Raw genomic sequence first — 72,089 nt, forward strand, 5'->3', positions numbered from 1 at the left:
TCAAAATCCACAATCATTCTCGCAAGATAATCAACAACCTAGTATAGATAGCAGAAATATTTTCGATAATCCTTCAACTACCTATTTTTCTGAAGATCTTGTCCTCGACAATGTATTGTATCGTTAGGACAGCCCAAAGCAGGGTCTGGAACCGATGTCTATTCCCATTAATCAGAGAGGTCCCTACGTTGAAATGATGGTGGGCAATAGGAAGCATCTATTTTTCATAGATACAGGAGCACAGAAGTGTTCCATTGATCATTCACAGGTTCCAGACATTCAACCGTCAGGGCAGAATAAAGTTTCTATACGGTTTTCTGGTACGTCAGTGGTTAGTCCGGTTTCTCTGCCGGTACCGATTTCACTGGGGCCATTTATGGATTACTGTCCATTTCTTCTGACAACAAACTGTTGAGAGAATTTCTTGGGGTTGAATCTGTTGAAGGAATTAAATGCAGTAATTCATTGTTCTTCAAATGAAGTACGTTTGGCGATTTCACCCCAGCAATCTTCTGCCTCACAGTTTTTGACTAGACCTTTGCCGCCTGAATTTAGTAAAGTTCCAACGTGTTTATGGGCAGTTGACCACAATGATGTTGGTTTTTTGCAAATCGAGCCTGTTAAAATTGTTTTGAAACCACGAGTTAAGTTGCCACGTATCCCACAATATAAGATTTCAGTTGATGGTGAGCAAGCGTTGAAGAGTATAGTTTCCGATTTTGTACATCGTGGAGTGATTGAAGAAATTGCAGGAAGAATACCCCGATTTTACCAATGTACAAGATTCCTTTTCATTTCATTATCGATTTACGCGCTATCAATAAGGTCGTTGCTCAGCAATTTCCAATTGTGCCTGATGTAACTACGATATTAACAATGATCCCAGCTTCTGCTACGTATTTCAGTGTGGTGGATCTTAAGAATACCTTCTTTAGCATTCCCATACACGTGGACAGTAGATATTTGTTCTTGTTTACTCTAGGGGGACGCTCGTTTACATTTCCTCATGCACCACAAGGGTACACGGAGAGCCCAAGCATTTATAGTAGGGCTTTGAAAGAGCAGCTCGATACACTTGAGTTCCCTTCCATTTGTACATTGTTGCAGTACATTGACAAACTTCTCTTAACTGCAGACTCAGAAAGTGCTTGCAAAGAGGGTACTGTGTTATTGCTTATTCATCTAGCAGAGCATGGGCATAAGGCTTCATTAAAGAAGTTTCAGTATTGTCGACAGGAGGTCGACTATTTAGGCTATCTCCTGTCAAAGCGGCGAACAAGATTGACACCTGAATGAATAAAAAACATTTCTAGCATGTCAGTCCCAAATACACAGAAAGAAGTTACAGCCTTTATAGGAATGGCTTCTTACTGGAGACAGTGGATCCCAAACTTTTCAGTAGTAATAAAACCAATGTTGGCATTGACAAAGAAGGGCATTTCTTTGCCACTACGGTGGGATTTGGAACACCAGAAAGCTTTTGATCTGCTCAAGAGTGTACTGTGATTGGCACCAGTTTTGGGGACACCAAATTATGATAAGGCCTTTGTGTTGTATGTGCATGAATGTGATGGATGTGCTTTGAATGTGTTAACGCAGGCACATGGGGGAAGAGTAGACTGTGCGGTTATTTTTCCTCCACACTTGATCCTGTTGCATGCGCTTTGCCGAGATGTCTAAGAGCTGTCACTGCTGCTTCTGCGTCTGTGAAACAAAGTGAGAGTATGGTTTTAGGTCACACTTTAACCATAATGGTACCTCACTCCATAGACGTTCTACTAAACAAAAGGCAAACGTAATACCTTACTTCTGCACGATTAACAATATACAAAATAAACCTATTTGCACCGCATATCCAAATTAAGAGGTGTTGTGTATTGAATCCAGCGGAATTGTTACCTCTTCCGCAAGATATTTCTTGCAGTGACAAAATATTACATGACTGCCTCTATACTTCAGAGCAAGAAACCAAAGGCAGGATTGATCTAAATGATACACCTCTGAATGATCCACAAGGCGAGCTGTTTTGTGATGGCTCCTGCTTCAAACTTCCGGATGGTACATCCACTTCTGCCTATGCCATCACTACTCTAAGCACAATTGTGGAAACCAAGAGAATTTAGCATAACGCCGCGCAGGCCTCAGAGATTATCGCACTGACTCGAACTTGTGAACTTTCTTAAGGGCTTAGAGTAAACATCTTTACAGATAGCCAGTATGCCTTTGGGGTGGTTCACAACTTCGGTAGATTATGGGCAGAACGAGGTTTCTTGACCTCACAAAGAACAAAAATCCAACATGGCACCTTGATAGTTCAGCTACTCTCAGCACTTGCACTTCCTACTCAACTAGCAATCATGAAGTCCGCCGCACATCAAAAGGTAGTAGATGATGCAGGGAGAGAAAACACTTTTGCTGACAGGAAAGCTAAATGGACCGCTACTGATTTATACTCAGAAATGTGTGTCAGGAAAGAAACTACAAATATTTGTACAGTAGATGAAGGGATTGACTCGATAAAGGATATTCAAGCTGATGCCACTCCAAAAGAACTTAAACACTGGGCTGAGGGTTTAGCAAGTTTGGATGAGGAAGGTTGTTGGGTGGACAACAAAAGGAAAAGATGGATGCTACCCGATGCATATGTCACTGCTATGATCACAATGGCTGATGGTCCTACTCACATATGTGCTAGGAAAATTTGTAAATTTTTAGAACCTGTCTGGGTAAACGTAAACATTTCAAAGACTGCTGAGCGTTTTGTTCTTAGTTGTATGGTATGTTTACAGCATAATGTGGGGAAGGGTACAACGACACAGAGGGGTAGTTTTGGTCCCACCTCTGTGCCTTTTGAGGTGATTCATTTCGACTTCATTGAGATGGAACACTGCTATAACTACAAATATGTTTTAGTAGTGATTTGTGCCTTTAGCAAGTGGGTTGAAGCGTACCCTGTGAAAGATGCCACAGCAATAACAACAGCAAAAACCATAGTTAAGGAATATTTTCCTAGGTTTGGGTTGCCGAGGGTCATCTGGTCGGATAATGGTCCACATTTTATTGCTGCTGTAATCTTGCAAGTATGCACGGGATTACAGATCGATAAATGGTTCCATTTGGCTAGACACGCTCAGAGTGCTGGACTTGTAGAACGCCATAATGGTATCTTGAAGAACAAGCTTGCGAAAGGCTGTGCCAGCAGTAATTTGAAATGGCCAGACGCCTTACCTATAGCTCTACTGTCCATGCGGACGACCTCACAGACTAGAACTGGACTCTCCCCATATGAAATAGTGATGGGGAGACCAGCTAACATTTGGAATCTGCCAAAACCCAGAGCATTGAAAGATGGGGAGCATTTGCTTCTTGCTGAATACTGTGACCAGTTAACTCAAAATCTGTATTTGATTCATCAACAGGTGCGAGAAGCCCTCCCAGTTAAATACGAGGGGCCAGGTCATAGAATTCGACCTGGGGAGTGGGTGCTAACAAGTCGTTTGAGAGAGCATCCAGTCTCGCACCGCGCTGGAGAGGACCGTTCCAGGTCATATTGGCCACAGAGACTGCTGTACGAGTAGCAGGCAGGAGACACTGGACCCACGCGACACACACCAAGAAAATACCTTTTCCCTTGCCACTTGACGAAGAAGAAAAGAAGGAAACCACTTGTTCTGTTTCTGGTGATCAATCTGTCTTGAACAACATCAAGGGTGTTTCGGAGATACTTCCTGAGCCTGTGGGGCCTGGGGAGACAGCTGCTTTGTCTTGGAAATCTTCTTCACATCTTTCTGCACCCTTGAGCAATCTTTCCTCTGTTTCACCACTTTAATCAGGAAGCAACAACACTCTGTTCGTAGATCACACAGTGCCTCGAGTCTTAAGGTACGATTTGCGTCCACGACACTAGACTTACAGCACAGCACAGCTGTGCCCACGGGAAACGACTGTTGAGCTAGTCCTTTGCCACTCTCTCGTTGAAACATAAGTAAGTGGCTGGGACCGGCAAAGCTATCTTCAATCAAGATACATCATGTGGTCAGGAGATTACCAACTAACAAACTTAAGGAGTCTTTCGTAGAAACCTTCTGGAACTAACTTTTGAGGAACAATGCCTGTCGCAACTCCTACTCGTATGAAGCAACCGATCGATTGCGTGGCTAGCAAAGACATTAGACATAAAAAAATCATGGTCCTTGAGGACTTATTGTTTTCTCTTGATTTTGTTAATTGGTCTAACAGTAATCATCACTTTAGGGTTTTCGTATATTGAGAGGGTGCGTCCACTTGAAACTTTGATACCAAATAACAGTGTTCCTACTACGTCTTCCCCCTTTGTGTAGCTGCACACTCTATCTCCTAGGGATTCCCAACACAGACAGAGTTATCACAACAATACACTTTTGTTAATTATGAATGTGACCCATGCAATTTTGAATAGAACTAATAGCTGATTATGTTGGCATTTGCCACAACACGGGGAAAAAGGGTTGGGCTGGTATATTCATCCTTTGTCTTTAACTACTGCATGCTATGCCTCTCTAAGGGCACTATTCTTTGGTCGTTGAAATGATAGCTTCTCCGGGTATTTCAATGGGAACTAATTTGAAGAAGTTTGAAAGGCGAGTTCTGACGCCTCTGGGATGTTCTCTTTTTGCAACTAGAAGCAAACTTAACATTGCTTCTATTAGGCCTTCTGATAGACTTTCTAGACCTTTCCAATCGTTAATCTCTTTCAAGATGGATTCCGTAGGCAACCGGGATGCCACGCAACCTTCTTACACTATTAATCACAGCCCTCACTCTGTTTCCTTCTGCATACAAAGGAATGGTTCTCAGCCAATGGGTACTTTTGAGGGTTGTACCAATATTGCGAATTTGACGAGTGAGGACGGACCTTTGTATGTAGGTGATCCCATTTATTTCATATGTGGTAATTAAGCTTATCCTTGGTTACCTAGGGATTGGCAGGGTACTTGTTATTTAGGTATCTTGCTACCAGGGGTATTTGTAGCAAGCACCTCCGAGGTCTCTAGAGCTTGTCCAAGGCAGGACAAGAACGGTGATACTCCTTCAAAGATCATGGATGATGTAGCAAAATCCTTTGTGCCATTTTGGGGACAGATCATGAATTCCGAGGATATTAGCAGATTGGCAAGAGTATTGGAGAAAACCATCAACCGGACCACCAATGTACTCCACAATATGACGTTACAACAGAAAGCAATTAGATTAGTAGCTCTACAGAACCGGATGGTGTTAGATGTCATCCTGGCAGAGCGTGGTGGAGTGTGTAAATTAGTGGTGTCTGCTTGTTGTGTTTTCTACCTGAATCCTCCCCTACCATATTTAAGGCAATTCAAAATCTGCATGTCCTAAGTACAAAAGTACATATTCCCGAGGGAAATTGGGATCTTAGTGCCTGTTCGGTTTTAGTGATAGTCCTCGTTATTCTATTGCTTTGTTGTTGTTGCATACAATGTCTTTCTGCCATATGTTCACTATAAGGGGGATGTTGTGCGCAAACCGTAGGCACATTAGGGCCGAAAATACTTGCACCTGAAAAGATGACTAAAGTTTTTGTAATGGAGGATATTACTGTCAACGATCTAATGGCAATCGATATATCTGATGAATGGGATTCGTTATTTATGCACATTGAAACGTGGAGTTACGAGTAAAGTGAATATATTTAGTAAGCTATTGGCTTAGGCCAAAAGGAGGGTTTGTTAAACCATAATTATATAGTGCCTCCTTATATTCAAAATTGGCCTAAACCCAATCGCGTTACACAGAAAACCGTGTTGCAAAAGCTCCGATTTTTGAGTTTAACTTCGCTGCCATTTTAAGATTTGTCCGCCATTTTGATTGTCATTCGTGTTCCATATTCTAAACTGGTGGTCTGTGTTTTCATCTTGCAAGTCGAGCCGACCGACCTTTGAGTTCTGTTAGTGTTTAGGTTGTCTGCGAGACAACTGTTTAAGCTAAGCAAAGAAACCTTGTGTTGCATATGAACTGCTATTCGAGTGTTGTCTGCGCTCACAAGTCTCATCCTTGTATAAACACTGAAACAATGAAGAGTAAACGACGATCGTATGTTTTAGCTGAACTACATTGTGAAAGATTCTTGACATAAGGCTTACCGCGGATCCGAGAACCTGTACCACCATTGTATTATCATGGAAATGTAAATTCATGTAATCCTTTGCATAATATTGTAAAATCTGTCATATGAACATGGCACGAACTCTAGACACAAATTATTAACGTGAAGAGAGGCTGGACAATCTTGTAGGAAATGTATAAAAATGCCAGTGTTTAGATGTCCAGTACCTCACTCTCCTCACTGTGTCGGCCGGTACACATGGCGAGGTGTTGGGGCCAGATAGCTATCTGTTTTGCTTTGTAAACTTTTCAGTAATAAAAGATACTTGTATCTTTTCAGCCCGTGATTGGTGTATTTCATTTGTGGTACTCAGCCTTGATATTTCTTTGTTCTTTCACTCTCTCAGCCAGGCTCGGGCCTATTGCTCAAAAGGTTCACATATCTCCATCATCCGGCTGAGACCTGTGTAGGCCTCCCTCAGCCAGTATCGGGCCTTTAACTCACAGTTTTTCAAAATAAATAGCTTTGGACTTCCAGTCCCAGAATGCATCTATGTCTATTTTGCTCCTACTTCGCTCGTTCCCCAAAATAGCATTCTCACGGTTAAGGAGCAGCAGGAGCACAAGGGGATGTTTACCTGGGGTCAAAGTCTCACCACCTGCCCCCAGAGGCCTGAGCTCCCCAATGTCACCCAGAGGAGGAACTCTGATGTCGGTGCTGCCAGGCAACCCCAGCTGCCCCTGGGTTTGGTTTCCTGGAGGCACAGCTTCTACTCCACATTGCAGCCTCCCCTGCACACTTAGGCTCAGTGTCTGGGTAGTTCTCCTTCTTCCAGGCCTTGGAGGTTCCTTCCAGCTCCACCGGTTACTCTCTGGCTTTTCTGCACCTTTCTGCATCACCAGCTTGCTCAGAGTGTGTCTCTGTGCTCCACCTTTTATACCAGTGGGGAGGGGTAATAAGAGTCGGGTGTGAGCAATTGTCCACCCCTGCCTGACTCTGTCTGACCTTGTTAATGGGACAAGATGGAGACCACCCATAGGAACTCATGGTGAATTGGCCCCTATGGGTAATCTCCATAAATCTTGTCTGCCTATTCTTCGTCCCACTGGTTTTGGGAAACAGTAGTGGGGAGGAATTATGGGAATTGTAGTTGTCGGGAAGGAATGTATCAAAATCATGGTATTTCTTATCAGGGCGAAGTGGTGAATATACAAAGGTGGTTTTGTTTTCATTTTGTGTTTCTTTCTTATTGTTTTAGAAGTATACTGAGGTTTGATGGGATTTGATTGACAGCATCCCATGATGACTAAGGGGGTGTTGGGTAGGAGACTGTTGGAAAGGGGGGAATACCACATCTAACCCAGGGTGTTGAACCCATAATCTCCAAGGGTCCCCTTCTCAGGTAATTCTCCCTCGCTTTCCACCCCCAAGTTTGGGATCCCAAAGCGAGGGCCCTTCCCTGGCCACCTAAGTCAGGGATCCCCGGAAACAGCCTGTTAGAAACACCTCAAGTTGTGTGGGCATGGCAACCAGTATTTGATCATGTTTGTATGCAATTCAAAGCACTCATATGTTTTTGATCTGCAGAATAGAGACTGATGTCATTTCAATGTCTTTGAAACCCAAAACAAGTGGGAGTGTTTTGGTGGAAGTCAAACAATACTAGGGTGATCACAAAGTAATTGTATAATTACATAAGTATATTTAGCCTCACTGATGAGTATTGTAAAGTGGCTGTTTCACTCTGAATTGAAATTTTGCTCTTTGACTGAGCCCTTCCTTCACTCCAAATTAGGGACTTAAAATCAATCAGCATGACTTCTTACAACAATCCAAAGGATATAAATGGGTCCTCTGCCGAACCCAATTGTTTACAGGTCGAAGACTATACAACAATTTGAAGAAATGTATGATTTTGCAGATTTCTGTTTAGTTTCACATTAAAATGTATCTCTCAAGCAAGTGGATCATGAATAGAAAGGGTGCAAGTTGAGTAGGTGATTAATCCAAGGGGATGTCCAGAAAGCCAGGGAAGGTATAGGAAGCAACAGAAGGTGATTAAAATAAGGGGATGTTCAGAAAGCAAGAGAAGTTGATTAAAACAAGATAGGATGGAGAAAGCAAGAGAAGGTGCAGAAAAGAATAAAAGGTAATTGAAGCATGAAAAGAAATGACGTGTGGGGGAAATTCATTTGAATGCAAAAAAGTGAAAATCTAAATTTAGAAACAGCGATCTAGTAATCCTTATTGAGGTGAACAAAGATCGGGCACATGTTTATTGACAAGGCAACAACAGGTGAAGAAATACATTTGGAAAGACATACTCAAGAAGGTGAATGTTGTAGCTGCTGTAAAAATGAACAAAGACGATTTGACAAATATGGTATGACCTTTGCAAGAAATCATTAGAATATGATAAACACAGCAGGGGCACAGGTGGCAGCCCACATCCCCATTACAGCTGACACCAATCCAATACCATGTCCTTTCCAATATGAGTCAAGTTTGGAGAGCAGAAGAGGCATAGACATAAACAGGATGCATCAGAGATGCAAAGCGAGGAGATTGCACCATATACGTCCCCAAGAGTGGAGTGATTCAAATGTCACTTGACTGATTTTATTTCATCAGTGGCTTAAAATATGTTGAAATTGTGAATTATAATCCCTATGTAATTTTTAAGTAAGTTATTTTTATGAAAAGGATTCTTCTCTGCAGGAGTATAAGGATGAGTAGGGATAAAATGGCCTACTCAGCCCACACACGTCTACAAACCAAAACCCATCACGATCATAAAGGTACCACACGGGCAGTTAAGAGATATATAGCTTTTGTGATTTGTGGTAATGTGGGCCGAGGGAAGGCTATGCTCTTAAGAGGGGTGTGAATGTGATTCAATAAAGACCCAAACAACACATTGACACAGCCCAAAATACAGGGAATGTCCAAACAAGGATCTAAAAAATATAAATACTTCAATTAAACACACCATCTGGAATAGAATGAAATAGAAACACTGTACAAAAACCCACTCCTGTGAAAGACAAAAAGGAAGCAACAGACTGGAGGAATTAACCATCTGAGCATGAGTACCAATCACAAAAGGATATGTCTTTAAATGAAAGAAGGTGTTGAGGTGACCTGAAAAGTCTCTCGGGTCTCAATGGAGCAAGGGGGATGTTTGTGGTAAAAAGTTCCTGGTTTTGTTTCTTGAGTGGGTTGACAATGTTGACGCCAGTGTTGAACAGCAAGCGGGCATCGAGTAGGGATGAATTCAGTCGCTATGTGTGGTTGAAGGGGGCACTCCGCGATGCAGGTCAGTATTGTCCCAGGGTCTCTTCACAGTTGGGTCAGGCCAAATCGGGCATTAGCCTCTGGGAGGGGTTGAGTTGATGCATGATGCTACAGTGGTTCAAGTCGGTGGGTGGCAGACATTGAAGTGGTGTTCTTGGGGGTGTTTATGTGCATGTTAGTGAGTGATGCAGCTCTTTTGAGCTACCAGGATTGAGCCATGGGTTTAGCCCTGGTCAGAGTAAGAGTGTTACTTGCCAGTGATTTAGAACATGTCTTGGTGTCGAGCAGAGATTTGGGCCAAGCAGGTGACGGGCTCAGCTAGGGCACAATGCAACCTCAAGCTGTTTGAAGTGCAAGCAATAGTTTGATTGGTTGAGGCGTGCAAAAGCCAATGCTGGCACCTTCCCTCTCGCAGCAGAACAGGGTGCTATGTCTTGTCTGGCCCTCCATCTGCTGTGAGGCCCACTCAGTGGACTCAAAAACATGATAGTTCTGTGCAGATTCTGCTCTCCCAGCTTATGGAGTTTCTGTTGCAGAGTGGCAGGTCCTGGTCTACAGCAATAATCACTCCCATTGTGCCCTGGGAGTGGGTAGGGGGCAGAGATTTCTTCTGCCTTGGCCTGCTTCTTCTTCACCTGGTGGTTGATTACTTTGGAGAGTACAATTCTCCCCAAAAAATGAATTAATCTTTCTGAGGTGTTCTAGAGTGATCTATGTGTCTTGACAGGATCTGAAGAAGGGCTGGGAGACCCCTTCTTTTAAGGGCAACAGTCCCCAGGTGATTGGAATAAAGCTAGCCAGTGTTAGTTCCCTTCTAACGTCACACTGAAAATGCTTTGGAGAGAGAGTGACAGAGAGAAACTAAATAGTGTTCATTCACTGACCAGAGCACTCCAGCCTATTCTTACCCCTCCCCTTCTCTCTAAGAACAAAGACCTTTAGCGATGCAGCACACTAGTGTAACGCTACTCCTTTTTAATAAGTGTGCTCCTGTGATGCTCAGGGCTAGGAAAGCTGCCTCCTGTGCTACCGTCTTTGGTGGAGTGTGTTATCTGCTCACACAAAGAGTTCTAAGACCAGAATACACATCACCTTCCACAGCAGTGCTGACTCACAGGAGCTGACTAATGTGCGATATCAATTGGTGTGTTGGGTTCATGATCATAAATATTACCATGCTAAATGCCTATGGTCAGACATAGCTTCATTTTAGAGTTTACCCTGACATCATCATGGGTTATTGCAGAAACTTGACTGTTGCTGTGGCTGCCAAGTTGACATCTTGCGTCCTCTGAATCTGTTCAATACCAGGAGTAGAGCAGGTGCTGTGGATCAGGTTACTGGAGATGGAACTACCTGCATCATTTTACGTGTTAATGAAAATCAACACAAGCCAGGCCTTTGCACCATTGCTAAATGGCAATTCCTCACAATGATACTGGTGCAACTGAACGTTTTAAGCCAATCACATCAACATAGCAGATAAACAAACATAAGGAAAAGAGACCACATGAGGGGTACAGCATTAAAGGAGTCATCACCAACAACCCTTCCTGCCACACTGTACCCTGAGGACAAAGAGACTTTTGTGATAGAAGTGTTGCCTGATTCAATTCCACGTGATGAGCATTATCGGAAGACATAGTAAATAAACATATCCAGAGAAGGCACAAGATAGTTTGAAAATGTTATGCAATCCCAAATAGAATTCTTCCATAGCAATAACAGCGGCTTCAGCCACAGCTGACAAAGGTCAGAGACTGCGTGTTAGCAGCAATAGAACGATGCTGTTTTATTGGTGCATTTAGGCAGATATGTACATTTTCTGTGCACAATAGAACATTAAAACAAATGCAACATGAGGATTAGTGTGCAGTTTAAGATGAGATAACAAGCCAGATGAAAGACATGACTTGTTTACTGATGGCACTGCTGCCAATCTAGCTTTGTACAAACACATGCTGGATGCTGTTTAAACCATGAATAGATCAGTATCTACCAAGAGGCATGCACTCAGTACCTTCACAGATTTTATATGCAAACGAGAGGAGCACCACCTTCTATTGCAGAATCCGAAAGACATGTTGCAAGACCTTGAGCTGCAGTCACCATAGGGCATTTCAGATCCCCCAGCAGATACATTATAGTTATGAATCATCTAATTAATCTCCACTCACAACATGCCAATAGTCCAGAAAATCCTTCAAATATACCAAAGGAAATCATAGACCTGGAGTGACAGATGCAACTGAAATATGCTGCAGCAAGGTACACATTTCAAATCGCCTGTGGTCTAATAGAAGAAATAGCTGTAAAACCTTCTCAACCTGCAGCAATCATGAACATTTCTGCAATGGAGGGCACACAATCTCAGCCCTCTGCAGACTAGTAGGCCAGGATTATATGCAGTGTTGTTAGCAGTGGTGGCTACTTTCACTGCTAAACACACACTGCCAATAACCAGAGTAAGCAAACAAATATGATATTCATGTGAGAATTCAAATCAGAGGTACATACACTTTTGGTGTTCAATGAATTAGTGAAATTAACATGTATTGAGTTTATTGCAAAGCAAATCAATGACAAGAAAGACTAACTCTCGTCTAAACAAACTTGAAAACAAAAAAAAGGCAAGACCAGTTTAGCACAGAAAGCAAAATGTTGAACACTTTCTACAATTGAGCTGTAGGTGGCATGTGGAAGACCGCACCACGTAATGCCAAAAAACCAAACAATGTATTATCTCTGGAACGGGATGACCTATCGAGCTAGAAATAGTTGCATTAATTCGGCAATGAAATAAAGAATATTCCATGCAGAATTCATGACGCCCAACCCTCATCTTTCATGAGGATTTACGTCCCTAAAATCAACACCATATACAAACTCACAAATAAACATGACTTTGTTTTAAATATATAGATTGTAAAACAGGGGATACAGTTAAGCACAGGAGTCTCAAAGCTCTCTAACTTCATAATGCAAAACAATGGTTTAAAAGGAAAACATCTGTCACTTCTGACGTCACAGCGTTATATGGGTTAGTAAAACTTTTGGGAGGGTGGGATTGATATGATATATGACATTTATAACGTGCCTATACACAAGTATTTCAAGGCACCATAAGACAAGGGAGGGATGACAGAGGGAAGACAGGACAAACAATCCCACTAGGCCTTGTGCCATTGGGATTGTGCAAGTGCGACAAGAGAAGTACAGGGGGAGGGAGCGGGGGAAGTACAAGGGAGTGGGTATGGGGAAGTATGAGGCTGCAAGGCTATGAGTAAGTGCAGCCAGGGCAGCATGGCTCTGGGTAAGTGCAAGGAAGGGGCAGGGGGCTGTAGGGGTTACAGTTACAGCTCCAAGTATGTGGTTGGGCCAGAGGCAGTGCAAGGAGACTGGTCATGGAAAGCTTGGAACCCAGTGAGACTCTGAGGATACCAAGAAACCAGTCATTGCAGCAGACAGGTACGTTAGCAAGGTCCAGGCTCAAGTCTGAGAGGCACAGGGTGGTTGTTCCATAGGGAGGCACATGCAGAGGAGAGAGATCTACTCCCACTCCTTCCCTGGAGAAGCGTCTGGCCCTCAGAGAGATGGAGGTAGCTGAGTGTAGCGCTATGGGAGGAAAGTATTTTGGGAGAGAGAGAGTTGGATATAGTGTGAGCTCGGCCCCAGAAGGCCTTGTGGATGATGCAGAGGGTCTTGAACTTGATCCTTGCAGCCACTGGGAGCCAATGGAGAGATGTCAGGGCTGGAGAGATACAGTCCCTGGGCTTCAGGCCAAGGATAAGTCTCACAGTCCTGTTCTGGATTAATTGCAGGGGGCGAAGCGCAAGGGTGAACTGGCCTGTAGCCCGCAGATAACCAGGGCTCTGGAGACAGTGAGCTTCTGGGGGAAAGTGATAAACAGTAGAATACCTCTGAGGAGGTGCACCTGGAAGTGGGCCTTTTTGGCAATGTCTGTGATGTGAGGGGAGAAGTAGAGAGTGGACTCGAAGATGACACCAAGGTTTTTTGCCTCCCAAGAAGGCAGGGGAGAGCGCAGCCAGAGTGAGAGAGGGAAAGCGGGAGCAAAGGTCCCAATCACAAGGATCTCTGTCTTACTGGCCTTCAGTCAAAGATCATTGGAGGTACACCAGTCCTGAATATCTGATAGACAGTCATGAATGAGTGAGGGAGTTGAGGAGGCTGATGAAAGTCTGAAGGAGAGCTGGATGTCATCCGCATAACACTGAAAGTTAGAAGGGAAGGTGGAGATCAAGTGGACCAAAGGGGCCACATAGACATTGAAGAGCCAGGGTGAGAGGATAGATCCCTGGGGGACACCACATGTGGAGAGAGAGGTTCTGGGGAGAAAGGGCCCAAGTTGGACCTCGGAGGGTTGGTCAAGGAAGAAAGAGGTCAGCTACACAAGAGCCTGGTCGGTGATTCCAAGGTTCAAATGAGCCAGTTGATTAGGGTTTCATGACTGACCATGTCGAATGCAGAGGAAAGGTCAAGGAGGATGAGGACCGAGGGAGAGCTGGAGTCAAGATTAGAGAGCAAATCTTCACATGTGTTCAGTAGAGCAGTTTCTATGCCTTTTGCTGCTCTGAAGCCTAGCGGTCATGGAGACAACAAACAGATTCAGTGTGGAGAGTAAGCTGGAAGAGGGCCAGCTTTTCCAGGAGGTTGCCCCAGAAAGGAGTGATAGAAATCAGGCAATAGTTTCCTGGACAGATTGGATCACCACAAGGCTTTTTTAGGAGACGGTGCACAAGGAAGTGCTTGAGGAGATAGGGAAAAGATCCAGTGGTGAAAGAGTGATTGCAGAAATCAGCCAAGGCTGGATCGAGGGTGGCAATGTGGTCCTTGATGGTTCTGGGAGAGCAGGGGATCACCTGTTTGGAAAATACTTTCATAGATCGGACTTGTCTAGAAACATCATCAGGTGTTGCCCGAGAAAAGGAGGAAAAAGGAAGAGGAGAGGGAGAGGTAGTGAAATGGGTAGCCAGAGCCTTGCAGAGATGTTAGAGGTCACAGCGGTGCAGGCTTGGATATCAAAAAGAGGCACTGCCCAGTTCCATGCAGCACAGGAAGAACTGGAGGGGGAGGGTACAGACAGAGGTACACACAGAAGGAGCAACAGGCAGGCAACACCACAGTGGGAATACAGTAACAGTGTGGAAGGAGAATAGGAACACTGCAAAACAATCCTAAAAGGAGGGGAAAAGGCTTAGTTTGAACACAACAGTAATGCAAAAACACCCAGATTTGACTCTCCTAAAATAAGGGGAAAAGGTCCAGTTTGAACACAACAGAATAGCAAGAGTGCGTCTTTCCTCGAGAGATAAGACAGATGACTAAAACAACACAGTTCACTAAGATGCTTATGGGTGGGGCAAAAAGAGAAAAGGGAGTAAATTGATGGGGTGGATCGGTTTAATAAGGTGCAGTGATTGCTGCCCCCATCCTCCTGCACCTACCTTGTCAGTTGCAGCAGGATGACTGCTGCATACTTCTTGCTTCCCCGGCTGACACGGCAGACACCATCTGGGGCCGCTTCTAAGGTATTCTGTCCTTTGAATCGGGGTTCATTGCCACAGGGGATGCCACAGCAGGGGCTGCCTAGCTAAGTAATAGAATAAAGGCCTAGCTAACCAAACGGAGGTCAGCAGCCGGGAGGGAGGGAGGAGGGGAAGTAAACAAGGAAGCTAGGACAAGGGGTGAGAGTGAATGGGGGCTAGGCGCTGCAGCACTAAACGTGCTTTACAATGTTAAAATCACTCAGGTGCCACACCAACACAAGGGGAACTCATCAGGCGATGATGGCCATGAAAAATGTTGAGTGGAGCCCAGATAGAGTATACCCTCACTGGAGAACGGGCCCAGTAACCAATTGGAGCACAGTCAGCGGGAGTGAGGGAGGAGGAAAAGGAAACAACGGGCAAGGGGGAGCAGAGGCTATGTGCTACAGCACTAACATGTGCTTTACAGTGTAAAAATCACCCAGGTGCCACAGCCACACAAGGGGAACTCACCAGGCGAGGATGAGCATGAGAAATGCTGAGCGGACCCCAGAGGGAGTAGACCCTTGCTGGGAGAATGGGCTTGCTAAGCAAAGGGAGCGTGGTGGGCAGGAGGGAGCAGAGGAAGGAAACATGGAAACTAGGACAAGGAGCGAGGGGCAGAGGGGGCTAGACACTGCAGCACCAAAATGCACTTTTCAATGTAAACTTGATTGGTTAAGGCAACTGTTGCAAAACACAATTTAAGAGCAATGATTCGGGGGCATTGGCTTCACCAACCTTGATTACTTGGCAGCTCATAAGCACATGAGCAACATTTTATGGTAGGTGCTGCTAATTCCAATTATAACTCGCCATCTCTGATTTCCTAGGCCACAAGCCATGGCTTCAGCTTTTAACTGAGTTCTGTCTTGTATCTTCTATTCTGGGAATTGGAGGGAGTGAAGGTCTTGGTTTATCTTTGTCTGCAGCTAATGAATAGCCCTTGTACTCCACCTCTGAGTCATGTGTGAGGACACTATCTTTTGTATTATTATACTCTTTTACCAGGATTTTAACCTATTTTACTAGGGGGTGCCGTTACCCTCTATGTCCACTGGAGACTTGTTCAAGCTATCGTTCTCGCAGTACTAGTCCTAAATAATGAGCACCTGGTCCGTGAATGCCGTTGGTTTCTTTATTTAACATGTGTTACGCTTGGGAATTGTTTATCTCATGCTCTTCCGGGTACCAGTCCAAACCTCCCATTTTTATAATAACCTTGGCGAGCATGTGTAGCTACTGTCCAATTTGTCCATCTCTTTTCCTTTTAGCTAGTTAAGCGTGTTTGTTTTCCCTGCAGCTTCGATTCTCCTTCAAACTCTCCCATTCATTTGAGCATCACAGCGCTGTCCATTTTATCCAAAATGTCTGCTTTTCACTGTGGCGTTTTTGCATTAAGCACGCATTATGTATGTTCTTATGCGTCTTGTGTTACTGCGGATATATTAGAGTATATGTTTTCTAGTTTCTATTGAGCGCAATGTATATTCTTCATGTATAAATGCAGGTTGACCTAGTGTCTGTGTACCTTAGTTATGAATGTATATCTGCTTCATGTCTCGTGCATCTGCATGTGATAGAGGTGGGATCATGTCACTTGCTTTCATTATTGTTTATCTACACCATATCCATGTATGCCAGATCTTGTAGGCTCATCTCCTCTTTGATTATTCCAGGATAAGGCCGATTGGGTCCTCTTAGTGAATAACGCCTTTCATGTCTGCAGTATAGTGGTGGTGGGGGGGGGGCATTTGTCAGGACCGATACACTGCTCTCATTTCTGCGAAATAGAGACAGGGGAGTGGCCGATGCCATGGATGAAACATTCATCTGTCTCTCAATACTAAGTAAAATTACTTAATGATTTTTGAACAGGTATTGACAGTTACTTCATTACGATATGATAAGCCACTGTCTACTGTCAAATGTGGGTGCAGATGCGCGGGCAAGTTGTGAGGTGAGGCACTAGCGCAGTTCTATTAAAATACAACTTGTTTTACAGCTACACCTTTCATGTGGGAGAAGTTATATGGGCAACACATTAGCAATGCTATGTTTGCCCATGTAATGTGTTTGTATATATCGCAGGAGAAAACAAAAGCGCTGTAACACCAAAATCAATAATATCACACAAATTGAACTTGCTATTACAATCACAAATTAACTTTCAACATTTAAAAGTATTATTCTGTTTGTCAGTAATATGCAATGTTCTACAAACAGCTTTGTGCACATTTTGCACGTGTGTTACCTGTAACCATAAAAAAAAGTTCTGCACATCTTTCTTTGGGAGTACTCCATCATTGGTATCTTATATGTGTGCATGCATTGCAAATTACGCTCCTTCTGGTGGAGGAAGTCACAGTTCAATGTGCATGATAAACCTAGAGAAGAGAGCTATTTCTCCTGCTAGCAATATTATTAAATATACTACAAAGTACTCCAAAGTGGCAAAATTGTTTCGAAGAACACTGCAAATCGCCACCGCCGACATTCAAACATCCAATTCTAGATTTTAGGAGTCCAAAGGTCTATTCCTTCTCCGAATGACCGCAATATTTTACCATTCTTCTGGAGGCTTTTAACAATGTAGTTTGGTTGTGAGCAGATAACTCTTCCAAGGATAAGCCCTATCCCCTTGGTTTGCATTGGTAAGTATGGCATGACTGCTCTGAAAAACAAGTTCATGACTATGTACACTATACCACTTACCAAACAGACATTTCTGTTCCTGTGGGAGTGACACCAGTGTTAAAGGTAGGCTTCTGCTGGTTAGTATGTAGAAATCATGGGCTGGCACAGGAAAGATTGCATAATAATATGTAATTATAAGGCATGATGAACATATCACTTGAATCTCATAGAATCATACATCTTTCTATGATGATAAATATGTTCTTGTGTATGTGGTGGGGCCAGCTGCATATGTGTCCCATCAATGGCCCCTATAAAATTCGAGACATGAGCCAGTTTGTAAAAACCTGCTTTGATGGCATTTGATTCAGTATTCATACTTGGAAATGAGATGGGTTTGTGCTCATCATTCAGCATAACATTGAACATCTGCTGGAGTGCCTTTAAACATGCTCACTGAAATAGTCCCACCCCCATGCAACTGTGTTCTGAAATGATCCAGTTGGCCAAAAATGATGAACAGGAAGTGGGGTCCCCAATTGTGGGATTTCAATCCAATTATAATTTGAACCTCAAACTTGTCCTTCACTTGCTAGGTATGTATATGATGGTTCTGGTCAAATCTATATGGGAGCAGCACTTGTGTCTTTGACATCTGGAATATGTTGACCCTCCTTCCATATGTCTGCTCTGTAGTAGGTCTCATATGTCTCCTTCATTTTCTTATTTGCTTTGCTTCATGGTACCGAGTAGCCAAAATAATATGCACAGCAATGTCTTTAGGCACAACACCATCTTCAGGTCCAACTCTATGAGGTAAATCAACAATGTAAGAGGGATAGAAAGTTACAAATGTCATTTATTTTAAGCAGCCCAGTAGCACCCATGCAGAGTTATTATGCCTTTCAGACTTTCTGCTGGTCTCCTGTACATTTTATTTTCAATTGCCAGTAATAACACAAGCTTTGTAATCTTCTACAGCATATCAGAGGTGCCGTAGAAGATCAATGATGCATATGCCATAATCTTCAATTAGAAAAAGTTATTGAACTTGGTAATACTGGCACATAAGTGCAATACAAAAATCAAGCATTTTTGGCAGTCACTATAATGTAGTTGAGTTGTTTCCATGTCAGGAAAAGATGTGAAGGCACGCCCCTGATCGATCACACCAGAAAAAATACAATCCGCTAAGGAAAAAGGCCTAAGAAACTCTTGCAATTCCCTTACAAAATAGGTATCAGCAAAGGACTCTTCTGCTACGGAACCTTCTGAGTTCTCCATTCCCTGACAGCTCATTATAACGTTGAACAGTGTCACTCATGATGTAAGAGTAAGCTATACACTTCACCATCCCTACTGGATGGGCAACTATACATGTAGAGTCTACTCCATATGGGATGCCAGGCCCTTGGTCCATCATCATCTGTTAATCTTCATCCATGTGGGTGCTGCTGGCCTCATCATCTCCAGAGAACCAAAGTCAAACTAACAATTAATTCTAACTATACAACATTGTTATTTATTTTATTTTATTTGTATATGGCTTAAAAAAACCTTTACAAATTTAAACCAGAATTTAAAAGAGAAATCACACAATACAGAAATACATGTAAATAAGTAAACAATTTCATATAACAGATTGGACAAAAACATAAGCAAACAGAAATCTTTGTCAAATTAAAACACTCAAACAGTGGATGAATATGTCTATAAAGCTAATGGAAGAAAAAAGGAATAGAAAGGTACAAAACACATAATACACCTAAAACTATACATAAAATGAATGATTTCATTTTCAAAGGAGAATTTCTAAGCAAAGTTTCATACTAACAATCATTCTATAGAATGTATAACATATACATATAGAATGCTACATATCTGCTATTCCTAGGGCAAAAGTATCGAGAGTTAAAAAATAGGTTAAAATGATTACATGCTTCGTGTCTATAAAACATACCCAAGATGCCTGATAGTCTTATAAATCATTCCAGGGAGGAAAATTCATTTTGCTTAGAACAAACGATTTAAGATAATTTGCATTCATCTTTCAGAAATCTGACTACTGCTAATTGCAACGGAACTTGCTTATGAACCAGTATGCGTTTCCAAACCTGTTCTAAATCCACTTTGGATACATCCAGAACAAATCTTGAGAAGTAAAATAGTCTCCTAGAGTGTAAAGCAGAGCGCTCGAGCAGCAAATGTCTCAATGTTTCTTTAGACTCATATTCTTTGCAGTGTCTACAAGTAGATATCGAGGGTCCTGATTTTGTTCTTGCATCTATTATTTCTCCAGTGAGCAGGACGTTAAATCTAAATCTCATATAGCATTTTCTCCACCCTCTATTGGGAAAGAGATAAAGGTATGGTTCCATAGCGCCCATGCATTTATAATATGAGACCATATGAGAATATAGTCTGAATTGAATTAATTTTTCAATAGTCATTGCCCAATCAACATTTTGTAAAAGTTGTTTCACTTTTTTAGGGTTCATCAAAAGAGTAGTCAGAGAAGCTCCTACAGACCCCAACAGTGCATTACATAATTCCGTCAGTTTAATTATAAATTTCGATTTCGGTGTACCCTGCTTCAGCATCACTGACAGATCACTATAGAGATTGTTTTCGGTTTGAGCAGTTAAATTCCGAAATAATTGGAGGCATTTCCATTCCACAATGCTCTTAAAGGATTGTAGCCCAAATTCGTAGCGAATGGCTACTATTGGAACACAATTCGGCAAACAGATGATCATTTTTCTAAGAAGAGTTGATTCTAATTTACACACATCCAATTTGCCCGTTGTAAATGGAATTTCACTCCCATAGAGTATTTTCGGAGTGGCTTTTAATTTATAGAATCTCATGGCGGGGGTGTACGAGAAGCCTCCGAATTTGTTAATGACTACTTGCATTTGTGTGATGCAAATTTTAACTTTAGACATATTGGGCCTCATTAGGACCCAGGCGGTAAGGGGTTTACGGCGGCGTAAACAGCGCCGACCCTTACCGCCTGATTCCGAAGTCCCTTAGCGCCATGGAGGTTTTAACACCTGCTTTTAGCAGGTGTTAAAATCCATGGCGCTAAGGGACCTTGTTGTTAATTACGCCACCGTAATTTACGGTGGCGTAATTAACGCCTTCCCCACTCCCATTATGCCCTATGGGGCAAAAATGGGAATGGGGAAGGGTAAATGGGTTAATGGGGACTTACCGCCCCACTCACCTCGGAATGGGGCGGTACGTCCGCCAACCACCATGCCGTAAACGTAGTTTACGCCATGGTGGTAAAGGTACGACCCAGGCGGTAACTTACCGCCTGGGTCGTAATGAGGCCCATAATGATTTAAAATTTGAGCACCATTTTCAGTAGAGTTCACAAAAAAGCCCAAATAGATCATTGAATTCTTTACAGCTAGCTTGGACTTATCCAAAAACCAGCTTTTTGCAGGTAGAGATCTCCCCTTCCCACTGAAGCACAATATATGTGATTTCAAGGGATTGACGGCTAGGCCATTGGTTATCATATAATCGGCAAATGCCGACAATATTCGCTGCAGTCCTACCGGTGATCTGTCAAACAATAAAAAATCATCGGCATATGAGCAACAGCAGAGTTTCTTGCCTTCTAATTTCAGTTGAATAAAAGCGTCATTCTCGAGCACCGGCCCTATATCAGGTGTGTACAAATTATATAGTCTTGGGGCGAATATACACCCCTGTCTGAGTCTGTTTGATGTCTTAATTGGTCCCGCGAGCTGGCCCTCGGAGCTCAAATGAACTTGAATCATTGATCCTTTATGTAAATAGATCAAGATGTCCAGAATATCTCTCGGGAGTGCCATTAAGGACAGCTTCTTCCATAGCAAAGTTCGATTCACTCGATCGAACGCAAGAGACAAGTCCATACTAGCCAGGTACACAGGACTCACCCCTTTTTGCCATCCAAGTTCTTGAAGAAGTGAGATTAACAACCCACCTGCTAGTGTGCCAATGCCTTTTCTAAAACCAAATTGAAATGACGAATACACCATTTCATTATTAGCCCATAGTTACATTTTTTGCAGGAGGAGGCTTGCATATATCTTTGAATCAGAGTCTAAAATGGCTATGGGCCGATAGTTAGAGGGCAAGGATCTATCACCCTTTTTGTAAATTGGAATAATATAGCACATATTCCACTAGCTGGGGATGACCTTTGTTCTACTTATGTCTTCAAATAGAAGGAAGAGAGCTTTCAAAATCTATAAATTGGTGGTGCATACTCAAAGTTCCTTTCTCTGTGGATCCGAACAAGAGTTGAAAGTCCAAGGATGGCTACCTTATGGTGTTGTAACTTGTGTGGCTTGTTCACAGTAATCTGATCATCTACTGAGCCCTATGATCCACCAGAAACAAGGACACTTGTGGACTTGAACTCTGCCAGTGCAGGTAGAAAAGAAACAAAATACAGGCATGCTCTGTCTATTCCCCTAGACTCTGGAACCTGCTCTGCATCAGCACCAGACTCACCCCTTCAGATCGACATTTTGGAAAGTAGCTCAAGGCCATTTGCTTCAAGGAATGGCTAGTGTCTAACTCCCAGGTCCACACACCCATCACTCCCCAACCAAGTCTGAGTGATCTGCTACCCACTGTTTCCTCACCTAATTGCTTGTCGATTCCTTGCTACCAAATTGCCCACCCCCTCTGTTCCCATTGTTAGCACCCAAATCTCTTGTATTGATCCCTTGCAATCTGCTTGCCTTGCCGTGTACTTCATCTCTGCAAGAAATTAAGAGGCATGGAGGCAGCCTGAGTGTAAACCAATAAATGCTGCAATGATGCCTTCCTATTCACATTACGTGTATTCTACTTCTATTACACAACCGAGGGTACACCTGAGGGATACAGTCATTTACCGGCTCACTTGAGGGAAAGGAACTAGCATAGTAAGCAGATTCTGCCACACACCAGGAACGGTCCTGAATTGTAAGACAAACAAGTGCGAGAAAACTTCCTTTCTAAAAGGAAAGGTTCAACTTCCTGATACACATGAAGAAAAAGATGTACATATTAGAAACCTGATGCTCTCACTACAAATATAAAAATGTAAGACATGTTGCTATGCACAGAAGGAAATGTAGTTTGCATTATTGAAAGATACTGTAAATGTAAGTGCACTTTTAAATAAAAACCCTCTTATAATGTTATGAGCTCATAGATGATGTATTCAAATGCTGCCCCTTTGTATTTTAAGCAAGAAATTGAAACAATTACATAGCGTGCAAACTGAAATGTGCTGTTTATTTTGGATATGTTGAACACAAAGGAAAGAAATCACTTTAAGGTATTGAAAGCTATGTCTTGTGCACCATCAATACAACAAGAAAAGAGAAGTGTTTCATAAAGAAGAAATCACATGATGTTCTGATGTGTCCTTGTCTTTGCTGATATTTCCGGGGAACCTTACAAACAAGCTTATTTCTATTTAGGGCTGCATACATTGTTGAATGGGGAATGGCACACTCGGGCAAGTGCACAAACAAGTACTGCTTTCCGAAGAAGCTCTGTTTGGATTCCTATAACATGGATTGTTGCTGGCGAGCTGATTGAGCAAGTCGTTAAAGTGTGACTGTTTGATTGGCATAGGCGCTTGTTCCACCTCTGAACTGTGGGGGTTGGTTACTTGCCTGTAAAACTCAGCATGCACAGGCACAGCGCGCGCGCACTCGGGCAAGTGCACAAACAAGTACTGCTTTCCGAAGAAGCTCTGTTTGGATTCCTATAACATGGATTGTTGCTGGCGAGCTGATTGAGCAAGTCGTTAAACTACAATCATTCTTCATACTTCTGACGATCCTCGTCACCATTCACGTTTTTGACATGAACTACGTTTGTGAACCTGAAACTGACATTTATCTCGTTCCATTGCAGTGTGACTGTTTGATTGGCATAGGCGCTTGTTCCCCCTCTGAACTGTGGGGATTGGTTACTTGCCCATAAAACTCAGCATGCACGCACACAGCACGCACACCCACAGAGTGCGCACACTCGGGCAAGTACACAAACAAGTACTGCTTTGCCGCTTCGCCACAATGTAGCAGCAAGCGGCCACACTACCAACTTCTTGTAAAAGGTACTGGTTTTTAACGGTCCACTGTAAAAGTGTTTGAGATAACTATATGTTCTGTAGATGTTGTACATGATGTTTGATCCCTACTCACTGAAATCTAGCATGCCGGGTCAAACGGAAATAGCACGATTAGCATGCAGTGTGCCGAAAATCTTTCAATCACAGCTTCCTGCTATAATTCTTACACCACTTAACTCACTAAAACCCCTCACCAGTTTGAGTACCTCTGCAATCCTTTCTGTCTCCCGGATAGATATGGTGTTACGATCTCCCACAAGGGTACAAGGAGAGAGGGTCCGTAATGGGCTAGCCATCAGGCCTGTTAATTCTAAACAGGTCTCACAAAGTCAATCAGTTGCCGGTGTAAACAATATGCTGTCTCCTTCTGATCACACCATATTAGAATCATTGAAAGCGAAAGGGGTAAAACGAAGATATAGTAATTGCAGGTTGCCGCTGCTGCCTCTAATACTGTGTTCAAGTCTTAGTAGAGATAGCACTGGCTTATCAATCTATGCAAGCCAGTGCAAATATCCTATTTCGATAGTTGATGAAATTGCAACACTCTCTATGGCGTCTGATGTGAATAATTCCATCCTCTCACAGGCTTGGTCCTCATTGCAATCTTTCGCCCACCCAACACCTCGATCGCATAACCAAGTCCAACAGACAGCCCCTGTGCGTTATTCCAACATGATAGAATTGGCATTAACAGGCATCAATACTACGATTATGAGCATGCATACATTGCTTGAAATACTTGATGCTAAACTCACCAACCAAGCAATTCAGCTTGCCGTGGTAGTGCAGTGGATTCATAATAAAGGGCAAAAAACTGTGGACTATAATCCTGCCATTACCATGAAAATAACTGCACTGGAAAACTCAGTGATTTTATGTGACGATAACACTTACATGCGTCTACACGCTGCTGCGTGACAGTTCTGACAATCTCACCAGCTGAGACAATATCATTGCTGCCACTATTTGTAGACATTATTTGCCCAGTTGAAGAGGCAACGAGAAATGATGATTCACATACAAATGGTGACATCATAGATAATGTCGATCCAATCATGACGGAGGCAGTCAATGATGGCTGTGTCACAAAAGAACCAAATGTATAGCAGAGTTCTCAGATTAATGTGATGGCAAACAGCACAAAAAGGAAAGGGTGCCCATCACAACAGCTAAAAGGACCATGGTCCTCTTTGAATAAAATCTAAGAACTTGCCCAGTAGAAGAGGCGCAAAGAATACTCGCAATGCCTTTTTTCAGGCAATTGGAGGTTCATTTCCACTGGCAATTTCACTAAACACACAAAAGCCAGTTCAGGTACAAACTGTAAATACAAATTTAAACACACAAGTAGAGGCTCATTCAAATGATGACATTGGCCATGTCATCTCTTCTCCACAAGTTGTAAAACATCATCCGCTCCCATACTCACCATTGAACAACCTTGTACACTCTATTGAACGATCAGAGGTTCTACAAAAGAAATCGGAGACCGATGATATTGGTAAGAAAGGTGTTGCTTTCCAATTTACAAATCCACTGCCTTTGTCTCTACCAAGAGAACAGAGTCAGAAGGCGATGACAAAACTAAAACAAATGGTGGAGGCGTATTTATTGGAACGCCTTCCAGGTATGAATGCACACATAACAAATCCCTCACAATTGGCAAGTCCAAAGGGTGTTTCATCTTTGTACAATCTACTTGATCCTATTAATATTAACAATAAAACATTTGTAGAAGAGACAAATCGAGGGTCTGTGATGTACTCACAGAAATTATTGCTGGGAAAGACACATCTTAATAGTACCAACAGCGAGCATGCATCTCACACTCGTCAGAGAAATATACAACACACAAATTCATCCTTTGTTTCCCTTATAATAAAATGTAGGGAAGGGAATTTTCATTCTTATGATTTGAATGCAAGTAGTGTGCTGAATATTTTCAGAGACGGGGTGAACTGCAAGATGAGACATAGAGGAAATCGAATTTATCTCAGATGTCTTACGCTCGATCGTCAGACTATGGATTCCATCTGGCATTGTCGCAAATCTCATCTGGCAGACAAAAATGACCTTATTTCAGATGGGTTTTCTGCTGGCACAGGATCCGGACTGCATGATAACTAAACCAAAAGGCCCAATCTTTAAACCACATATTTATCAAAGCTCGCACTTGGTATCCAAAGCAGGATTAGGAGTATCACATGATATACAAAATTAACCATTAACAGCTGTAGACCACCAGGTTTTAAATATAGCAAGCTGGAACATGACAGGGAATTCACATTTACAAACATCTATTAAGAACCTACCAATTATATATCATACCGTGGCCCTACAGGAAACATTGTTAGTAACACCTCCAGTGTGAGATGGTTACGAAATTATATTGTTACTGACCAAAGGTAGACCCTCATCAGGGCTCTTAGTTGAGATCAACATTAAAATGGGCCTCTCAATTGCACTTTGGGAATCAGAAAGTGTCTATCTGCAATTGGTTAAAGTCATGAGGCATTGTCACACCTTAGCTTTAGTAAATCTCTACAGAAATTCAGCTGCTCTGGTAAATGAAGTGTTTTATGCGGGCTTAACCAGATTGCTACATCTAATTTATGTATCTGAGAACATCACCCAGATCATCAATATGGGAGATTTAAATTTAGATTTCGGTAATCTAAATCGCGAGACACAAGCTGTACGTACATGGAACACCTTCATGTCAGAAAGACAGTTCCATATGGTTAATGGGTCAGTAGCATGAGATATACCATGGCATTGTAATATTAGTACTAGTATAATTGATTATATTTATGTAAATGAGATTCTCTTCTGTCATCTACAGAAAATGGAAATCTTGCCTCAGGCTCATAGTGATCATAAGCTGCTGTCCATGTCACTCTCATGGGTCCTGCCCAAGCCCAGGGAGAAAAATGCTAACTGTGACCTGTTGGTTAATGCTTCAAAAATAAGATTAAGGTGGAATGATGTAAAGGTTTTGACTTTAAACATTCAGTCCAGAGCAATGACAGCACCACTAGACTGCATTGTATAGACTTATTAACACCGTTTGTCAACACAATCACTATTCCATGTAAAACTCGTATTAGACATAGACATGCGTTTGATCAAGAAATTCAAATTAAACGCACAGAGTACAGGCAGAAAAAGAGAGCCATCTTAGCGATTTGCGTTGGCTCCTGTTGGCAAGATCTGAAGCAAGCAAAATCTCAGTATAAAAACTGGTTAAAGAGCAAGAAATCCCAGCTGTACCAATAAGATAGTGAATATATGGAAAAAACATTGACTAGTAAAAATTCAGCTGAGATGTGGCACCTGCTCAATAACCAGATGATTAATGGACAAGCGGATGCTCAATTGAATGTAGTCAGTGAACAACAATGGATCAAATACTACACTGATCTCTATGCCGCTCCTACATATGATAAGCTAAAATATCCACAGCGATCAATAGAAAAGTGGCATTTAGTTTTCACTCCATCTAGTATTGAAGATCTTAAAAAGAAGGCTAGTTCCTCCAGGGCTGCAGGCCCGGACGGACTAACCGATACAATGCTTAAAAGCAATGTAATCGAATGGGCACTAATAGTATATCATATATTTCGGTCGGTGGTGAGGAATGGTTCCAACATCTTGGCAGACTTCTGTGATAATCCCAATTTTTATTGAAGTCTTGCGCAAAACTATTGACCCATTGCTTTACTGGACTTACCAGGAAAGATCTTTATGAAACTGATTTTACATGACTTCAATGAATGGACGTTGGCAAATGATTTGCGAGATCCACACCTGACAGGGTTTGCATATCAACTTGTTCTTCTTAAATGCAATTAAAGCTCAATGCCAGGCAACCAAACAAGCACTTTATTTTGCTTTTGTCGATTTGCACTCCACGTTTGACTCTGTCTCGCGGATGCTTCTTTTTGAAAAACTACTTAGAGATCATTGCCCAATGACACTCTTTGAGATCATTATTGCCTTGCATTCAGATACATCTATATGTGTTTGGCTAGCCTTGGATGATATATTGTCGTCATCGATTCCCACAGCTTGTGGGTTAAAGCCAGGGTGCCTATTAGCCTCCTCTATCTTTAACTACTTTATTCATGACATTAGCCATATGTTTAACATAGTGATTTCTGACTCTCCCAAACTTAATAAACATCAAATTAAAACTTTAATGTACGCTGAGGATCTGGTTCTAATTTCAAAAACGCAGTTTGGACTGCACAATCTATTGTCGGTCTTTGATGACTACATTCAGTGCAATGAACTAAAGGTCAATAGAAATAAAACTCAAATAGTTCTCTACTCACCTAAAAGATCTGGACATAGACACTTCTTTTGGTCCATCAGCCAGACTCAATTGAAGATAGTCCCCAAATACACGTACCTGGGTATGATTTTTGAGGGCAGTTTATATGCTAAGGCCCAGATACAGCAATTGGGGAGGAAATTAGATACAGCAATCTCGCAAATAAAGCTGATCATGTACAGATACGGGAAATGTTCAATCAGAACAGCATGGAACTACTGGATTCAGAAAGCAGTTCTATGTTTACTGTACGGTTTGGAGACGTTACCATTGAATTTGCAGCTTAAATTTGCAAAATTGGAAGCCAAATTCTGGAAACAAATCTTACATCTCCCCAGCTCCCTTCCCATCACTTGGATTTGGTATGATCTGGGTCTAATTTCCCTCCACGCGCTTTATAACTGGCGATTGTGTTCCCTATTTAGGAAATGCTTAATATCAACAAACCTTAATGTTATTCTAAAAACATTATCCTCATATATATTTTCAACTCAACATCAGTTCATGCTGACATGGACAACAAGCATTTATCAGATTTTGGTCAATGCTGATGTTTCTGTAGAGATAGTGATTAACAATCCAGATAAGGCCAAAGAGAAAATTTATAATGCAGTTTGGATCAAAACCTGTGAATTGAGCTTGCAATATGTAGACGGAGATATATATTGATTTCCACCAAAAGAATGAGGGTATTACCAGCTAATCTTATAAAAGCCTCATCGGTCAAGTACTGTTCTGCAATATTACGCTTGCACTTTAACATATGGCCGACCAAGGACCTACTAACAAAGCACAAGTTACTTGCATTTCAATGCAACATTTGTCGTTTTTGTCATCAACCTACAATGAAAGAAACTTTAGAACATTTCATCACTCAATGTACTGAGTTTGGGGCGCTTAGAAGAATACATTTTTCAAGGCATTGTAGATACTAAGGCGGTTAAGAAATTCATCACTGTTGGTCATTGATACTGGACTGCTCCTACCTGCCAATTCAAATAGCAATGATTCATTTATTGGAAAGACTTTGTTTGGGAAATGACAACGATCTGATTGTCTTAGTTAGCAATGGAACGTAAATATACTTTACAGTGATGTGTGATAGATGTACATAAGTGATATATTGTTCTCAATTTTTAATTCAGTTTTTAATTTTCTTATTTTCTTGATATTGTTTATGGATTTTAATTGAATTAATTTGTGAATATGAAATTGTGTTCTAAGTTATAACACATTGTGTGAATTGTTTTTATGTAATTGTTTGAAAGGTTGATTCAATTCAACTAAAACAATTCATAAAATAAAAAAAAATATGAATGGGCAATGGTTGATATACCAGGATATTTCCTTGGCCATCAGCAGAAAACAGCGCTATGTATTTGCAGTCATCAAATAAACACTTTTGAGTCATTTTAGCACACACCTGTCTGTTCCCAGTAATGAGATATACCCACCGACAAGGGCACATCACAAGAGCTAAAACCACAGTTCTCTCAAGAGATCAAAACTAAACTGAGCACGCAAGGGGCTTTGTGTCAAATCCTGAAATGCAGTTAAAGAGTTTTCTTCTTTAACTAAGACTCTAATGAAATTTACCTTCTGCAGAGCCATGCAAGGCTTTACAAATAAAAAATGCCTGTCAGCCAGCCATATTTATCACTGACTGAATCTCATGGTTTATTGTGTTCACAAACAGAAATGTAATGGACCATTTGAATGGGTACTATTAAAGTATTAAAAAACAAGTGCTGCTCATAGTCCACAACCATATGATTTAGAGCCAAGAAGAAATGGTTTTGAAATCAGCAAAATGAGTGTAAACATAATATTTAATCACACATACTCAAGTTGGGTGTCCTTCAATTTGTGAGGATTGTGGGAAATATAAATCTATATTTAATCAATGAGTCATGGTGCTTTGAGGAGATGTGGAAACCATATGATTTTGCACTACAAATTCTCAAAGGTGTACAGTCACATATGCAGACATTTGATAAGCCTATTTAAAATAAAGGGTGATTCTCTGGTAGTCTCTGCCTGTTGATTAAACCTATGGAAAGACTTGACCAATTAAAAAGTACAAAGTCACAATTACGTAGTTTAGGAATACCACAGCTTCCATGAGCAAAAACCCACAGCAAAGGGGAGCGGAGCACTGGGATTGTTAAGGCTGCAGAAAAGGGAACACCTGTTCTAAATGGACGAGTGCTGATCTTGGAAAATATCTGGAGGTGAAAGGGGTCTTATCCATGAGGAAACATGAGGCATATTTTACCTGAGGCAAACCTGCTCTGCTAGAGGAGGGAGAAAGAGGCCACAAAGGGCCCAGCTGGTTAGGAATTGCCTAGAAACTCGTGAGGGCACTTGCTGACTCTGTACCTTAAATAAATATTCATAAATGAGTATGAACATTCCCCAATGTAATTAGACATAGGCCCTCTAGAACCGTTTATCTGTGACGTTCCAGAAGAGTGTGGACTTGGAAGATAATTCCACTGGGGGGCTCATTCCAAAGAGAATGCTTTAACATTTTAGTTTCAAAATGCAGCATTGCTTTCTCACTACATTCAAAGTCAAGTGAAACCTGATTTATTGTAGAACACATAGCACTTTTCCATGCATAGCACACAGTGGCTGATAAACTATCACCAAAAGAACGGGGACAGGATATTGTACCATGTTAGCGTCAATTATACTCTGCTTTCACTGCCTGTGAAGCTGAGTGAGATTACATTTAAATAAGAACACATTACAATTTTGCCCTTCTCTGTGCTGTGTGTCCAGTGTATAGCGAAAATCATTTCCCAGTGCTGAGGCAGCAGCATTTGAAATGTATAGCCAAATAACCTAAACCCAAAGGTTTTTCTCTAGATATAATGGTGAACTGCAGCTATGAACCAATACATACATGTCATAAACTGACAGATAATTTATAAATCAACACATGTGAAAGCCATTTATATTTAAAAAGACAGATTATGATGAAAGGAATTTAGTATTTCCATAGAAAGGATGTACTTTCAAATACATAGTAAAATGTCCCCTATGACCTTGTTTTGAAGTGAGAGGACCCTGAGTACAATACACTAAGATCACCCAAGAGGTTTGGGGTGTATAGTTGTGCTTTCAGAAATTCAGAATCTTGGATGGATACAATAGTGTAGATAAATCAATGTTCTGTGTTATAAATGGATATCACAACCTTCCCACGCTAAAGCTTGTAGAGTTTGGTGCAAGCCACCATAGCGTGTTTTTTATTTCCATGGGCATGCTAGAATATTACTCCACCATATCAAGACCTAGGGGGAACTAATTTCAAATTTGTATTTGTATTTGTATTTATTGTTTTATATAGCGCCTTAATCCAAGGCACTTTGCAATGAACAAAATAATATACAATAAACATGGAACAGTAGAAGCAATAACGCTAAACATGAGTCAACCCAGAAAATCAGCATGTAGTACAATTTACATATGAGAGAGAAGAGGAGAGGAGGGGGGGTGGAGAAAGAAGGAAGGGGAAAAAGAGTAGTGAGTAAGTGAGTAGTAGGAAGAAGGGAGATTTAGAAGAGAAGGGGAAGATAAAGAGAACACAGAACAATGTTATTTTTTTATTTAACCATTCTCTATACCTTTACTTGAAATTGATATTGAAGAAAATAAAGTGTTTTAATCTGCCATTTATACAAAAATATATATTAAAAATATATATTTCTATGTAACCGTAATATGAAGTAGTTGAGCACACCGGCCGATGAGTGGCAAAGTAATTATGGACTTATATTGTTCTTATATTGTGGTGTTTAGAAAAAAATAGGCTGTCCTATTAGAGATATTTAGACACATATTAATGAACAACTGCATGCGTGTGCACTATATCTCAGTGGAGCTTGCACATTTAGGCCAATTCTTATTTCTATAAACGGGCTACAAATGTAGTATAGAGCTTGGGGATCATCTTTGACTTAATTTAATTTAAATAAACTTGAGTTTTAATTCTAGATACATCCGGCTTCTCGTCCCAGACTTGCACGGTGGGATTGTATACCAGGTGGTGCTAAATTAGGGGATGCAACTTGCTGATATATATAATTGCATCCACAAAAGTAATGAAATCCTAAAGTGTTTCTTTGGTCCACGCTCAATAAGTTTTATAATAATCACATTAACAATAACTAAATGGACTGTACTACTCTCAGATTTCAAGAAAGTGAGATTTCCTTTGTGCATGTTAATCAACCACGATGTTGATGGTATAAAATGTTAATGATTGACTGTAGTGAAAACAACAGTGATAGTGCCAGGGCTTTTTACTACTTATGTTGTAAACATTTAGTGTAACAGTAATTTGTCTCACCAAAAGCACAAATAGAGGTCATGTTGATGGCTGGAATAGTGCAATTTCTGGGTGTTCTGCACATATTTGGAATAGTAATTAATACACTAAAGCAGATGGTGGTAATGAAGGAGATGGAAGCAGTAAATATGGACTACTCAAGACGGACATTAGATACATTTTCAATCATTACAATTACAGTATTTACAGATCTATATAGCTGTGCATTCCATTTGACAGTGCGTGGGGAGCATGTATGCGTAGGTGATAGCCTTATAAAACTCTGGGGGGATCTATTAGCACCATGGCTGTCTCCCATACTGTTACCAAGTCCGGTGTTGTTCAATGGGGACTTACCAGTGTAGTCCGACCCTGGCGGGACCGGTAAATCCCCTTTGATCAAACCATTCCCCATTCCCATTTGAGCCCCCATAGGGCTCAATGGGGTTGGCGCTAATAACGGGCTCACGACTTGCAAGCCCGTTATTAGCGCCCTGGTCCCTTAGCGGGACCCGTAAGGGACGTGTGGTCAGACCACACGTTCCTTACAGTCCCCGCCAAACGACCTTGGAATATGACGGTAAGGGATTACCGGCACCGGTCTCCTTACCGGTGCCCAGTATCCCTTACCGCCCAGGTCGTAATGACCCCTTGGGTCTCCCTCTTGGGAGTGAAGGTGGCTCTCTAAAGCAGTTTTGATATCAGTTACTCGGAATGGCCTTGTTATCAGGGTGTAAGAAGTCTCAAGTGATGGGAAACTAGGAGAGAGAAGGAGCAAATGTGAGGGACTGTATATGAGGAGAGGTTTGCACGGAATGGGAGGCATTGGCACTGTTAGAGACAGAACGAAAGAGAGAGGTTAGGGGCAACATAAAAAAAATTAAAAGTAGGAAAATAGGGTAAGAGAGAGAAAGGCAGAAAGACAGAGGCAGAGAGTGGAAGTGTTGGGCAGATAGAGAGGGAAAGAGGTGAAAGAGAAGGTGCGAGAAAGGGAAATTGAGAACTGATATGGAATAGAAAGTTAGGAATAGAATGAATGGACCGAAAAGAGAGAGAAATACAAATAAGTGAAGTGATAATGAGTCACGAAGCATTATGGCGCTGAAATGCTATAATGGATTGCTTGTAAATCCCATCATAATCCTGGCACTCAATTTTGTAGGGCCTCTTTATCTGCTATGCATTTCATATATTCACACCAACGTAATGCTCTTAGAAGTAATTCATCAGTATTGTCTCATGTTTGTGCATGAGAATATCCCATGCACAGTGATTTTTGAAGGTTTTAGGAACTTGTTATAAAACACGTGTTACGTTATACACCCTCAAGTGAAGCAAAGTACAGCATGGCTGCTTTAATGCTGATCTTAGTCTAGCGCTCTGTATGAACGTCTTCTATTTTGTTATGAAAGTCTGCCTAGTACGCAGTCTGATTTAATTCCCTCGACCTTTCCTCCTGCGTGAAAGACACATTCAGACTATCACTGTGAGCCACGCCAGACTGCAAGACACAGCCTGGCTGGGCTCGCAAAGGCTAACCAGCACTCCATTCTCAGGACCCACCAGGCCCCTGTAACACGAGGCCAACCGGGCACCCTCAATCAGGACCACCCCGGCCCTGCTGCACCAGGTAAACCTGCCACTCGAACCTGGGATCTATCAGGCCCCTGCTCTACGCCTTGAGAAAAACTGCATAGGTCGAAACACGTGTTAGCACTCTAGACACGCAAACAGCATAATGTGTGTATCCTGATGTGCACAACCATGTCTGCCAATCCGTGGCAAAGTATCATAACGAAACCAACAACCCATTAAAATCGACCAAGCTCAAACCACCTTATCCAGCGCCAATGTAACAGGGATTCCACAACCAAACCTTCACACTTGCATTGTTCATTGAAATGTCTCATTGATCTTTCATTTGCAGTGAATAATTTCATTAAGAATCAATGCATTAAAAAGAGAAAGAGACAACACGTGCACGCTTGCGCATGAGACATTAGTCTGCCTTCCGGGGGGAACTAGTCAGATTTATGTAGTTGTTGAACGCAGGCGCTCACTGCTCTGGAAATGATTTTTTTTTTTCCTTTTGCAATTTGCGTCCTAATTTGCAATTCTGCAGAGGGTCCTCGAAAGATATAACTTTCATTTGAAAGTTTTGAAAGCACAATATTTCTCTTATAAAAAAAAAATATCCCTGCCTCACTGACAGCATCAGGGAAATATGAAGCAATCTATCAATGTTTATTGACGTGCGAGCGCATTCCTCATTTTATGAGCGGAGGAGATTTTCTCTTTTTTTGCGTGCAGAGGACCCTCTGTGCTTTTGTCGTGAAGCCAACGTTTATTAGAAAACTATATCTGGTTTATTTGCGGTTTTAAAAATGATGCATTCTTTGTGGCGTGTTTTAAACAGACCACTAAAGGGCTTTCCTTTCTTGCAGGAAGAACACTGGTGCACTGCATACCAAGGACGCATCGTTAGTTGCAGCGATGCCCCCCCTGGTGGAGGTTTGCATGCAGTGACTACTCGGCTTCTGCGTCATTTCTACACCGTTTCTAGTTTTCCATCACCACTGACACAATGAAAAAGCATTTTCCAGCCTATGGCGCACTGTCATTTTGACCAAGACGTTCTTCAAGAGTAAGATCAAGTTCCAATCGTACATTTTAGAACATGTTCCATTAAAGGAATTTTCCCGGCGAGAGAGTTTTTCTTCTAACATACATGTTTGGAGTTTGAGTCATAAGAAACACTTTTAACAACAGCCATATTCGAAACCTTCGAAAACACGAAAGGCATAATAAGAAACGTTTGTTATTTGCACAATGTTATGGGCGCTTAATATTTAAAGGCTGGAGGTGTAATACAATCACAAAGAAAATCGTAGAGCAAAGAAAATGTTCATGTATAGAGTTAGGTTGTAGGGCCGTCCGTGGTTGCCATCATATAGTTAAGATAAAACCAATAAACTTTTGCAAACATTCTATTAGCAATACCTTTTGACTTGTTGCACTGATCCAGCTAAAGTGTTCCCCTCAAACTGGAAGTTTCACAGGGTAATTCATAGATTTCAGCCCAGAGGCAGCGCACGCGAGCAGCGCAGAGAGCTAGCGTGTGCCAGCGTACGCCAGCCGTGTGCGCTAAACAGCATTCAGGCGCACCACGTATTCATGGAATATCAAAGCCATTTTGAGCGCTGGTGCAGAGAACATCCCGCAGCACCAGTTACACCCCCAAGAACGCCCCTTGCGCAAGGATAAGGCATTGAAATCCCCAATGCAGCGCAAAGGGCCGCGCTAACCCTGCACCAGTTCACAGGGCTGGGACAGTGCATTTGGGGGTTGCGCGGGAAGTTTCACACGCGATAGGCGTTGTGCGAGCGGGGTAGTGTGTTCTGAGGGGTGCGTGGGGAGAATCACATGCGATAGGCCTTGTGCGAGCAGGGTACATGTATTTCGGGGGTGCGCGTGAAGTATCACACGCGATAGGCCTTGTGCGAGCGGGGTACGTGTATTTCGGGGGTGCACAGGGAGAATCACATACGATAGGCATTATGCTAGTGGGGTATGTGTATTTCGGAGGTGCGCGGGGAGAATCACACGCGATAGGCCTTGTGCGAGCAGGATATGTGTATTTCGGGGGTGCGCGGGAAAAATCACACGCGATAGGCCTTGTGCGAGCGGGGTACTTGTATTTCGGGGGTGCGTGGGGAGAATCACACGCGATAGGCCTTGTGCAAGCGGGGTACATGTATTTCGGGGTGCGCAGGGAGAATCACACGCGATAGGCCTTGTGCGAGCGGGGTATGTGTATTTCGGGGGTGCACGTGAAGTATCACACGCGATAGGCCTTGTGCGAGCAGGGTACGTGTATTTCGGGGGTGATATACAGCCTGAATCCCAGCCGTTCTGGGGGAACTCTGTCTCCTGAACTTCTCATCCATCTGCAAGAGGGAAAAGACACTCCAGGTTAGCGTGAAAACATCTAGAGGCGCTGTTTACCGCGCTTACCCACCACATTTGTTCTTCATAACCTGCATCCATGCTGAAAACGTTGTGGCACCTAAAAGACACAGAAAAATAACTCAGTTCAATGCAAATACGAAAGGGGTGCATCGCCCATCGCGCTCTCACTCACCTTCAGCGCTACTCATCTCAGCAGCACACTGCCATCCCCAGACGCCGGCCATCATCTAAGGAAGGAAAGGAACAAAGTTAGAGAACTGTACAAAAGACTCATTATTCTTACCTGTCGGACTCTTGCCAGTGAAGTAACTAGGCAGCAACGAGCCCGCATCAATCAACGCGCCCATGCGCTGAAGGCAGGATGGAGAGCACATTATCCATGAAAAAAAGGTGAGCTGTGGATCAAAGGGAAGGGTTGGACCCCGGGGAAGAAGGGGTTCAAGCACACAGAGACAATATGGAGTTAAACTCTACCAATCCTGTGTTTCAGGCCCAGTCTCCAGTAGAAAAGCCTCCAGGGAAGGGTTTGAGGCCGTAAGAGGTCAGAACAGGCTGAGTGACGTCCCAGTGGATACCAGGTGAGCGTTACAGAAGGCAAAGCCTCACATCAAAATCCACCTGGGCGTCATGGAAAAGTCAGAAACCGACCAGTTAGCCCACATCTTGGGGCAGCTACGTTCCGAAGTACATGCAGCCAGGCAGGAGACCAACACCCTGAGGAGAGAGCTGATAGTAGCCAAAGAACGTACTGATGATTTAAGCCGGCAACTTCTCCAGTCACAAGCAGGGCATGCACCATTGCCGGGAAGCGTGCCCTCGATGCCAGCGCCATCAGCCAATCCCGTTCAGATAACCCTTCCTGGGGCAGTTCCCTTGACTCCGCCCGAACGATTTATGGGGGATCCCAAGAGGTTTGCAACGTTCATGAACCAGTGCCGTCTGCACTTCCTTTGTAGGAAAGGGGCCTTTCCAAATGACCAATCACGGGTCGCTTTTGTGCTATCCTACCTGAGTGGTAGCGCCGCAGACTGGTCTGTACCCTTTGTGGCCCAAGACGATCCTTTGCTGAATGACTTCAGGGGCTTTCAGCAGGCGATGGAAAAGCTGTTCGCCCATCGTACTCATGGGCAGGCATTAGACAACGAACTTCTGTCCCTACGCCAAGGGAATCAAGACCTATTAACATACATAGCCACGTTCAATAGACTCGTAATTGAAGCAGAATGGCCAGTGGAGAAGAGAACCTTGTTATTTCATCAGGGGTTGCGGGGGGAGCTCATAGATGTTCTCGCACAAGTAGTGAACCCCCCGAAAGACTGCTCAGAATTCATTGACCTTGTTGTTCAACTGGATCATAGGTTGCAGGACCGAAGAGCAGATCGAACCAGACCAGACCCTCGCCCTATGTATGTGCGTTCAAAGGACAATACTGCCCGAACAACGGAAGGTTCAGGAGAACCAATGCAAATCGGGGGGGGTCAGATCCCCCTTGACTAAAGCGGAAAGCGATAAAAGGAGACAGCAGCAGTTATGTCTGTACTGCGGAAGGTCAGGTTGTTTCCTTAAAGAGTGCCCTGTGAAGCCACCGAGGAGGACGGTAGGGGCCACGGACAAGGAAGATACCATCAAGGAATCGGAAAACTCCCCAGCCTGGCAAGTGTAAGGGTCCACTTGTCGAGCGAAGAAAGTGAACTACAGACCTCCCATTTTGCACTATCTGTGGTCTTGATCAATCACCAACAACCATCTCAGATGCACGCAGTAAGAGCGTACATAGACAGTGGAGCCGTTGGGAATTACATCGACCAGGATCTTGCGGCAAAGATGGGGCTTCCGTTATGCCCTAAATCAACCACTGACACTGTTACCACAGTCGACGGCACGGAAATAGCTTCTGGTCCAGTATCCCAATGCACTGCAGTTTTAACCCTTCTGTGCCAGGATGGACACCAAGAATCTATCACTTTCGACCTCATTAAGGCACCACATTTCCAGTTGATTTTGGGAATGCCATGGTTGGTAGCTCACAATCCTCGAATCGATTGGCGAGCAAAAGAATTGGCCTTTCCCGAGACTTGCGCCCACACATGTTATCTCCAAGAGAAACAACCAATAGACACCAGAACCTCCACGCTTGCGACTGTGGCAATCGGCACCCTACCAAGTGAATACCAGGACTTTCAAGATGTCTTCCAGAAAGAACAGGCTAATACCCTGCCACCGCATAGACCATACGATTGCCAAATCGACCTGATACCCAGAGCAAAAATCCCTTGTGGGGGAATTTATGCACTCACGGAACCAGAAAAGCAGCACCTGAAGGCCTACTTGACCAATACCTGGCCAACGGGTTCATCCGTCCCTCGAAGTCTCCAGCAGCCAGTCCTCTATTCTTCGTACCGAAAAAGGAGGGGGACTTGAGAACGTGCATTGACTATCGCGCACTGAACCAGATTACCGTCAAAAATCCCAACCCCCTGCCACTGATCCCTGAATTGCTTGATCAAGTCAAAGATGCCCAAATCTACACAAAACTAGACCTGAGGGGGGCATATCACCTTGTTCGCATAAAACAGGGGGACAAATGGAAAACCGCTTTTCGCACCAAATACGGCTTGTACGAATATCAAGTAATGCCCTTTGGCCTTTGCAACGGGCCTGCTGCATTTCAATACTTCATGAACGATGTCCTACAGGAATTGATTGATGTCAGTGTTCTAGTGTACTTCGACGATATCCTAGTATATCCCGCATCAAAACAGGACCACATTAAACACATCCGATCCGTATTGAAGAAACTCTGTCAACACCAGCTCTACACCAAGCTCAAAAAGTGCTCATTCCACGTCTCCGAGTAGGAATTCTTGGGCTTTATTCTCAGCCCGAATGGAATCCGAATGGATGTACACAAGGTAGATGCTATCCTGAACTGGCCATCCCCAAATTCATTCAAGGGGGTTCAAAGTATGCTGGGTTTTGCAAACTTCTACCGCCGGTTCATTCCAGGATTTTCACAAATCATGCATCCCATCATGTCATTACTAAGGAAAAGCAACAAAAAGTTCCAGTGGACAACAGTAGCCGAGGAGGCTTTTCAGGAACTCAAAGCAAGATTCACATCTGCCCCAATTTTACGCCACCCTCGCCCTGATCTCCCATACCTGGTGGAAACGGACGCCTCAAGCATGGCTATGGGAGCTGGCGTCTCACAAAAGGACCCCGAAACGGGCCAGTTACAACCTGTTGCCTTCTGGTCGTGTAAATTCACACTCCCTGAACTCAATTACGCTATCACAGACAAAGAACTCCTGGCCATTAAGTCAGCCTTTAAGGCATGGTTGCACTACCTCTTGGGCGCCAGACACACAATCACAGTAATAACTGACCACTGGAACCTCCAGTACCTAAAAACGGCAAAGGCCCAATCCTCACGACAACTACGTTGGGCTCTTTTTTTTGCTGAATATGACTACGTGATTACATTACGACCAGGGATGAAAAACGGGAAGGCCGATGCCCTTTCCCGTATGGGGTGGAAGAGCAAGGGTATCAGATCACTGACCCAATAGCAATCATCCTGAGTGACAAGCTCCTAGGAATCACAGCAACCATAACTCAGAAAGAATTACATGAAGAAATCCAAAACCTGATGAGTCCGGAGCAATTACAAGCGTGGAGTGCACAAGGAGAACATTACATGATAAAAGATCAGTTGCCCTACTTCAGGAATCGTTTATTCTTACCAAACCAAGAATACGAGAACAAGTCATGTCCGGTTATCATGATTCCTTGATCGAGGGCCACCCAGGAATCGCTAAAACCCTAGCCAAGGTAAAAAAAATTATTGGTGGCCCACGTGGCGTAAAGACATTATCCAATTTATCCTATCTTGTGGAGTGTGTGCTCAAAACACGTCATCCAAGCAGAAACCGGCTGGGCTATTACAACCATTGGAAATCCCACCAGCACCCTGGCACATGTTGTCCCTCGATTTTATTACTGACTTACCACCCAGTCAAGGGTTTAACACTATTCTTGTGGTCGTGGACCTATTTTCAAAAATGGCACATTTCATTTCTCTTAAGGGGCTCCCAAATGCTTCCACTCGGCAAAGGTATTTCTTGAAGGCATCGTATGGCTCCATGGGTTTCCTTCAGTTTTGGTCTAAGACCGAGGTACTCAATTCTAACTTCTGGAGAAAATGCTGCTCTATCGCCCAGATCAACATCTTGATATCCACCAGTCACCATCCCCAAATGGATGGTCAAACTGAGAGGGCAAATCAGACGCTCGAGCAATATCTGCGTTGCATGTTACACCAAGCTGAAGGAAGCTGGTTCAACCTATTATGGATAGCTGAATATGCTTATAATAATTGTCTACACACCAGCACTGGGCAGACACCCTTTTATACCATGTATGGCAGGCACCCACGTACTTCTGAGTTGGGCGTTCCTACAACCCTGGAAATGCCAGCAGTCAAAACCTTGCACACAACCATTTCTCAAAACTTTACAAGGGCAGCTGAACACCTACTTCAAGCTAAGAATCGCCAAAAGAATTTTGTTGATCAACACCGAGCAAAGGCCCCCAACTACCAAGTGGGAGACAAGGTCTGGCTGGCGTCTAAACAGGTGTCCATTAAAGGAGCCCAAACTTTCCATCCAATATACCTGGGTCCATTCACTACCACCTCCGTGATAAATCCTGTGGCGGTCAGACTAGCTTTGCCGTCAAACATGCAAATTCATTGGTATCAGGTAATATTATCGCCACCAAAAATATCGCTGTACATATGGTCGCCGGGAACGGCCATAGGCGATATTTTTGGTGGGGATATTTTATGGGGTAAATGGATGGGGGGGTTGCGGGGATGTCCCCAGCTTCCTTTCAAAATATATGGGGTTGCAGGGGTGTCCCCCGCAGGTTCCGTGGGGTAATATTGCCGCAAAAATATGGTGACATTTTTGTATGGCGATATTTTTGCGGTGATATTATCACATGGAACCAATTCATCCTGTGTTCCACGTGTCTCTCCTTAAACCTGTTCAACCTGGGACCCGAGTAGCAACGCCACCGCAGCCAGTAGTAGTCGCCCGGGAGCCAGAATTCGAAGTCACGGACATCCTAGATTCAAAGTACATCAGATCCAAATTATATTACTTAGTAGACTGGAAGGGGTATGGTCCACAAGACAGGACATGGGAGCCGTGTGAGTACATCCATGCACCTCGCTTGCTTAGACGATTTCATCAAAACCATCCAACCAAACCAGGACCAGACAGAAGAGCCACCTTGAGAGGGGCCTTGGGGGGAGTGCTGTCATGATTCCTGCCCCTCATGTCTCCTTCCCTCCAAGATGTCAGGCTGGTGCCAGGCCACAATCACCTACATGGCCCTCAAGGGCCTCTCCATCCCTCCAAAGACCCACTTGGAGTCAGACTTGGCGCTTGTGGCACCAGACTCACTCACTCCTATAGGATAACATTGTGGATTGGATTTGTAGTGCATTGATGGGGACAAGATGGATGCCCCCACATATTCTGGTTCCCAGAACTGCATGTGCGGTCTAGTCTTTTGTGTGTGGTTCAGCCCAGAGGCACCTGGGATACCCAGAGACTATTTAAGCCACACCCAGGCTGAGAAACATGCTTTGCGTTTTCTGCACCTGCAGCGTGACACTCACCGTGTTCGGATCGGTCTCCTGTAGGCCTGCATCTTTCTTCTGAGCTCAGCTCCTGCAAGAACAAGAACACTGTTAGGAACAGCCTTACCCTGCGGCACTTCTGCCCATCAGTCATCGCTCCTTCTGTTCTGCAGCCATCTTCGGTGTGTCATTGCCACCCCGGCACGCCGCTTCCTAAGGAAAAGGGAAAAGAACAGAAAAAAGGCATTAGTAAGCAATCTGCAAATCTTCGCTTATTTTTAAATACTGTACAAGCTTCAAACGCATACCTGAATCCCAGCCGCTCTGGGTGAACTCTGTCTCCGGAACATCTCATCCATCTGCAAGAGGGAAAAGACACTCCAGGTTAGCGTGGAAACATCTAGAGGCGCCGTATACCGCGCTTACCCACCGCATTTGTTCTTCATAACCGGCATCGACGCTGAAAATGTTGCGGCACCTAAAAGACCCAGAAAAATAACTCAGTTCAATGCAAATACGAAAGGGGTGCATCGCACATCGCGCTCTCACTCACCTTCAGCGCTACTCATCTCAGTAGCACGCCGCCATCCCCGGAAGCCAGCCATCATCTAAGGAAGGAAAGGAACGAAGTTAGAGAACTGTTCAAAAGACTCATTATACTTACCTGTCGGACTCTTGCCAGTGAAGTAACTAGGTAGCAACGAGCCCGCATCAATCAACGCGCCCCTGCGCTGAAGGCAGGATGGAGAGCACAATATCCAAGAAAACAAGGTGAGCTGTGGATCAAAGAGAAGGTTGGACCCCGGGGAAGAAGGGGTTCAAGCACACAGAGACAACAGGGAGTTAAACTCTACCAATCCTGTGTTTCAGGCCCAGTCTCCAGGATTTGAGGTCATAAGAGGTCAGAACATGCTGAGTGACGTCCCAGTGGATACCGGTGAGCGTTACAGCACCCCAGGCCATGCTCCGCAGGCAGCCCATCCACCTCAGGAATGCCCCGCAGGTAGCCCATCCACCCCAGGCATGCCCCCCAGTCAGCCCACATGTCACCATGCACCGGTGAGCACCGACACATGTCCCCCTGCACCCCCACCCACCTGGCAGTGAGGGGCACCTGCCAGCAAGCCCCGACTCATGCCCCCTCATCCCCCACCCACCTGCGAGTGAGGGGCACCTGCCAGCAGGCCCTGACTCATGTCCCCCTGCACCCCCACCCACCCAGCAGTGACAGGCACCTGCCAGCAGGCCCCGACTCATTTGCCCCTGTACCCCCAACCACCTGGCAGTGAGGGGCACCTGCCAGCAGGCCCCGACTCATGTCCCCCTGCACCCCCACCCACCTGGCAGTGAGGGGCACCTGCCAGCAGGCCCCGACTCATGTCCCCTTGCACCCCACCCACCTGGCAGTGAGGGGCACCTGCCAGCAGGTCCCGACTCATGTCCCCTGCACCCCCACCCACCCGGCAGTGACAGGCACCTGCCAGCAGGCCCCGACTCATGTACCCCTGCACCCCCACCCACCTGGCAGTGAGGGGTACCTGCCAGCAGGCCCCGACTCATGTCCCCCTGCACCCCCACACACCTGGCAGTGAGGGGCACCTGCCAGCAGGCCCTGACTCATGTCCCCCTGCACCCCTACCCACCCAGCAGTGACAGGCACCTGCCAGCAGACCCCGACTCATGTACCCCTAAACACACACCCACCTGGCAGTGAAGGGCACCTGCGAGCAGGCCCCGACTCATGTCCCCCTGCTCCCCCACCCACCTGGCTGTAACGCTCACCTGATTCCCACGGAGGAGCGGGTCTTGGCAGGAAGCTGTCTGTGACTCGAAAAGTGATGTGCAGGATTCGATTGGCTTCTGGGGTCGAACCTCTTCGCACTGTGTGTCGGACTCGAAGAGTGAGGTTTCTGCAGGTGAAAGAATATGGGGGTTAATGGTCTGGGTTGTTGAATGTCCCTCTCTCTCTCTCTCTCTAGCTTTTTCGTAGAGCCCCCAGGTCAACGTGCTCACCTTATATAGGTGAATGCTGGGCTCTCCATCTGCGTCTGGTGCAGGGTGCCGTTGCCAGTTCCTTCACTGGTGAAACACAGGCCTCTTGAATTCAGAGGGTGGTTACCGTCGTTATCTGCACGAGCGGTGAGTTTCTGGACACCTTTGTCTTTATAGTCTTTACATGCGTGGCACGTTTATATGCAGACTCTGTATAATGCCTTTCCCTTATGTATTGCAGGGCTCTTGAGATGAAAGATGAAATGAAGCGCTTGGAAGTTCGTAAGTATGGCAAGCGCTCTAACTGTCTCTTTCCTTGCAGCTTAGTTCGTGTTAAAGAGACGCCGGAGAATTTGCAGGCGTTTTATTGCGACGAGCGTGATGGACGTAAGTAAATACCTGCTTAATGTCTTTTCTTTTGCCTTTCAGATGTTGGGTTGCAGGGCCGGAGTCCGCGGAATGCCAGTAAGTTGTTAACGATACTTTGTCTTCACAGGCGGCGATGCAGAACGAAGAAATCCGGAATTCACAGCGTGCCGGTAAGTATGGCAATGCTTTTGTTCTTGCAGGTGGAGATGCGGCGTGAAGAAACGGCCGCAGCCGATGGATCAGGTAAGTAAGCACTGCGTGTAAAGTTCGCCTTGCTAACCTGTTGTTTCTGTTCTTTACAGGTGCTGATGATGTCTGGATACTGAAATGGTAAGTAGGATTCATGCAGGTCCAGGATCGGAAGAAGAAAGGCCGGAGCAGACTCGGTGAGCGTTCTGCTGCAGATGCAGAATAACGCGAAGCACGCTTCATCTATCGGGTGTGGTTTAAATAGCCTTGGAGTGATGAGGCGTCTTCTTCCACGTCCCCGCCTAGGTAAGAAAAGAGTTCCAGTTTCCAGAAGAGTTCCAGTGCTGTATCCAGGAAGTGGAGCTGCCCCACCCAGGTAAGAAAGTAGTTCCTGTTCTCGGATGGCTTCTAAGTGGCTGGTGAGTAAGCAGCATGGTCTGCTGCCGGTAAGTCCACCCAAGCATCTTCACACCTCTTATGAGCCCGGCGCTTCCAGTGCCGGGACCAATGGTTTTGATGAGCCTGGTGCCACCGGCGCCAGGACAAGGTCCAAAAGGTCCCAGTGGGGACCGGCTGGTGCTTAGGATTAGGGTTAGGGGCCTGCTTCCAAGGACGTTGGGCTGGTCCTGGCTCCTTGGAAGCAGTGATCATGACAGTACCCCCCCCTCAAGGCCCCTCCTAAGCATGTCTTCTCCGGGGGTTTTGGCTTGTCGGGGTGATTCAGATGGAATTTCTTGACCAGACAAGGTGCGTGGACATATTCTGAAGGTTCCCAAGACCTTTCCTGGGGGCCGTAACCTTTCCAATCAACCAGATAATATAACTTAGATTTGGAGATCTTGGAATCTAGGATGTTCTTAACTTCGAATTCAAGTTCTCCTTCTACTAAAACCGGTTCTGGGAATTCAGTCAATCGGGTTTCTGGTTGTACTGGTTTTAATAAGGAGACATGGAATACTGGGTGTATCTTCATATGCGTAGGTAACTCCAATTTGACAGCCACCGGATTAATTACGGCAGATATGAGATACGGTCCAAGGTATCTCGGGATGAAGGTGCGCGGTCCCTTTAGAGGCCGGTGCTTAGTGGATAGCCAGACCTGATCTCCTACAGCGTAGTGAGGAGCCTCTTTACGGTGGCCATCTGCTCCTCTTTTGAATTGAGCTTTAGCTCTTTGCAGATGGGCCGAGGCTTCCTTAAACGCACGGGTGATCTCCGAGTGCAAGTGATCCACAGCAGGTGCTTCGAATTCTTGGGGAGGATCCAGGTTAGAGGTTCTAGGATGGTGTCCGTATAGTAGGAAGAATGGAGTCTTCCCCGTTCCAGAATGAATCGAATTATTGTAAGCGTATTCAGCGATCCAAAGAATATCCTTCCAGGGGTTTTCAGTTTGTTGGAGCATCCAACGTAGATATTGCTCTAGAGTTTGATTTGTCCTTTCGGTTTGTCCGTCAGTTTGGGGATGGTGACTGGTTGAAAGTCTTACATCAATTTGGGCTAGACGACAGCAACTGCGCCAGAAGTGAGAGATGAATTGACTTCCCCTATCGGAGACTAAAACCGAGGGAAAACCGTGTAGCCGAACAATGTTTTCTAAGAATTCTCGGGCCAATACTGAGGCGGATGGCAGACCCTTCAGGGGAATGAAGTGAGCCATCTTGGAGAATAGATCCACGACTACTAAAATGTTAGTATACCCCGAGCATGGAGGTAAATCCGTGATGAAATCCATGGACAGGGTATGCCATGGACAGGGAGGGATCTCTAGTGGCTGTAATGGGCCGGCTGGTTTCTCCTTCTGACTTTTATTCTGGGCACACACACCACAGGAGATTACAAAGTCTCTAATATCTTTTTTCCATGACGGCCACCAGAAATGTCTTTTAATCTTTTCCATTGTTTTGGTAATGCCAGGGTGACCCTCCATTAGAGAGTCGTGATAACCGGAGATTACTTGTTTTTGTATTTTCTCACAGGGTAAATGCAATCGTCCTCGGAAATATGGTAGGTCTTGATCCACTGAGAATTATTTCCCCTTTAATTGCCAATCTTGCAAATCGCCCGGAGTTAGGAGTGATTTAATCATGGTCTTGATGTCTTCAAAAGATTGAGCGCTGACCAAACCCAAAATTCTTTGTTCTGGGATTATGGGTATTGGTTCTGGATTGGTCAAATGTTCATCTACTCCCATCCGGGAGAGAGCATCTGCTTTTCCGTTCTTACTGCCTGGTCGATAAGTAATTATAAAGTCAAATTCTGCTAGAAACAGAGCCCAGCGAAGCTGTCTGGAAGACTGAGCTTTGGCTGTCTTTAGATATTGTAAATTGCGATGATCAGTCATTACGGTGACTGTGTGTCTGGCTCCTAGAAGATAATGCCGCCAGGCTTTAAAGGCCGATCTGATGGCCAAAAGTTCCTTGTCTGTAATTGAATAGTTGATCTCGGGAGGCGAAAACTTGCGGGACCAAAAGGCAACAGGATGTAGTTGGTGTGTGACCGGATCTCTTTGTGATAAAACTGCCCCCATAGCAAGACTAGAAGCATCCGTTTCCACGATGTAGGGGAGTTCTGGGCGAGGATGTTTTAAAACAGGTGCAGAAATGAATTTAGCTTTTAAGTCCTGAAAAGCTTGTTCTGCTTCAGAAGACCACTCAAAACGTTTGTTCTTCTTCAACAGAGCGGTGATGGGCTGGACTATTCGAGAAAATTCAGGAATGAATCTGCGGTAAAAGTTAGCGAACCCTAACATACTTTGAACTCCTTTTACAGAGGTTGGTGATGGCCACTTGATGATTGCATCAACTTTCTTTGAATCCATATGGACTCCGTTAGGTGACAATATGAATCCCAGGAACTCGACTTCCGTTACGTTGAAAATGCATTTCTCAAGCTTAGCAAAAAGATTATGTTGACGCAATCTCTCGAGAACCTTTTTAACGTGTCTCTGATGTTCCTCTTTCGATGATGAATAGACGAGGATGTCATCAATGTAGACAACAACACACACGTCTATGAGTTCTCTAAGGACATCGTTCATAAAATACTGGAAAGCAGCAGGAGCATTACACAGTCCAAAGGGCATCACTTGATACTCGAATAGCCCGTACTTGGTGCGGAAGGCCGTTTTCCATTCATCGCCCTCTTTTATCCGTACCAAGTGGTAGGCTCCTCTGAGATCCAACTTTGTGTATATACATGCATCTTTGACTTGATCCAGGAGTTCAGGGATCAAAGGTAACAGGTATCTGTTTTTAACGGTGATCTGATTCAGGGCGCGGTAATCTATGCAAGTCCTAAGGTCTCCTTCCTTTTTCGGAACGAAGAACAAAGCCGATGAAGCTGGAGATTTTGAAGGACGGATAAACCCGTTAGCTAGGTATTGGTCTAGGTATTGTCTGAGGTGAAGGTTCTCTGGCTTGGTGAGGGCATAAATCCTGCTGCAAGGAGGAGTTGTTCCAGGTATCAGGTCTATTTGACAGTCGTAAGACCTATGAGGAGGCAGGGTGTTGGCTTGATCCTTCCGGAAGACGTCTTGGAATTCCTGGTATTCGGGAGGTAATTTGGGCACCTCCTCAGAAGAGATTGCCACCAGTGAAACATCAGGCCGAGGATAACAAGTGGTAAAACACTCTGGAAACTGAACCGTCTTTGCTCGCCAATCGATCTGAGGATTGTGCTTCTCTAACCAAGGGATTCCCAGAATGATCTGGAACTGAGGGGCCTTGATTACATCGAACACGATTCTCTCCCGGTGTCCATCTTGACTCACTAGGGTCACTTCTTGGGTGGCATGCGTTACTGGTCCGGAGGCTATCTCCGTGCCATCCACAGTAGTGATGACATCTTTCACTGCCTTAGGGACAAGGGGTAGATTCATCCTTGATACCATTTCACGGTCCACATAGTTACCGATTGCTCCGCTGTCAATGTAAGCTTCAATTGCATGCAAACGATCCAGACGTTCAGGACTGATGAGGACCATGGGTATCACGAAATGCGAGGTCACGGGACAGATCTTAACGCTCGGCAAGAGGACCTCTACTCTTGTCGGCCGAGGTCGTTTCCCTGCTCAGAATTTGTGGTACAGGTATCTGCGGCTCCTACAGTCTTCTTAGCTGGTTTCACTGGACAGTCCCGAAGAAAGTGTCCTGAGTTTCCGCAATAGAGGCATAATTGCAGCTGCCTTCTTCTTTCCCGCTCTTTCTGGGTTAAAGGTCCTTTCATGCCCCCTATTTGCATGGGTTCCACAGTGTCAGCTCCCTTATTCGAGGTCTGTGGTTTAGAAAACACTCGGGTATCAAATCTGGAACGATCTGCCTTCCTGTTCTGTAGTCTATGGTCCAATTGGACAACTAAGTCAATATAGTCAGAACATTCTTGTGGAGGATTCACAACTTGCGCTAACACATCTTTGAGCTCTCCACGCAGGCCTCTGTAGAAAAGCGTTATTCTCTTGTCCTCGGGCCATTGTGTTTCCACTATGAGTCTATTGAAGGAGGCTATATAAGTCAAGAGGTCTTGATTACCTTGTCATAATGAGAGAAGCTCATTGTCCAAGGCATGCCCTTGTGCATGTCTTGCGAACAGTTTCTCCATGCTGGACTGGAAGGCTTGAAAATCATGTAAAACCGGATCATCCTGGGTGACTAAAGGGATCGACCAATCTGCAGCGCTGCCACTGAGGTAAGAAAGCACGAAAGCCACCTTGGTCTGGTCTGTTGGGAATGCAGCTGGTCGACATAAGAAGTGTAGGCGGCACTGATTGATGAACACTGCGAATTTCTTTGGATCACCAGAAAAGCGTTCGGGCGGAGCCAAGGGAACATTACCGGGCAGGTTGATTTGCACTGGATTTAAAGATGATGCAGAAGGATAACTTCCTCCTGGAACAGGCAAAGGTGTCTGTCCTGCCTGCGTTTGTAACAACTGCCTAGCAAGGTCCTCTGTTCGCTCCTTGGAAAGTATCAATTCTCTTCTTAGAGAGTTCGTTTCCTGACGAGCTGCATGTACTTCTGCTCTTAATTCCCCGAGCAACTGGGCTAGGTGATCAGTGTCTGAGGTTTCCATTGCGCCTGGGTAGTAGTTTTGTGGTGGGCTTCGCGTTCTGTAACGCTCACCTTATTCCCACGGAGGCGCGGGTCTTGGCAGGAAGCTGTCTGTGACTCGAAAAGTGATGTGCAGGATTCGATTGGCTTCTGGGGTCGAACCTCTTCGCACTGTGTGTCGGACTCGAAGAGTGAGGTTTCTGCAGGTGAAAGAATATGGGGGTTAATGGTCTGGGTTGTTGAATGTCCCTCTCTCTCTCTCTCTCTAGCTTTTTCGTAGAGCCCCCAGGTCAACGTGCTCACCTTATATAGGTGAATGCTGGGCTCTCCATCTGCGTCTGGTGCAGGGTGCCGTTGCCAGTTCCTTCACTGGTGAAACACAGGCCTCTTGAATTCAGAGGGTGGTTACCGTCGTTATCTGCACGAGCGGTGAGTTTCTGGACACCTTTGTCTTTATAGTCGATACATGCGTGGCACGTTTATATGCAGACTCTGTATAATGCCTTTCCCTTATGTATTGCAGGGCTCTTGAGATGAAAGATGAAATGAAGCGCTTGGAAGTTCGTAAGTATGGCAAGCGCTCTTACTGTCTCTTTCCTTGCAGCTTAGTTCGTGTTAAAGAGACGCCGGAGAATTCGGAGGCGTTTTATTGCGACGAGCGTGATGGACGTAAGTAAATACCTGCTTAATGTCTTTTCTTTTGCCTTTCAGATGTTGGGTTGCAGGGCCGGAGTCCGCGGAATGCCAGTAAGTTGTTAACGATACTTTGTCTTCACAGGCGGCGATGCAGAACGAAGAAATCCGGAATTCACAGCGTGCCGGTAAGTATGGCAATGCTTTTGTTCTTGCAGGTGGAGATGCGGCGTGAAGAAACGGCTGCAGCCGATGGATCAGGTAAGTAAGCACTGCGTGTAAAGTTCGCCTTGCTAACCTGTTGTTTCTGTTCTTTACAGGTGCTGATGATGTCTGGATACTGAAATGGTAAGTAGGATTCTTGCAGGTCCAGGATCGGAAGAAGAAAGGCCGGAGCAGACTCGGTGAGCGTTCTGCTGCAGATGCAGAATAACGCGAAGCACGCTTCATCTATCGGGTGTGGTTTAAATAGCCTTGGAGTGATGAGGCGTCTTCTTCCACGTCCCCGCCTAGGTAAGAAAAGAGTTCCAGTTTCCAGAAGAGTTCCAGTGCTGTATCCAGGGAGTGGAGCTGCCCCACCCAGGTAAGAAAGTAGTTCCTGTTCTCGGATGGCTTCTAAGTGGCTGGTGAGTAAGCAGCATAAGTGGCTGGTGAGTAAGCAGCATGGTCTGCTGCAGGTAAATCCACCCAAGCATCTTCACACCTCTTATGAGCCCGGCGCTTCCAGTGCCGGGACCAATGGTTTTGATGATCCTGGTGCCACCGGCGCCAGGACAAGGTCCAAAAGGTCCCAGTGGGGACCGGCTGGTGCTTAGGATTAGGGTTAGGGGCCTGCTTCCAAGGACGTTGGGCTGGTCCTGGCTCCTTGGAAGCAGTGATCATGACAGTACCCCCCCTCAAGGCCCCTCCTAAGCGTGTCTCCTCCGGGGGTTTTGGCTTGTCGGGGTGATTCAGATGGAATTTCTTGACCAGACGAGGTGCGTGGACATATTCTGAAGGTTCCCAAGACCTTTCCTGGGGGCCGTAACCTTTCCAATCAACCAGATAATATAACTTAGATTTGGAGATCTTGGAATCTAGGATGTTCTTAACTTCGAATTCAAGTTCTCCTTCTACTAAAACCGGTTCTGGGAATTCAGTCAATCGGGTTTCTGGTTGTACTGGTTTTAATAAGGAGACATGGAATACTGGGTGTATCTTCATATGCGTAGGTAACTCCAATTTGACAGCCACCGGATTAATTACGGCAGATATGAGATACGGTCCAAGGTATCTCGGGATGAAGGTGCGCGGTCCCTTTAGAGGCCGGTGCTTAGTGGATAGCCAGACCTGATCTCCTACAGCGTAGTGAGGAGCCTCTTTACGGTGGCGATCTGCTCCTCTTTTGAATTGAGCTTTAGCTCTTTGCAGATGGGCCGAGGCTTCCTTAAACGCACGGGTGATCTCCGAGTGCAAGTGATCCACAGCAGGTGCTTCGAATTCTTGGGGAGGATCCAGATTAGAGGTTCTAGGATGGTGTCCGTATAGTAGGAAGAATGGAGTCTTCCCCGTTCCAGAATGAATCGAATTATTGTAAGCGTATTCAGCGATCCAAAGAATATCCTTCCAGGGGTTTTCAGTTTGTTGGAGCATGCAACGTAGATATTGCTCTAGAGTTTGATTTGTCCTTTCGGTTTGTCCGTCAGTTTGGGGATGGTGACTGGTTGAAAGTCTTACATCAATTTGGGCTAGACAACAGCAACTGCGCCAGAAGTGAGAGATGAATTGACTTCCCCTATCGGAGACTAAAACCGAGGGAAAACCGTGTAGCCGAACAATGTTTTCTAAGAATTCTCGGGCCAATACTGAGGCGGATGGCAGACCTTTCAGGGGAATGAAGTGAGCCATCTTGGAGAATAGATCCACGACTACTAAAATGTTAGTATACCCCGAGCATGGAGGTAAGTCCGTGATGAAATCCATGGACAGGGTATGCCATGGACAGGGAGGGATCTCTAGTGGCTGTAATAGGCCGGCTGGTTTCTCCTTCTGACTTTTATTCTGGGCACACACACCACAGGAGATTACAAAGTCTCTAATATCTTTTTTCCATGACGGCCACCAGAAATGTCTTTTAATCTTTTCCATTGTTTTGGTAATGCCAGGGTGACCCTCCATTAGAGAGTCGTGATAACCGGAGATTACTTGTTTTTGTATTTTCTCACAGGGTAAATGCAATCGTCCTCGGAAATATGGTAGGTCTTGATCCACTGAGAATTATTTCCCCTTTAATTGCCAATCTTGCAAATCGCCCGGAGTTAGGAGTGATTTAATCATGGTCTTGATGTCTTCAAAAGATTGAGCGCTGACCAAACCCAAAATTCTTTGTTCTGGGATTATGGGTATTGGTTCTGGATTGGTCAAATGTTCATCTACTCCCATCCGGGAGAGAGCATCTGCTTTTCCGTTCTTACTGCCTGGTCGATAAGTAATTATAAAGTCAAATTCTGCTAGAAACAGAGCCCAGCGAAGCTGTCTGGAAGACTGAGCTTTGGCTGTCTTTAGATATTGTAAATTGCGATGATCAGTCATTACGGTGACTGTGTGTCTGGCTCCTAGAAGATAATGCCGCCAGGCTTTAAAGGCCGATCTGATGGCCAAAAGTTCCTTGTCTGTAATTGAATAGTTGATCTCGGGAGGCGAAAACTTGCGGGACCAAAAGGCAACAGGATGTAGTTGGTGTGTGACCGGATCTCTTTGTGATAAAACTGCCCCCATAGCAAGACTAGAAGCATCCGTTTCCACGATGTAGGGGAGTTCTGGGCGAGGATGTTTTAAAACAGGTGCAGAAATGAATTTAGCTTTTAAGTCCTGAAAAGCTTGTTCTGCTTCAGAAGACCACTCAAAACGTTTGTTCTTCTTCAACAGAGCGGTGATGGGCTGGACTATTCGAGAAAATTCAGGAATGAATCTGCGGTAAAAGTTAGCGAACCCTAACATACTTTGAACTCCTTTCACAGAGGTTGGTGATGGCCACTTGATGATTGCATCAACTTTCTTTGAATCCATATGGACTCCGTTAGGTGACAATATGAATCCCAGGAACTCGACTTCCGTTACGTTGAAAACGCATTTCTCAAGCTTAGCAAAAAGATTATGTTGACGCAATCTCTCGAGAACCTTTTTAACGTGTCTCTGATGTTCCTCTTTCGATGATGAATAGACGAGGATGTCATCAATGTAGACAACAACACACACGTCTATGAGTTCTCTAAGGACATCGTTCATAAAATACTGGAAAGCAGCAGGAGCATTACACAGTCCGAAGGGCATCACTTGATACTCGAATAGCCCGTACTTGGTGCGGAAGGCCGTTTTCCATTCTTCGCCCTCTTTTATCCGTACCAAGTGGTAGGCTCCTCTGAGATCCAACTTTGTGTATATACATGCATTTTTGACTTGATCCAGGAGTTCAGGGATCAAAGGTAACAGGTATCTGTTTTTAACGGTGATCTGATTCAGGGCGCGGTAATCTATGCAAGTCCTAAGGTCTCCTTCCTTTTTCGGAACGAAGAACAAAGCCGATGAAGCTGGAGATTTTGAAGGACGGATAAACCCGTTAGCTAGGTATTGGTCTAGGTATTGTCTGAGGTGAAGGTTCTCTGGCTCGGTGAGGGCATAAATCCTGCTGCAAGGAGGAGTTGTTCCAAGTATCAGGTCTATTTGACAGTCGTAAGACCTATGAGGAGGCAGGGTGTTGGCTTGATCCTTCCGGAAGACGTCTTGGAATTCCTGGTATTCGGGAGGTAATTTGGGCACCTCCTCAGAAGAGATTGCCACCAGTGAAACATCAGGCCGAGGATAACAAGTGGTAAAACACTCTGGAAACTGAACCGTCTTTGCTCGCCAATCGATCTGAGGATTGTGCTTCTCTAACCAAGGGATTCCCAGAATGATCTGGAACTGTGGGGCCTTGATTACATCGAACACGATTCTCTCCCGGTGTCCATCTTGACTCACTAGGGTCACTTCTTGGATGGCATGCGTTACTGGTCCGGAGGCTATCTCCGTGCCATCCACAGTAGTGATGACGTCTTTCACTGCCTTAGGGACAAGGGGTAGATTCATCCTTGATACCATTTCACGGTCCACATAGTTACCGATTGCTCCGTTGTCAATGTAAGCTTCAATTGCATGCAAACGATCCAGACGTTCAGGACTGATGAGGACCATGGGTATCACGAAATGCGAGGTCACGGGACAGATCTTAACGCTCGGCAAGAGGACCTCTACTCTTATCGGGCGAGGTCGTTTCCCTGCTCAGAATTTGTGGTACAGGTATCCGCGGCTCCTACAGTCTTCTTAGCTGGTTTCACTGGACAGTCCTGAAGAAAGTGTCCTGAGTTTCCGCAATAGAGGCATAATTGCAGCTGCCTTCTTCTTTCCCGCTCTTTCTGGGTTAAAGGTCCTTTCATGCCCCCTATTTGCATGGGTTCCACAGTGTCAGCTCCCTTATTCGAGGTCTGTGGTTTAGAAAACACTCGGGTATCAAATCTGGAACGATCTGCCTCCTGTTCTGTAGTCTATGGTCCAATTGGACAACTAAGTCAATATAGTCAGAACATTCTTGTGGAGGATTCACAACTTGCGCTAACACATCTTTGAGCTCTCCACGCAGGCCTCTGTAGAAAAGCGTTATTCTCTTGTCCTCGGGCCATTGTGTTTCCACTATGAGTCTATTGAAGGAGGCTATATAAGTCAAGAGGTCTTGATTACCCCGTCGTAATGAGAGAAGCTCATTGTCCAAGGCCTGCCCTTGTGCATGTCTTGCGAACAGTTTCTCCATGCTGGACTGGAAGGCTTGAAAATCATGTAAAACCGGATCATCCTGGGTGACTAAAGGGATCGACCAATCTGCAGCGCTGCCACTGAGGTAAGAAAGCACGAAAGCCACCTTGGTCTGGTCTGTTGGGAATGCAGCTGGTCGACATAAGAAGTGTAGGCGGCACTGATTGATGAACACTGCGAATTTCTTTGGATCACCAGAAAAGCGTTCGGGCGGAGCAAAGGGAACATTACCGGGCAGGTTGATTTGCACTGGATTTAAAGATGATGCAGAAGGATAACTTCCTCCTGGAACAGGCAAAGGTGTCTGTCCTGCCTGCGTTTGTAACAACTGCCTAGCAAGGTCCTCTGTTCGCTCCTTGGAAAGTATCAATTCTCTTCTTAGAGAGTTCATTTCCTGACGAGCTGCATGTACTTCTGCTCTTAATTCCCCGAGCAACTGGGCTAGGTGATCAGTGTCTGAGGTTTCCATTGCGCCTGGGTAGTAGTTTTGTGGTGGGCTTCGCGTTCTGTAACGCTCACCTGATTGCCACGGAGGCGCGGGTCTTGGCAGGAAGCTGTCTGTGACTCGAAAAGTGATGTGCAGGATTCGATTGGCTTCTGGGGTCGAACCTCTTCGCACTGTGTGTCGGACTCGAAGAGTGAGGTTTCTGCAGGTGAAAGAATATGGGGGTTAATGGTCTGGGTTGTTGAATGTCCCTCTCTCTCTCTCTCTCTAGCTTTTTCGTAGAGCCCCCAGGTCAACGTGCTCACCTTATATAGGTGAATGCTGGGCTCTCCATCTGCGTCTGGTGCAGGGTGCCGTTGCCAGTTCCTTCACTGGTGAAACACAGGCCTCTTGAATTCAGAGGGTGGTTACCGTCGTTATCTGCACGAGCGGTGAGTTTCTGGACACCTTTGTCTTTATAGTCTTTACATGCGTGGCACGTTTATATGCAGACTCTGTATAATGCCTTTCCCTTATGTATTGCAGGGCTCTTGAGATGAAAGATGAAATGAAGCGCTTGGAAGTTCGTAAGTATGGCAAGCGCTCTAACTGTCTCTTTCCTTGCAGCTTAGTTCGTGTTAAAGAGACGCCGGAGAATTCGCAGGCGTTTTATTGCGACGAGCGTGATGGACGTAAGTAAATACCTGCTTAATGTCTTTTCTTTTGCCTTTCAGATGTTGGGTTGCAGGGCCGGAGTCCGCGGAATGCCAGTAAGTTGTTAACGATACTTTGTCTTCACAGGCGGCGATGCAGAACGAAGAAATCCGGAATTCACAGCGTGCCGGTAAGTATGGCAATGCTTTTGTTCTTGCAGGTGGAGATGCGGCGTGAAGAAACGGCTGCAGCCGATGGATCAGGTAAGTAAGCACTGCGTGTAAAGTTCGCCTTGCTAACCTGTTGTTTCTGTTCTTTACAGGTGCTGATGATGTCTGGATACTGAAATGGTAAGTAGGATTCTTGCAGGTCCAGGATCGGAAGAAGAAAGTCCGGAGCAGACTCGGTGAGCGTTCTGCTGCAGATGCAGAATAACGCGAAGCACGCTTCATCTATCGGGTGTGGTTTAAATAGCCTTGGAGTGATGAGGCGTCTTCTTCCACGGCCCCGCCTAGGTAAGAAAAGAGTTCCAGTTTCCAGAAGAGTTCCAGTGCTGTATCCAGGGAGTGGAGCTGCCCCACCCAGGTAAGAAAGTAGTTCCTGTTCTCGGATGGCTTCTAAGTGGCTGGTGAGTAAGCAGCATGGTCTGCTGCAGGTAAGTCCACCCAGGCATCTTCACACCTCTTATGAGCCCGGCGCTTCCAGTGCCGGGACCAATGGTTTTGATGAGCCTGGTGCCACCGGCGCCAGGACAAGGTCCAAAAGGTCCCAGTGGGGACCGGCTGGTGCTTAGGATTAGGGTTAGGGGCCTGCTTCCAAGGACGTTGGGCTGGTCCTGGCTCCTTGGTTGCAGTGATCATGACACTGGCAGTGAGGGGCACCTGTCAGCAGGCCCCGACTTATGTCCCCCTGCACCCCCACCCACCCAGCAGTGACAGGCACCTGCCAGCAGGCCCCGACTCATGTTCCCCCAACACGTCATCATGAACCACAATTATGGCCCTCATGGCCACCAAAATCCCAACACACATCACCCTTCCCCAAAGAACCAACCAAGTATTACATCCACCCCACATTGAAATGCCCATTACATGAAACAACCCAAATGGCATGTATGTACATCAACACATGTCCGTCACACACACACAAAATGGGTGTCAGTGAATGTGAAAACCCACATCGTGACATGCATGAAACCAATGAGAGAATACCACACATTGAAGTATGAAACAAAAATGTATTCAACACAAAATGAAGTGAATGAAATGAAAACACACAATAATGGAAATAATAAATAACATGCAGCATGTTCCAAAATGAAAAAAATATGAAATCAGAATCCAAATAAATCCTTTTGAAAATGTGTCCAAAGTCACCGTCCAACAAAGCAAATCCAAAGGGAAATAAATAAGTAAAATCCATTGCTCCATGGTGAAAAATGAAATAAAAATGACAATAAATCCACTGTTCAACTATATACAAACAACAAATCCAGGGTCCATGAGCCCAACCATTGAAATGAAACCTACAAAAAATACTACCTAATGTAGAACTATCTACAAGAAGGTGGGGTATAGTCCAAGCTCCCCAAATGAAAGAAAAACATAAATGAAACCTAACATTAACTAACTATATACAATGGCAGCGGGCAAGTCCTACGGCTCACTTGCCGATTTCCCGGGCCAGGGCATCATCGAACTCCTGTTCTATGTCCTGGAGGCGGGCCTGTTCCATGGCCCCGAGGTTTCGCAGGGATGATGCTATGTCCAACTCCAACTCCCTGCGAATTGCCTCGAGGCAATCGGCCTGCGTCAGCGCCCTGCGCATGGAGTTCTCCGCCCTGACCATAGTGAGCCGTGCCTCTTCTGCAAGCCGCCGCTCCGCATCTATGTGCTGGCCCAACCGCTGCCACACAGAAGACACTCCCAATCCTGGGTCCTCCTGCCCTCCAGCCGATGCCTGCCCCTCTGATGTTGATGGCCGCGAGTCATCATCGCTCCCACCTTGAGCCTGCTGCTGCTGAGCCTGTGCCCTGGCTCTTGATGCCTGCATGTCACCCTCCTGCTGGGGTGCAGTTGTTGGTGTGGCCACCCCTGCTGGACCTCTGACTCCCGACTGTGGCAGCGATGTGTCCTCCACCAGCCTGGCCGCTGGGTCAGAGGCAGCTCCACAGGGTACCCAGGTGATACATGGGCCGGAAGATGGCACAGAGTACGACTGCCACATAGGGGGATCAGGTGAGGAGGGGGTCGGAAGAAGGTCCAGCAGATGGAGGAATCCAGTCCTGGTGACCAGTCCCAGTAGGTCAACGCAGTCAAAGAGGCATCCAAGATGACGTGCAGTGTCTTCACGAAAACGCTGCAGGTACATGCCCCGTTGACGCAACGCCATCCCAGCCAGGGCAGACTCAACCCGGTCCCAGATTGCCACATCCGCAGGGAGAGGAAGGCCAGTTGTTGTGCGCTCATCCCCTCCCTGAAAACGGGTCTGGAGGTAGGCATCCCTGCTGGTGCAAGATGATGCAGTCACAGGATCATGGACAGGATTACACACAGGCACCTCCACGGTGGCCTGTGCTGCCTCCTGGCCCTGCCCCTACATGAATCTGAACATCTACACCACTTGTCGCTGTGATAACATCCCCATCCATGTCACATCTGGCAATCAGCCTCCTACATGTCAATGTCACAGGCATCCATGGTGTATCACAGTTGCACACTTGTCAAATACACACACATACAAATGTACATAGTGCAGATACATGCAGGTGGATGCAGCATCCATGTGTGACACCACAACCATGCCACAGTACATACACAGGATTTTAAAAAATGTGTGCACCCACACCTCCATTTGCCAAGCATGCTTACCAAGATATACACCATAGATTTGTCTCACACATGAGAGGACTCACATGCAGCAGGCTCATTTCCTGTACATACGAGATACATGTGCATACATGGCCCTACACAGACATATGAACAACCTGCACACTGCTGCCACACCTCAACATGGACAGCGTCCAACCAGTACACATGTACACTTACCGCTTGACTCAAGACGGGTCTGTCTCTCAAGGACTTGGAGGTGGAGCGCTGGGTGTATATGTTCCAGGACCCTCATTTGGTTGTTGGTTAGGCGTACCCGGCACCCCTTGGCATCCGCTGCCTTCAAGAGGCGCCGGGCCTTGTTGAGGGTCCTGGACCTGAAGTCCTCCCAGCGCTTCCGGACGTGTTGAATGTCGCGGACCGCCACCCCCTCCTCGTTGATGGCAGTCACGATGTCCATCCAGATCTTCTTCCGTCCTTCATTGTCGAGCGCGAACCTCCAAAGAGGGCATCATACTGCCCCAAGACTTGCTCCACTAGGATACCAACTTCACTGGCACTGAAGCTGGTAGCCCTCTGCCTCTCTGGCTGGGGGTTGCCAGTGGTGCCAGATGGTGTTGTGTCCAACATGGCAACCCCAGAGGCAGGTGTGGGTGGGCAACTGGGTCCTGGGGTTGGGCTGTGGAGCGATGGTATCCCAGTCGGGAGTCTTCAGACCAGCAGGGGTGGTCACAGCAACTGCACCCCTGCAGATGGCTGACGTGCAGGCACCAAATTGCAGGGCACGTGGGCAGCAGGCAGGCAGGCAGCAGCAGATGGCAGGTGGAAGTGTGCTCGGGGTTCTGGGGAGCAGGAAAATGGCCTTCTGGGCAGGAGGGTGGTCTTCCGTGTGTTGTTGCGTGGCCAGCTTGATACAGAGAGATTTGGCACGTGAAGAAACTGCATGTCAGCGTGTAATTCGAGGAAAGGCCCTTAGCGGGTAAGCGTGTCTGTGACGTGACACGCAAGGGCATTTCCCTCAACACTGTGCATGTTGATTGTACGTGCAAAAACTGCATGTCTGGGTGTGACTGCGTGCAATTGAAGGCAAGGGCCTTAGCGCGTACGCGCATAAGTGACGTTGCACGTGTGGGCTGGCTTAAAAGGTACACGTAGGACACCATTTTCTTGTACGTGCTTTTTGTGGAGAGCGAGCGGTTGATTCTTGTACTTCTTGTCAGTTCACACGTGATAACTTCTCAACGGTTCCAGTTCGTACTCCCTGTTTACTCAGCCAGCATTAAATTCTTCTTTTGGCGGGGGTGTTGCCAACGCTCACGCGCCTGTCTTTTTCACGTTTTTTTCCAGGCAGACGGTGAGTCGCTCACGTATTTCCCAACTGTGGTTGCACCCGTGTGTCGCGTACCCGTTCAGAGGTCATTGTAGGCTGCGTGTACCATGCGTATGCTTATTTTTGTGTTTCTGGGTGCCACATCATAGTGCGGGTTCATTTTTACATGCACATGCTCTACCAGGGGTTTCCTGCACGTTAAATATTGTTTTTGGGGTGCCTGTGCCTTGCATGACTCGTCATCTTCCCCCAGGGGTCACAGACAGCCTTGCTAGAGCACTAGAGTACGAATTCCATCTAGTACCCCACCCCTTTCACCCAAATATACCTGTTCATACTGTTCGTAATTGAAATGCCGATGTCCTCAGAACACACAAGATGTCTGCTTGTCCCCAATTAATCCAAATGAGGGTGTCCTAAGGACAACATACCTGTTCGTACTGTTCTCAATTAAAATGGAGATGTCCTTAGAACACACAAGATGTCCGCCTGTCCGCAATCACCCGAAATAGGGGTGTCCTAATAACACCCCCGCTGTTTGTAATGTTCGCAACCAGAATGAATATATCTGTAGAACACATATTCCGTCCACCTGTCCCCAAAGTTTTGACGCACATTTATTTTATTCGGGGAGTTCAACATTGTTTGTAGAACACCTGCGCACATGCGCATCACACACTTGGGTCCTACTAACATCGCGCCTCTCCGCAACTGTCCGCCGCATGTGTGTCGCACGTTTATTTAATTCGGGGACCCGAACACTGTCCGTAGAACACCTGTGCGCATGCGCACAACCGTCACTGTGCATTTGGTGTCCTGTGGACAGCCGTCCCATTTGCGAACATGTTCGTGACGTCATCATGTGACCGCACCCACACTGAGCATCTGTCCTTATTTGCGGACACTGTCCGGGCCCCCGACCATTTAAAAATTGCTTTTTTGAGCAATCCCAGGCATTTTATAGTAAAAGTTCACAATTTCACATGTCCCAGACAATGTCCCTGCTAATCTACATACTTTTTGGAACTATTTGAGCCAGTTCTTGGTGTTCGAACTGTTTGAGGACGGCGCGGGTGTCTGTGAAATGTGCCCCAGGACCGCTATAAAAGGCCACACCCCAGAGCTGATCCTCATTCTGCTTTTGGATTTCCAATATTTACAACAGGACAATTGTGCTGGTGGCTGTTCTTGGTTCCTCATTCCTAGTTCCTGGTTATTAACCTTCCAGATGGCATCCCAAATTGCTTCTGCTGCTACTGCCTCGGCATCACCACCCCTACCCCCTCCACCACCACCACGTCCCCAAGGGCCTGCAAAGGGTAACAGGTGTGAGGATGTAGAGGAGACGGATGAAGAGGATTAATAGGATGAGGTAGTGGAAGTCCCTATTAGTAGCACTGATTGTGGGCCTTGGTGTGGTGGTTATTTACCACCATTGATGGAAAATCAAAAGCTCAAGCGAACAAGGTGATCTGCACTCAGTGCCAAATGGTGCTGAGTCGTGGCAAGGCTGATTCGTATAGTTTTGGTACTACATCAATGAAGCGACACCCAAAGTCATTCCAAGATGGGGCTATTCGTAAGGTTTTACCTTGCGATAAACGTGGTAGGTTAAGTTCCTCTGCAGCATCCTCCTTTTCCAATCCTGTCACCATAAAAGACACTCCTGTTGGACAGTGCATCCCTCCAGCTGCCTCATAGGCCATTCATGATGCTGTTGACCCTAACCTTTCGAGGGTCACAATATTGTGCATGTAGTGCGACGCAGTACTCTGCAGGGGGGAAAACCTTCAGACTGCTTTCGAGACTACGGTCAAGAAGCAATCGAAGGTCTGCAACCTAACTGAATAAGGCCCACCCTACATCTTCCTCTCTCCACCTGCCCTTTCTTATCCCCGTGGTTGGTGTCCCTGTACCTTCCTTTCCCTCCTGTCCCATCCTTTCCTTGTGTGTCGTGTTTAAAAAAAAACAAAATATATAAAACAACAAAAAAACAAAAAAACAGAGGCTCTTTTCAGAGCCGCCTATAACAGTTTAAAAACAGAAGTGACAAATTAATGATGCAGGGCCCTCTGCATTTTTTTTAGAAGTCTGCAGACATCTAAAAACTGTGCAGTGCTGCCCTGTCACAACCATTGCACCTTTCTCTGGGAGGAAGGGGTGGCTCTAAAAAGAGCCTTTTTGTGGTATTTGTTTGTGTTTCGAAAACTTCAAATTGTCAACACCTACTGAAAAATGTATTGCTCTAATTTCAAAAAAGGTTGCAATGCATTTTGTAGATTTCGCAGAAAAATCTGATTGCCAGCAGAAGTAAGATGTACTCCATCTCTGCGAAAAATGTGTGTGCTACAAAATATAATGTTTTCATTCTGAAAAGAGGACATACCAACATATCTCAAAAAGGCACAAACAGCCTTGTTAACATTGCACCTTGCTTTCTCCATTTGTGGACCAAATGAAAAAGAACACAGCCACATTTGTCTCTGCGCAATGCGGGAAAAAATTGCCCTGGAGTTTGGATACATGTCCATGACTTTCCCAAGTCCTTCTTTCATTGCAAATTGCATGGATATTCCAGACACATGTCCTAAACTGTTCCCTCCACAAAGAATGATAATAATGTCTGGATGACGCTGTGTCACCAAAGAAGCACAGAGAGGTACCAAATCCCCCCACTTCATTCCACGCACTCCATGCCAGTGCACTTCCACATGAGAAAATCCAAGATGTGCAGCCACTCCACAGCGATCTGCATGCACCTCCAACCAATGTATCCACAAATCTCCCAAAATCCAAACAATCGGCTTTCTGAAACACACAGCCATAGCTACTGCTCTTCTATCGAGAAAAAGACCTACTGACAAACTCTCTCCTTACACAACACACCCAGTAAACCTTATTGATAAATGCCTTCTCTGCTCAATCTCATTTGCATGCCTCGCAATCCCTGTTTGTAATAAGCACTGCCCGCGAACAACCACGCTGTCCACGGACAAATCGAAATATCTGAGCGTGGGGGATGACAATTTAAATAGTATGCCCCATTTCCCCTTTGAGGTTGGCTCTGAAAAGAGTCTTTTTTTTTTTGCAGATGCTTCCAAACACCTATTTTCCTCCAAAAATCTTCACATTAGCTTCTCCAAAGCAACCCTAACGTTCCAAAACAGCATGACATTCAAAGATAAAGAAATGCCATCTTCCTTAAAGTAATCAACATTACCAGACTCAATGATGTCATTGTTGTAAAACAACATGCCCGATCTAGTCATAACACTAAACATTTCGTGGTTGACTAAGCACTTAGCAACATTTGCTGAGGACAAAAAACAGATCTATTGTCCCATATTGCCCTAGGTGTCAACCCAGAAAAAATAACCTTGGCATTTAGAAGGACTTTTATGATTGCCTGAACCACATTTTGCAGATCTTGCAACAAGGTAGGGCCACTAACATAGCCCAAATGCACAGCAGCACAGTGTAGGGCAATTACATGTGGACTATGAGACCTAGCCACATCCTTACAAACTACTAGAATTGCCTGCAAATTCAAATCAGGCACAGTGCTCCACACCACATCCACTCCTGTTGTGTCAAAATGGTTAGCCACATTCCTAGATTTTGCATACTGCTCCAAACCATTCACAAACATATCTCCAACTACCAACACCCTGACTTTCTGCACCTCCGCCATCTTCACTACACACAGCCTCTCTCAATACGAAGCAGAATCTCAACACCTGATTGGCTAATCCTCAAAATACACTCCCACTTCATGCTCGGAAACCCTGGATGTAGCATGTCCTGTCTGCGAACAGCTGCGTTGTCTGTGGAGCACGTAACACTGAGGGTAGTCCTTCTACCCTTTCCAGTGCACTCGCTGCACCATTTCCTCATTGGCTACTGTTAAACAGTCACACAATCATCCACTAATCACATCCAAGAACTCTACATCTAACTCTGTCATCACAGATCAGCACTTTAGATGTACTATTGATCACTCTCAGTAAAGTTCGGCTGTCACTAAATAGAACCTACAGCAACAACTACTATAAAACGTCCCAAGATTTCCAATTGCAGATTCAAGCACATCCACATGTATGAACACAGACTGCAGGTATGAATATTTTCTACACAGTACATCTACAACTCTTCTAGAAATACAATACATCCCAGGAGCCTAGCTCAGCAGCACCGTGCACGCCTTGAAAGCAAGACAACACGAAGCAACACAGATTTGATCCCCGGGTCCACGCTTTGAAACCTCTGGGTGTTTAAGCGCGTTATAAATACGCAACTAAGACAAAATATTTACGCAACTAAAAATCAAACAATTCCTGTATCAGCGCCTCGATGCCCGCAGACTCTGTAAGCACTTTAAAAATGTAAAACAAAATAAATAAAAATATGAATAGAGTAAATGCCACTGACCATGTATAAACTGTAAAATGAATTTACTGTCATTTCTCCCATCTGCTATGATGAAATGTCACTTGCAAGGCTTTCAGCTCTCCAAATTTTTGTTTACACACACACCTATCTAAAAAAATATTGTTTCATATTATAAGATGTAAAAAAAAACAGTATAATTATGAAAAAGACTGTCCAGTTTGTTATAAAATTACACGCAGCCAGGATGAGTACATACATCTTCATTCAAGCAAACGTACAGACAATATCATTAGAAAGGCTCTGAGATCTAACCACTGCCTCTATATCAAATCCTTCTACTTTATTGCCCACAGCTTCACAAAGGCATACATTGAATGCTTTTGTGTACAATCTCTGCCATTTACCCTGTAAAAATATCAGAAAATGCATATGAATATTTCTTCTATCTCTTAACATCATTGACATAAGATTAAAAAAACAAGTGTGCTCTATACGTTTACTATTATACGCATTCGAAAAACATATTCATCTAACAGATTCTAAATAAAATATACAGGATGCACATAGGCAAAGAAAAGTGCAAAACAATGTCTACATTAACAAAAGTGCTATAAACACACATATGTGCTAACTTCTTTCTTTTACACTTTCAGTGAACACCACTCTCCTGAAAAGCAGCAGCGTTTGAAGTACAAACAAAGACTTAGAAGAAACCTACTCGTTCCATAAAAAAAGTAAGTACAAAACTAACGTAATGTTCTAACTGTTTCTAAAAAACACTAGCATTTTAGTGTTGTAGAAGAAACAAATATATTAACCCTTTACCATTAGATGTAATATTAGTGCTTCCCCTTGCCAGCTACATACTTTATATTGTCATCTGAAGCCCAGTATAGTAGCACACACATACAAGAATAGCCTTCCCAACTTGGTGTACCTGCCCATTGCACATTCACACACCTCCACAATCATACTTACCATCATACTCAGACGCTCATGTACAAAGCACACATACACTGTACAGCATCCCAACCCACACTTTCTTTTTTTATCCAACAGACCCCAAATAATGCCTACCAAAAAGCAACTCTGTAGAAAGCAACGCAGAAGTAGAGCAAATCAAAATAAAAGTGTCCACAATAAGCATCCATCTCTAGCAGATTGTGTACAAAAAGTTCAAACAAAACAGCAAATACATTCATTAAGCGAAACAAAACAAGCTTCCAGTACAGAAACTTTCCCTCCTCTATCAAAATATAAAACCAAACAGAAAGTGATTAACAAGACTTCAACTACCACTACTGCTAACACTGGACCTATAAATCTTGATGTAGTGGCAAATAAGCATACCAAAAAAAAGTTTTACAAAAAATGTTGCACCACAGAGTCCTTTGGAACCTTTCAAAAACACGAGAGAAATCATGCACAACCCTTAAAACCTACCGTAGAAAATGTATCCTAGAAGCTCTCGTAGACAGTGCAATCCTTCTCAAAAGGAAGTTATTTATTTTAGTTTTAAAAAGGATGAAACCACTAACAAACCTAACTACTAAACTACAAAAAAGACTTCACACTAAAATGAATAACACCAAAAATAGCTTCTTAAAAATATGTGGCGGTGAATGGAGTCACACCACGACCAAAGAAACATATTTTAATGAAGAAGCATATAAACAAAACCAAACAAACCCAATTGCCATACATTGCAGTGGACGAGGGTATGAACATTTTAATAACACCATTATGGAACAAGAAACTCTGCTCACAAAAATATCCCCAGAAAACTCAGTATCACCTCACCAATCTACTGAACAAAAACGTCCAGTCTATAAATGGCCATGCACATAAATGTGTAAAATTGCCAAAAAATCTTTCAAATATTTACGCTAGTTCCTCAATCAGTATGTAAAAAGCAAAGACAAATTCAAAATGAAACTACTAAAAAATATGGATGCCTGACCAGTGTGCAAATACACAGGACTACAAGGACATTCATTAGCCTGCATTTCAGGACCTATTTGTAAAAACACCTTCCATCATATCAAAATGATATCAACACATCATTCAACTATAAGAAATCTAGTCCAAAAACTCTACTATGCTAAAAGTCCTGCTTTAGTACTAGCCAACTTAAATAATAATCTTCTACATGGTACAGCCAAACAACTACTCAAAGAAATAGACAAGATCAAGAGAAAATATTTTGGAATTGAAAGCCACTTACAAAATGAAATAGATGTACAACAAACTAACAACCACTGTACAAATAAAAGCCTTTTATTAAACACTTACAAAAAAGTACTAAAGTTTAAAAGTCCCTCAGCTGAAGTACCAAACCGTGTGTGTGTGTTGCGCAGGAGTACTTATTAAAGTAAAACAAAAACTATAGACATAACGTACAAAATAGAACACAATGAAGATTCAAAATGGTTCCAATTAGCTTTCTACCTTATTGCAGAAATCAAATACGACATTACTGACCCCTTAATACTTTGCAATTACTGCACTGCAACACTTGACAACAACCAAACACCTTCATGTGCTATCACAAATAACTTGGAATTATTCCCACTACCAAAACCCCTGCAACAACTACTACATTTATATGAGAGTATCATAATTCAAACAGTGCACCCATTTCGGGGAATAATGTGGGATGTATTTACCCATGCATCCGAGCTCTACCTCAAAACTGTGCAGAACTGACATGGAAAACATCATGATGGCCAGAGCTTCCCAGAAAATGCACAGGGAAATGCATGAAGAATAGGCTGCCACTCATTTTTGCCGATGTTATGGGCACAGAAGGACACTGCCTAAAACCACCATTGGACTACCCACACAGTAGTCTGAAACCATTGGGAATGGCAATGCTGATTGCCAAAAGCAAACCCATAACTGTTGGGAATTCATTTTCTTAAATCCCAAAAAGGGGTGCAGTACCAGTACTCACCACTATCCAAAAGCGGCGTTTTAAAACCACCAGATTTTGTAGAAAACTGAATAAATGAACCCAAAACATGCCAAAGAAAGACATTTTAAGAGGTGGATCCAATGTAAAGTTATATTCTGAAGTGACTTGAAGGTTTATAACAAGACTGGCTGAGCTGTGGATTTCAGCAGTTTAAGTAAATTTGGACGGAAAGACACTACAAATCTAAATGTTTAAAAGAAATGAGTGACCTACTTTGAGTGTCACATAGGTTGCAATTGTTTAAATGTCATAGTTTTAAACTTAGAATCAGCATCCTAGCTGCATATGTAAAAAAATGTCTTGACTTAAACTGGGGAACAGAAATGACATGTAGCTAAAAACTGGCTTAAAGAGATTCCAATTTTGCCTGGCAACTACCCCCCATCAGGAGTGAAACTTGAGTCACAGCTGTGTTCCCAGGCCTATCTGCCTTTTGCTGGCCACACTAAGGATATGCCATCTCTCTGATAATTGAATTAAGGGGAGCCCCCACAGAATACAGGAGCTCTGAACAAAGCCCTGTCCTGACTCAGGCAAAGGTTTTATTACGGGGGCTGTAAAAGTAGCTTCCTCCTGAAGCAAAGGGGAGGAGCACTGCCTGTGAGAGCAAGCTGGCTTGGCAGAACTGGAAAAACCAGAAATTCAACCTTGTGCTGGGGGAAAACCACACCCCTTTGGGGCCAGAACATAACTCTAAAAAGATGAATAACTCATAGAGCGGACATGTGAAAATTTTATAAATGATACCATAATTCTTGTGATTTTTCTGCCCACATTTTAAGAGGTTTTTAGAACCGGTGGTATGTTCAGGGGAGTTTTAGCGGAAAAGAGGATATTACTCAAAATGTGTGCATGTGAAAAATCTGACACTTCAACTAATGTCCATACTCCTTGCGCACATGTGTGTAAATTTGGGGTAATGTCCGGTATTGCAAACCAGTTAAAAAGTGCAAAATATTGCCATTTCTGAATGCAAGCTCCCAGGAAGAGCAGAGTTTGAACAGGGGATACCTCCTGTGATATGTGAGGGGTGCATATGATTTTAAAACAATATGTACCTCTGCAAATATGTATTTGGTTCAAATCTAGATTTGTGTGTAAGTTGACAGGAGGAGTGGACTTTCTGCAGGCTGTAAAATGACATCACTCTGACACAACTTAGCTCCCCCAATCAGGGGAGAAATGAAAGCTTGGCCAATGATAAGTGGAGAGGGGTAGGGTCTAGTGATGCTGCACACACACCCATTTCAAAACACATAAAAGCAGAGAGACAGGACAGATAGGGACCTTCAAATCCATTTGCAGCTGGAAGCTCTGCCGGGAAAATCCATACTTTACCTCCATCAACCTTCAGAGACCCAGACCAGACCAGCAGAGTAGAGCTGACCTGTTAGCAGAACCAGAGAGAGCTGACCCAGATCACTGTGAAGTGCAGAGACCAGAGTCCAGTCTAAAACCTGACCAGATCCGTGGCGAGGCCCATTTCACTCAAGAATATAGTGTGAGTACCTAGAAAACTGTGCAGAACCAATCTCTTAGTTAACATAATATAATTCAATCTATTTAATCTAAGTAGAACTGCCTCCTAACTGTCACCTGTCATTTGTAAAGCTGTCACCTGTCATTTTCTAGTTGCAAGCTGCACTTGTCTTTTTTAACTTTAAAATTTCAAATCTGAAAAACGACCTTTATTTAATCGCTCATATCTCCGTGACCGTTTGTGCTAGAGACTTGCAGTAACTTTCCTCTGAAAGCTGAGAATCGTGGCTTTCCTACGAACCTAGAACCACATTCCTACCCCCTATAATTATGCCGCAATCGTGAAGAACGCACTCGCAAATTTACTGCGATTTGCCAATTTCTCCACGTGTAAAAATCTGCTGCTGCTTGCCTTCCGTTGCAAAAATTCGTTTGCAACCTGACAACCATTATAGAGCATTGCTAAAGTGATCCTGAACTTATTCAAAGCATATACCACTCACCCTGAACCTCTAGAGGGAATTAAAAGCATTTTAGCATATTTTTTTCTACATTGCCAGCACATTAAAAGCATTTGGGCCTGTGTTTCCAACTTCTGTAGTCTAAGCTTGCTGGGGTTAACTGAATCACATTTAATTGCATTTCTGAGAACTGTGTGCCTTCCTTCCATTTCCTTGCATTGCATAAAAGGGGGGGTGAATTGTCCAAGAAAGTGATTACATTGTCTTTTGCTGAAATCCTATCAAGTTATTTTCTGTACTGCATTTCATTCCACATTGCATCCATTTGAAACCATAAAAGTATTGTTGCTACCTTATCCATTTCATGTCAACTCCTTAGTGATTATAAAGAAGTGTGCTAGTGCCAGATTCTCCGTTGTTAATCTTTAGCATATCAGATTAAGTGTGATATTCAATTATTAATTATTAAAAAGTGTGATAGATATATATTGCTTTACTTCTCAAATAAACCTTTTAACTTGCAAAACAGAACTACTTCTTGGCTCAGTAGGGTCGGGGGGATTCTGAGAGAGGGGTGTTATATAGGGGTAGTCATCCAGAACGCATGAACTGGACATAAAGATATATCAATAAGGGTTTTCATTCAGTATTCTAGACTAGGCGTTGATTTGGCTGTAGTGCTGAATTGAATCCTCTTACAAATTGGGGGCTCGTGCCGGACGTTTGGGTTAGATCTACCATTTGTGCAGATTAATACAGCGTGCCAGCTGACCAGATACACATATCCGGTCGGATCACCACGCTGTGTTACGCTGTAAAGCGCTCCTCAAAGGAACGCTCTTAGGAAAAGGTCTGTTTTGCAAAAATAAAATACAAACTTCTGTAAGTCAGGACAGAGACCAATCTCTAGAATGACAACCTTAGTAGACATGAAAATAGCCAGAGAGCACCTCTTACATAAACTATTTGTGAGAGGTGAATGGACTGAACAGGGCCAGGATGCCTGGTTGCAGGCCATCACGCGACAGGTCACTGAAACAGGGTCAGACCTATGGAGAGATCAGGGTCCATTACATGTGGCCCTGAGTGAACTATATATGGCTCCTAAAGCCAAAGATGAACACAATAAGATTGCCAGGATAGCAGCATACCTGTACCTATATATGGGAGACATGCAGGATAAATGCACTGAAAGCCAAGATCTGGCAAATAGGCAACGGATGGCAGTAGAGAAGGCCCGATCTGATCTGGCCTCTTCTGAGCAGAGGCTGCAGAGGAACCAGGAGTCAGAAAATGATAGTAGGCAATATATCCTTAAAATAAAAGAGGATATGGGCATTCTACAACAGGAAAAGACAGACCAGGATACCAGATTTCTGGCCCTGCAGAAGGAGCACCAAGACAGTTTGGACTCCTTACTGCAGAACCAGAAAAAGTTGGAGCAACAGATCAATTTCAACAGGGCATGCGCGGAGCAGGTAGTCACCCTGCAAAGCCAGCTAGATAGAGAGAAAGAGGAGAGCAATAAACTGATTCTGAAAGACCTGGATACCCAGGCAGAGTTTGATGAGGAGCGCCAAAAAGCTGGTGCCTTTCCACGACAGAGGGACGACCTGGCAGCACAGATGCAGGCTCTCAGTCAGGAAAGAGACACTTTAGGCCAGGAAGTCTGCCACTTAAAAAAGGAAATTGAAGAAAATCACCTGGCCCTCCAGGGGCTGGGTGACCTCCAAAAAGAAAACCAGAACTTGGTAGAGCACACCAGAACGGTGGAAGATGCTCTGACAAGAAAGGAGCAGGCCAGTAGGGATGGGACTCAGGAGGTAAACCTCCTGCAGCAAAGACTGGCCCAGTTCTCCAGGACCAACCAGGAAGCACAGAGGGAAAATGAGGCCCTCTGTCAACACAATGATAGGCTCCAACAACAGGTAGCGATGCAGGAGAGACTGATAGAGTCTAGTAAGGCCTTGACTGAGGAACTGAAAGCACAAATGCAGGCTCTTGCATTGCAACAGGGAGCAGGGGCGGATAGAGATGAGGTCCGCTGGGAAAGAGAGACTCCTGACCATAACCTCAGGAGCCCTAACACCAGGGGCCTTCATCTCTCCCAGTCCCTGGACTCTACCACCCCCATGTCCCCTGGCGCACATGAGCACAGGGCCACAGGGATGGCAGATTACTATCCAGCTAAAAGTATGGGGCTCATAGGCCAGTACCACTCAGGAATGGAGGGGTGGGCATCCGGGTATGGGCACCCAAGCACAGTGCAATTTAATGGGGAACCCCAGGAGAGTAGGCCCCTTAAGGGCATCCTGAAAACCTCTGCCCAGTTAGGTCAGTGGGGGGGTACCCAGCAAATCCTGGCAGCAAGGAGGGATCTGAGGACTCCTCTGAGCACCACAGGAAACAGGAGACCAGGTCCCCACATTCTGCCAGCCATTCCCAGGCTTGCAGAATCCGGGAAAACCTGGAAGAACAGACAGGAACCTCTGGG

This window comes from Ambystoma mexicanum, chromosome 12 (assembly GCF_040938575.1).
Source record: "Ambystoma mexicanum isolate Mex_15411 chromosome 12, UKY_AmexF1_1, whole genome shotgun sequence".
NCBI classification, from domain to species: Eukaryota; Metazoa; Chordata; class Amphibia; order Caudata; family Ambystomatidae; genus Ambystoma; species Ambystoma mexicanum.